This window comes from Nomascus leucogenys, chromosome X (assembly GCF_006542625.1).
Source record: "Nomascus leucogenys isolate Asia chromosome X, Asia_NLE_v1, whole genome shotgun sequence".
Lineage (NCBI taxonomy): Eukaryota > Metazoa > Chordata > Mammalia > Primates > Hylobatidae > Nomascus > Nomascus leucogenys.
Window position 1 is genome coordinate 81,268,552 of NC_044406.1, and position 72,089 is coordinate 81,340,640.

General features: G+C 37.5%; 1 pseudogene; it reads right to left on the reverse strand.

Annotated features, from left to right (window-relative positions):
• Positions 1 to 4,077: 4,077 nt before the first annotated feature.
• On the reverse strand, positions 4,078 to 25,795 carry LOC100581525 (annotated as a pseudogene).
• Between the last annotated feature and the right edge of the window lie 46,294 nt (positions 25,796 to 72,089).

Sequence of the window (72,089 nt, forward strand, 5' to 3'; positions counted from 1 at the left end):
GGTGTTGTTGGTGAAGATGCAGAGAAAAGGAAATGCTTATGCCTGGTTGGTGGGAATTTAAATTTGTAGAAACTTTCAAAAACAGTATGGAGATTTTTCAAAAACTAAAAATAGAAATACCATTCAGTCCAGCAATTCTACTGCTGGGTATCTACCTGAAAGAAAAAGGAAAATAAATAATCATATCAAAAAGCACCTGCACTTGGGTATTTGTCACAACACTATTTACAGTAGCAAAGATATGGAATCGAACTAAGTGTTTATTAATGGATCACTGGATAAAGAAAATGTGGGCTGTGTGTGTGTGTGTTTGTATACCTGAGTAGTACCATGGAGTACTACTCAGCTGTAAAAAAATAATAAAATTATGTATTTTTGAGTACCATGAATGGAAGTGAAATAACTCAGAAACAGAATGTCAAATATTGCATGTTCTTACTTATAAGCAGGATCTAAATAATGTGTACACAAGGACAATAGAGAGTGAAATAATAGACACTGGAAACTTGGAAAGATGGGAGGGTGGGAGAGTAGTAAGGAATGAGAAATTACCCAATGGGTACAATGTACACTATACAGTGATGGTTATACTAAAAGCCTAGACTTCACCACTAGACAATATATTCATGTAACAAAATTGTACTTGTGCCCTGTAAATATATAAAAAGAAAAATTAAAAAAACTTCAGAAAAACTTCTTGTATCCAAATATTAATAATGGATATTTCAAGGTGGTAGCATTTTAGAGCAATTTTGAGTTACTTCTTTGTAATTTCCCATGATTTTTTATTTATGATGTGTAATGTCATATCTATAAAAGTCTTTATTCCTTACAAATAACACCCATGAACCTAGCAGAAAAGAAAGAATCCTTGGCAATGCCTTCAAGAAGTAATGAAAAGTAAGGCTATGCCAGATTCTGGTAACATTTTTTTTTGCAATCTTCCAAATTGGTGTTAAGTGATTATGAAGCCTCTTATATCAATAAAAAAGGTGGTGGGGGGGAATACAAATGGACAACAAACAAGTAATTATATACTCAGATTCACTATTACAATGAAATATCAGTTCTCGCTTATTGCACTGGTATTAAGTTAGAGTAGAATGCAGACACATTCTTTGTTAAGCAAAGTAACCAAGTTTATTAAATAAAGAAAAGGTATACATACAGGAGAAGACTTATATTCCTTCACTGGCTTATGCTTATATTATTCCTTTCTTTAAAGTATCTGATAAATGTTTTCTAGTCTAATGATTAGTTCAGTTTATTCTATTCTCATAATCTTCACATATAAGGATGGTTTCTTTTATTAAATCTCTATGACTTTGGTTTTAATTTTTAATTTTAGTGAAGGCTGATTTAAACAAGGTGGGAATTAATGATATTTAAATAATTTGCATTCTTACCAACAGTGTACGAGAGTTCTCTTTTCTCCACATTCTCAGCAGCATTTGTTATTACTTGACTTTTTGATATAAGCTATTTTAACTGGGGTGAGATCATATCTCATTGTAGTTTTTATTTGCATTTCTCTGATAATTAATGACGTTGAGCACCTTTTATATGCTGTGAAGATCTCTAACATGCCCTGGAGACATTTTCTTCATTGTCTTGTTAATTAACATTTGGCTCCTCGTTACTTGTGCAAACTTCTGCAGCTTGCTTGAATTTCTCCTCAGAAAATGGGTTTTCTTTTCTGTTACATTGTCAGGCTGCAAATTTTCCAAACTTCTACACTCCGCTTCCCTTTTAAACATAAGTTCCAATTCCAAACCATCTTTCTCAAGTATAAAGTTCCACAGATCTCTAGGACAGGGGCAAAATGCCACCAGTTTTTTTTTTTTTTCCCCCTAAAGCTTAACAAGAGTCACCTCTGCTCCATTTCCTAGCAACTTTCTCATCTTCATCTGAGACCACCTCAACCTGGACTTATTGTCCATATCATTATCATCATTTTGGTCAATGCGATTCAACAAGTTTCTAGGAAGTTCCAAAATTTTTCATATTTTCCTGTCTTCTTCTGAGCCCTCCAAACTGTTCCAACCTCTGCCTGTTACCCAGTTCTAAAGTCACTTCCACATTTTTGGGTATCTTTACAACAGCTTTACACCCTACTCTACTGGTACCAATTTGCTGTATTAGTCTGTTCTAAATGCCGCTAATAAAGACATACCTGAGACTGAGTAATTTATAAAGAAAAAGATGTTTAATGGACTCACAGTTCCACATGGCTGGGGTGGCCTTACAATCATAGTGGAAGGTGAAGGAGGAGCAAAGGCATGTCTTGCATGGTGGCAGGCAAGAGAACGTGTGCAGGGGAATTGCCCTTTATAAAACCATCAGATCTCCTGACACTTATTCACTATCATGAAAACAGCACAGGAAAGATTCACTCCCATGATTCACTTACCTCCCACCGGCTCCCTACCAGGACATGTGGGGATTATAGAAACTACCATTCAAGATGAGATTTGGGTGGGGACACAGCCAAACCATATCAAGTATTATGTGGAATAACAGTCAGGAAATCAGGCATTCTTTTCATTTTCCAGATCTTAGAGGAAACATTTTCAGTTTCTCTCCATTCAGTATGATACTATCTGTGGGTCTTTCATAAATGGCTTTTATTATGTTGTGGTATGTTTCTTCTAAATTGATGTTTTGTCATTTTTTTAATCATTAAGGAATGTTGAATTTTACCAAATGACCAAATGCTTTTTCAGCATCAACTACAATAATCTTACAGGATTTTTTTAAGAAAAAAAAGTTTTATTTTTTTAAATAAGTCAATTATTTAAAGTATACTTGAGATAGCATCTTTCATTTAATCCCAAGTTAATTGTGTGTGATCACTATAATATTGCAATGACATTCTGGAAATCAGTTCCAAGTATATCACCATATGCTTATTAGTAGCTATCACATAAATCTACTGACTTTGAGGTAAATATTTTACTAATTTTTCACTGACCCTGAGATATTCATCTCACAGTATAGCTGTGATTTATCTGAACATTTACAAATGTTAACAAAATTCTTTTCTTTCCATTGCAGGCATCAATATGTTAAATTACATACTACAATTCAAGTAAAATAATGATGGTTACCAGTGTGTTTTCTGATACTGCCCATGATAGGTAGAGTGAAATTACAGCATAAAGAGTAACCAGAAACCTATATTGTAAACTTCAAATAGCCTTTAACATTATTAGAAGGGAAAAAACCTAATGGGTAACAATGGAGGTTGAGATAGTTGACTTCTAGACTATCACAGTTCTGTGCTGGCTGAATGATCTCAGAAGAAATCAGGTCTATTTTCTTGTTTTGGAAAACACAGGAATAGCATAAAACTTAATTTCTTGGAAAAAGTACTTAATCTCACTGGATTCAGTGTTCTTGGCTATTACTTGAAGGAATTGGTATAGGTGAGTTGCTGTCAATTCTGGATGCACTTTCCTGGGACATATAAGAGATATCAATGCTCAGCTATATTTACCCAAATCAATTAAACCAGTCTCTGGAGGATGTGGTCTAATCAGTGGTTCTAAAACTGTAGTGTGAATCAGAATCACCTGAAGAGCTTGTTAAAACACAGATTGGTAGGCCTCACTCAGAGCTTCTGATTCAGTAGGTTTGGGAGGGTGAGGCCCGCAAATTTGCATTATCAAGTTCTCAGGTAATGCTATGCTATTGGTCTGTGGACCACACTTTGAGAATGATTGGACTAGGCATATGTGTAAGTGTGTGTGTGTGTGTGTGTGTGTGTGTGTATCTTTCTCTCTCTCTCTCTCTCTCTCTCTCGTGTGTGTGTATCTCCTCAGGTGAATTCTAATCTCAAAACTCTTGGTATAGAAAATACCAATAAGGTTGCTTAAGTTCTAAGATACAGAGATTTTAACATAATAAGAGTTGTTAAACATCAAGATGATTTATATAGAAAGGAGATCTGTGGACAAATATCAACTTATTGGTGAATTTTCATTAAAAACTTGTTCTTATAAAGCCTTTTACAGTATTTTTTGAAAACTAACATTTTTTTTTACTGCATATATTGTTCTTCATTTTTCCATAGATAACTTAGTTGATTATCAGTGTCTCATCATTTGATAAGACCAATGGAAGATTTGAATAGTAGCCAGGTGCTTTCAAATTGCTTGAAGAGAATCTTATAAATTAGTAGTTCAGAGGCAATTCTGCAATTGTTTCAATACGTGGGATTGCAATAGTGCTCTAAATACTGATTCTTTTACATGATCATGTATAAACCAAGGAGTATTCTGTATTTTTCAGTATCATTAAAGAGCCCTATTTTTTAGATGAACTATTTAAAGACTTTTCCTTTGGTCCCTTATATTTTCCTTCCTTTCCTAGAGGCCCTCAATCCTCAGGCCTCTGACACCTCATGCCTTCATCCCCTCTCAGTTCCTCCAGGATGAGGACTGTCTCCCGTTACAGTGATGAGCCACTTCATCCCTTCTCAGTTTCTCCTGGATAAGGACTGTCTCCCATTATAGTGATGAGCCAGGAAAACATCTGAATGGCAGTGCCTGCTGTTCTTCATTATTCTCGAGTCTCTGGAAAGGCCTCTGACTTAGTAAATGAAAGAAGAAAACAAGCTTCGACACATTTGTAATCACAATGTCAAAAAGGTCTTCAAAATCATTCTCAATGACATATTCTCAGAGAAATCTACCATAATCACTGCGAGAACTGGTAATTAACATAATCGTTTGCCCAGTATTCTTTAGCTGTTGAAGCCATTTTTTTTCTTTTTTTTAACAGATTCAGGACAACTGTGCAAATATCTGCCTGGATCTCTTTTTATTTCTGGAAAATATATACCACAGTTTTCCTTAAAAGCTGACATTTTGTAATTGTGTTGAATACCAGCAAATACATCCTTCCAAAAATAAAAGGGTTTTTGACCATTGTTCGGTTTTGTTAAATAGTCCACCACTCTGGCACATTAAAGAGTTACTGGAAAGTCAAAGTAGTTATCATGAAACAGTACCTTCCTGAGTGGCAAGCCATTCCAGTGTCCAACGAGAACTGCTTCCACTCCTTCTTGCCATATGCCTCTGCCAGCACCTCTGGAGTCAGCATATTGGTGCCATGGCTTACACTGAGAAGAGTGCCATTATCTGCAATTTTAATGAAATTCTCATCTTCTAACTCCAATGCCAAACTCTTGAAACAGAAAGACCAATCCTCTGGGGTCACATTGAGCACTTCCTTATTATACCCTCTCTCCTAAACTAGAAACTGGGCAAAGCTATAAGCTGACAGAGTCACTGATGGCTGGGAAAAACAGCTGAACCATGGCTGCGCGGGGAGAAATGGGGAGTGTCTCAACCTGGCAGGGTGTGAGGAGAAGACAGGTGGGACATCGCCAATCAATCCTGTGATTTTTGTCCTTCATTCTGTTAAAAGGACGTATCACATTGCATCACATGGATAAATCCCACTTGGTCATGATGAATGATCTTTATAATGTATTTCTGAATTTGGTTTCCTAATATTTTCTTTAGGATTTTTGCTTCATTATTTGTCAGAGATATTAGCCTGTAGTTTTCTTTTATTCACGTGTCTTTGTCTGGTTTTGTTATAAGGGCAATACTAGCCTCATAGATGAGTTTGGAAATATTCTCTCCTCCATTTTTAAGAATAGTTCAAGTAAAATTGCTGTTCATTCTTTAAATGTTTGATAGAATTCAGCATTGAAGCCATTGGGTCCCAGATTTTTTTTTTAACTTTTTTATTTATTTTTTACTGGAAGACTTTTTAGCATGGCTTCAATCTCATTACTTGTTATTGGTCTGTTCAGGTTTTGGATTTCTTCCTGATTTAGCCTTGGTAGCGTGTATGGGTCTAAGAAGTTGTCCATTTTTCTAGATTTTCCAATTTATTGGCACATAGTTGCTTATAGTAGCCATTGCCATGATCCTTTGAATTTCTTCAGTACCAGTTGTAATGTCTTCTTCTTCATTTCTGATTTTACTTATTTGTATCCTCTCTCTGAGTCTGGGTAAAGGTTTGTCAATTTTGTTTAAATTTCAAACAAGCAACTTCTTGTTTTATTGATCTCTTGTACTGTTATTTTTAATTTCAATTTTATTTCTCCACTTATTATTTCTTTTGCACTACTAATTTTGGGTTTGGTTTGCTCTTGCTTTTCTAGTTCTTTAACATTCATCATTACATTTTTTATTTGATGTTTTCCTTCATGTTTGATGTAGGCACTTATAGCTATAAACTTCCCTCTTAGTACTGCTTTTGCTGTATATCATAGGTTTTGGTATGTTTTCTTTCCATTATCATCTGTATCAATAACTTTTAAAAGTTTTTTCTTATTTTTTTTTTTCTTGACCCCCTGGTCATTACAGGAGCATATTGTTCAATTTCCATTATTTGTATAGTTTCCAAAATTTCTCTTCTAATTGATTTTTGGTTCTATTCCAATGTGGTCAGAGAAGATGCTTGATATTATTTCAACATTTTGAATGTTTTCACACTTGTTTTATGACCTAACATATGGTCTATCCTTAAGAATAATCCATGTGCTGAGAAAAAGAATGTGTATTCTGCATTCATTGGATGAAATGTTCTGTAAATATCTATTGATTTATTTGATCTATAATGACGATTAAATCCCATGTTTTCCTGTTGATTTTCTGTCAGGATGATCTGTCTATTGGTGAAAGTGGGGTGTTGAAGTGTCCAGCTATTGAAGACCCCAGAGACTGGAGTCTATCTCTCTCTTTAGCTCTAATAATATGTGCTGTGTATATCTGTGTGCTCCAATATTAGGTACACATATATTTAAAATTGTTTTATATTCTTGCTGCATTCACACCTTTATCATTATATAGTGTCCTTCTTTATTTATTTTTATAGTTTTTATCTTGAAATCTGTTTTGTCTGATACAAGTTTAGCTACTGCAGCCCTTTTTTGGTTTCCAATGACATGGAATATCTATTTCCATATTTTAAATTTTCAATCTCTGTTTTTTTATAGGTGACATATGTTGCTTGTAGGCAATAAATCAATGAGTCTTGCTTTTTTTAATCTATTCAGCCATTCTGTATTCATGTGCATTCAATGATATTATTGATAAGTAAGAACTTACCCTGTCATTTTATTATTTGCTTTCTGCTTGTTTGGTGGTCTTCTCTTTCTTTTTTGCTTCTTTCCTGCCTTCATTTTAGTGAAGGTGATTTTCTCTGGTGATATGATTTAATTTCTTCCTTTTTATTTTTGATGTATTTATTGTACTTTCTTGGTTTGATGTTACCAGGAGCCTTGCTATTAATATCTTATAAGCCATTATTTTAAGGTGAAAATAACCTAACACTTTTTGCATGAATAAACAAAAAACAAACAAAAATAAAATTAATAAACACTCTATGTCTTAACTTCATCCTGTCACTTTATAACTTTTTGTTGTTACAATTTATACCTTATGGTGCTACTGTGTCTTGAAAAGTTGTTGAAGTTATTACTTTTTATTGGTTCATTATTTAATCTTTCTACTTAACAGTAGTTTACCCACCACACTGATGGTGTTATCTTTTGTGTTTTTCTGTGTACCTTCTATTACCAGTGATCTTTTTACCTTCAAAGATTTCTTATTGCTCATTAACATTATTTTCTTCCTGAATGATGTACTCCATTTAGTATTACTTGTAGGACATATCTTGTATTGATAAAAATGCCTCAGTTTTGTTTGTCTGGGAAAGTCTTTATTTCTCTTTAATGTTTGAAGAATAATTTCACCAGATATACTACTCTAGGGTGAAAGTTTTTCCTTCAGCATTTTCAATATGTCATGCTACTCTCTCATAGCCTGTAAGGTTTCTACTAAAAAGATCTGCTGCCAGACATATTGATGCACCATTGTGTGTTTATTTTTTTTTTCTCATGCTTCTTTTAGAATCCTTTCTCTATACTTGACCTTTGGGAGTTTTGTTATTGCATGCCTTGAGGAAGTCTTCTTTGGGTTAAATCTGCATGGTGTTCCATTACCTTCTTGTATTTGAATATTAGTAACTTTCTCTAGGTTTGGAAAGGTCTCTACTTTTATCATTTTGAATAGACTTTCTACTTCTAGCTCTTTCTGTGCCTCACCTTTAAGGCCAATAATTCATAGATTTGCCCTTTGGAAGATCTTTTCCAGATCCCCCTGGTGTGCCTCACTGTTTTTTGTTCTTTGTTTTTTTTTGTCTCCTCTGACTATTACCAAATTGCCTGTGTTCATGCTCACTAATTCTTCTCTTGACAATTTTGCTATTAAAAGTCTCTGATGGACCTCAGAAATAACACTACACATATACAACCATCTGGTCTTCAAGAAACCTGACAAGAACAAGCAATGGGGAAAAAATTCTTTATTTAATAAATGGTGCTGGGAAAACTGGCTAGCCATATGCAGAAAACTGAATCCGGACCCTTTCCTTACACATTATACAAAAATTAGCCCAAGATGGATTAAAGACTTAAATGTAAAACCCAAAACCACAAAAACCCTAGAAGAAAACCTGGGCAATACCATTCAGGACATTGACGGGGACAAAGACTTCATTACTAAAACACTAAAAGCAATGGCAACAAAAGCCAAAATTAACAAATATGATCTAATCAAACTAAAGAGTTTCTGCACAGCAAAAGAAACTACCATCAGGATAAATAGGAAACCTACAGAATGGGAGAAAAATTTTGCAAGCTACCCATATGACAAAGGTCTAATATCCAGAATCTACAAGAAACCTGAACAAGTTTACAAGAAAAGAAACAACCCCATTAAAAGGTGGGTGAAGGATATGAACAGACACTTCTCAAAAGAAGACATTTATGCAGCCAACAAACATATGAAAAAAAGCTCATCATCACTGGTCATTAGAGAAAAGCAAATCAAAACCACAATGAGATACCATGTCATGCCAGTTAGAATGACAATCATTAAAAAGTCAGGAAGGCCGGGTGCAGTGGCTCACAACTATAATCCCAACACTTTGGGAGGCCAAGGAGGGTGGATCACAAGGTCAAGAGATCGAGAACATCCTGGCCAACATGGTGAAACCCTGTCTCTACTAAAAATACAAACATTAGCTGGGCGTGGTGGCACGTGCCTGTAGTCCCAGCTACTCGGGAGGCTGAGGCAGGAGAATCACTTGAACCCGGAAGGCAGAGGTTGCAGTGAGCCGAGATCACGCCACTGCACTCCAGCCAGGCAACAGAGTGAGACTCCATCACCCCCCTCAAAAAAAAAAAAAAAAAAAAAAAGTCAGGAAACAACAGATGTTGGTGAGGCTGTAGAGAAATAGGAATGCTTTTACACTGTTGGTGGGAAAGTAAATTAGTTCAACCATTGTGGAAGACAGTGTGGTGATTCCTCGAAGATCTAGAACCAGAAATACCATTTGACCCAGCAATCCTATTACTGGATATATATCCAAAGGATTATAAATCATTCTACTATAAAGACACATGCACACGTATGTTTATTGCCCTACTATTTACAATAGCAAAGACTTACAATCAACCCAAATGCCCATCAATGATAGACTGGATAAAGAAAATGTGGCACATATACACATGGAATACTATGCAGTCATAAAAAGGAATGAGTTCAAGACTTTTGCAGGGACGTGGGTGAAGCTGGAAACCATCATTCTCAGCAAACTAACACAGGAACAGAAAACCAAACACCGCATGTTCTCACTCATAAGTAGGAGTTGAACAGTGAGAACACATGGACACAGGGAGGGGAGCATCACACACCGGGGCCTGTCGGGGGATGAGAGGCAAGGGGAGGGAGAGGATTAGGACAAATACCTAATGCATGCGGGGCTTAAAACCTAGATGACAGGTAGATAGGTGAAGCAAATTGCAATAGCACATGTATACCTATGTAACAACCCTGCACATTCTGCACATGTATCCCAGAAATTAAAGCAAACATTTTTTAAAAAGCCTCTGATGCAACCTGCAGTATGCCAACTGCATTTTTTAACTCCAGAATTTCTGCTTGACTCTTTTTAATAATTTCAATCTCTTTGTTAAATTTATCTGAAAAAATTCTCAATTCATTTTATGTGTTACCATGAATTTCTGAGTTTCCTCAAGACAGCTACTTTGAATTCTCTGTCTGAAATTTCACATATCTACGTTTCCTCAGAATTTATCCCTGGTGCCTTATTTAGTTTATTTATTGAGGTTATGTTTCCCTGGATTGTTTTGATACTTGTATATGTTTTTTTGTGTGCGTCTGGGCATTGAAGATTTATGTATTTATTGTAATCTTAATATTCTGGGCTTGTTTGTACCTGTCCTTCTTGTGAAGGCTTTCCAGATATTCAAAGAACCTTGAATATTGTATCTAGGCTATATCTGTTTTTTAGGGGGAGCCCAAACCTAGTAATGCTGTTGTTTTTACAGACCCATAGAGGTAGAAGTTCTGGAAGAATTCTCTGGATAACCAGTCAGAGACTCTTGTTCTTTTCCCTTACCTTCTCCAATACAAAGGGAGTCTTTCTTTCTCTCTCTTTTCTGAGCCACCTGGAACTGGAGATGAAGTGACACAGGCATCCCTACTGTCACCACCCACAGGACTGTGCTAGGTCAGACCTGAAGCCAGCAAAGCAATGAGTCTCGCCTAACCACTTCCTTGGTATCACCTAAGTTTACTCAAAGCACTGAGGCTTTAGAATCAACAGGTGCGAAAGCCACCCAGACCTATGTCCTTTCCTTCAGGGTAGTGAGTTTTCCTAGGCCGTGGGTGGGTCCAGAGGAGCCATCTGAGAGCAAGAGACTACAGTCAAAAACCTCAGATATTTACATGGCATTCTATTTTACTGGAGCTGAGCTGACACTCAAATCATAAGACACAGTCTTTCTCACTCTTTCCTCTTTTTTTTTTAAAGGCAGAGGAGCCTCATTTTATGGCCACTGCCACCTCAGGCCCATGGTTAGTACGGTCAGACTACTACCACCAATGATTCCTTAAAGCTCAAGGGCTCTTCAGTCAGCTTGTGGTGAAGTGAATGCTGTCTGGCCTACGAGTAACCCTTCAGAGGATTGGGCCCCATGGCCCAGGAAATGTCCAGAAATACTGTCTAAAGAGCCAAATCCTGGAATTGAAGAACCCAAGAGCCCACTTGATTCTCTACCCACCTGTGGCTGAGCTGGTACCTAAGGTGCAAGACAAAGTCCTCATTAGTTTTCCTTCTACTTTCCTGAAACTTACAGATTCTTACCCAATAGCCACCACAGCTAGGATGAGTCTCATCTGAAGCTAGCAATTCTGAGTTTCACCTATAGCCCTCAACATAGTACGTGGGTATTGCTGCTGGTTATTTAGGGCCCAAGTGTTCTTCAGTTAACAGGTGATGAATCTTGCCAGGACTGGGTTCTTTGCTTCAAGGCATCATGTTTCTTTCTGGCCCAGGGTGTGAATAGAAATGTATAGGAGCTAGGGCCTGAAAAGGGGTCCTCACAACTCTGAGCAGTGCCCTATTCTGCTGTGGCTGAGCTGGCATCCAAGATGCAAGACAAAGTCCTCCTCAGTCTTCCCTCTTGTCTACTCAGAAAGAAAGGGCCTCTTTTGGAGCCAGGAGCTATGCAGCCTGGGGTTAGGGGAAGAATTCTGCCAATACTCCTCTGGATGCCCCAGCTGGTGTCTCAGTATGTCACATGCCCTCCCAATCCACTGTCTCTGGGCCCAGTTCAGCCCTAGGTTTCGCCTAAGTGTTGCAGTTCTTGCGACTTTAACTGCCTTTTGAGTTTATTTGGGTCCCCAGAGCCCTGTAACATGTGTGGGTGATTCTTACAGGAAGTCAAAGTCTGACCACTGGGATCAGTGATTGCCCTCTGGCTGGGACGGGTTTAAATGCCTTCTCTGTGGGTAGGCATCAGCTGAATTTGGTTTGGCTTTCCTTTCTGCTCTAATAGGACAGCACTGAGCTCCTTGTCTAATAATTGCTGTGATCTCGCTCCTCCAGCACCCAGAGATGCTCTTCACAGCATGCTGCTGGTAATGGGGGATGGGGGATGAATGGTGCCAGGTGTTCAAGCCTTTTTTTAAACCCCTTTAGTGCCTTTTTTAGTAATATGATATTACAACCAGGTACTGTTGAGTGTTCACTGCATTTTTGTTCTTACAAAGGTGCTTTGATGTGTATGTAGATAGTTGTTAAATGGGTATGCTTGTCGGGGGGATGATTAGTGGAGCCTTGTATTCCTCCATTTTGCTCAACCCCCTCCTTTTTCTGTTGTTTTGAGTAAGCAACCCCACATTTTCCTTTGGCACTGAGCCATAAAAATTATGTAGCCAATCCTGAACACAGTTCCTCGGATATAGTAGCATTCAATAATATGTAGCTTTTATAAATATATATATATAAAGAGTAGATAAATAATAAAAGTTTTTTTAAGTTTTAAAAGAATAGCCAGTTTTATTTTATCCAAGCTATAATTTATTTAAAGATAGAATAATGCTGGTAATAATGGTATGTATGATGAAAATTATGGAAACATAAATATGTATAGATAGAAAAAGATTGATATGAAACAAAAACAGTGGTTGTGTAAAGTTATTTTTATTGTGCACAATTATTTTCTCTATTTTAAAAAATGGTATGCCATATTTCTCTGTTTTATGGGACTGAAAATGCTCACTAATTAAGTAAATACTGACCAAGCACAATAATTTTATATGTAGCTTCACCTGATAGAAAAGGGCTAACTTAGTACCTGCAATGACATCAAGAAATTATGATGTTAAGAAATCAAAGCAAATTAGTTTCTTATCACTTGTTTGGGCTACTTATAAATCATATATTTTTCATTTCGGGACAATTTAATAGAGATTTAAATATTTAGCAGTTCAAATGTTTCTCAATATGAAGAGATTTAAAGAAACAAGGTCTGTCCACTTTGATAGATGTTCTACGAAGTGGTAAAATGCACAAACCTAAACCTTAGACTTGCCAAAACTTGCCTCTTGAGGTAAAAGTGGAAAATTGAAATCTGTGATTTAATCTTGTATTCCATTTAGGCTGAGATAAAAATCAAATTCAATTAAAAGTGGAATGACATTGATAGTATAAAATTGTGCATTCATATTTCACTCATTTTAAACATAAAGTATGCACTTTTCTGCGTTTGTTTCCCAAAGTCAAACTGGAGGAAAGTTCTTTTTGCAACATTGCTCAGATTTTCTCTGATTTCAAGCTGTACCAAGTATATTAAGGCCCTTATACGCTTGCTGAATTTAAGAAGTGGTTGCATGTATAATGACAAAATGCCTGTGCTTTGAAGTCATCTCTGGGTTCTAATTTCCTCTCAACTCATTGTAGGAAAAATTAAATGGAGGCTGGGCGCGGTGGCTCACACCTGTAATCCCAGCACTTTGGGAGGCCAAGGCGGGTGGATCACGAGGTCAGGAATTCGAGACCAGCCTGACCAACATGGTGAAACCCCGTCTCTACGAAAAAATACAAAAATTAGCCAGGAGTGGTGGTGCATGCCTATAATCTCAGCTACTCAGGAGGCTGAAGCAGGAGAATCACTTGAACACAGGAGGTGGAGGTTGCAGTGAGCCAAGATCATGCCACTGCACTCCAGCCTGGGTGACAGAGTGAGACTTTGTCTAAAAATAAAAAATAAAAATAAAAATAAAAAAATTAAATGGAATAATGCAAATAGAACTGTTACTACAGTGCCTGGTCCACTGTTGGTATAATAATAGATGCAGATGTAGATAAATAAAAATAAATATTCTTATACAGAAATGTTCATGTTCTTCTACTTCTTGCATAAATTCACTGGAAATTTTCTTTTATAGGTTTACTGTTTATTTGGATCCAGTTAGCTATTAAGTAAAATAATTAACTCAGCAATCGTACCTTATATGGCAAATCGTACCATATATGTCATACAAAGAAACATAGTTTATTATGTATTCTGCTGTTACAAATTTTTATATTACACACATAAGAATTATATTTAAAAGAAATAGCCTACTTTGTAAGCTCACTAATACTAGTAGATGGTTTAATGAATTATATTTTTAATGCATTTAAACTTACTTTAGGTAATATTCCATTTTTTGAATAATATTAATGTATTTTAATGCCTGTATATGATGAGGCTAGCAATAAGGCAAAAATATGTCTGTTAACATAAGAAATGGACGTTGTACTTTTACTTCAAAATGCCAAATTAGTAAATTACCCTAAGCTTACAGTAAGAGGTTGTATTCATAGGCAATATTATCTTATTTCAGTCTCAAGTTCTTAGAATTCTCACCTGTAATGACTCCTTTCATGACTGGATTTTCCCTTTCCTGAATACTGATAATGATCATCTATTTTATACAAAGTGAATTCAAAGTTATAAACTGCTGTTAATTCAAAGCAAAGCCCTATTAATGGTAGATGCACTAAGCAGTATATATTGTACAAATAGGCATTGTCATCTGTCCAAAGACAGCATTCCCAATGTCAATTTTATTGATATTATTTCCTCCTAGGAGCTTAAATTCTAACCATTAAAAATCACTTCTGGATTTCACATACTAAAAATGGAAAATAAACGGAGTTATCTTTGAAAGATTAATGTTGAAAACTGTTCATATATAAGAGGAGAGGAAAAATTCTGAAGTTCCTTACATTAGCATGGTGTACTTAATGGGATTAGCAATATTTTCCTATTGGTAAATACAGAAAGTACCAGGTTCTGAGAGGCTGCAATGCAGAATCTCAGAATAGTTTTGAATGCTGAATTATGCTTTTATAAACTTGTTCTGAAAAAAAAAGGAGTTTTCTGATTAAAATATTTTTGTAAAATGAGTTAATAACTAGTCTTATATACACCTGTGACTTAAAATCTTACTGCCAGCATGATGGAGTGATTATAACCTATTACTCCCTGTTAGCAGTAAAGCTAAATTTGCAGCCCTGTGTTAATTGTTTTGTTTTAATAGGCAAAAACACTCTTTAAGGTTGACTCTGTGAAACTAAGGAGATAAAGTATAAGTAAATGGCATGCAAAGTAAATGAATACAGCATAAAGTCCAAGGTAGAGTATCATTTTTTTTTTTTTGGTGGAGGAAGAGAAATAATGGCCAGGACATAATTACCCTAGGGATTTTTCTCAGACTTCACATATTCTCCAACAGTTTAGGATGCGGTATAATGGTACAATCAGAAAATTCACCAACCACCAGAGAATTTTAGCTTAAGAGGAAATTTCCATGTGATTTTTATATAGCAGGGATATTAACCCTTTATGTGGCCTATATGTTGGAATTATTTTCCTGGCTTGTCATTTCTTTTAACACTATTATATATATATGTAAATATATATATATATATTTATACACATACTATATATATGGTATGTGTATAAATATATATATTTACATATATAATAGTATATATATGTAAATATATATATAAATATATATATATTTATACACATACCATATACACATATATACACACATATATTTATACACATACTATATACATGGTATGTGTATAAATATATGTGTGTATATATGTGTATAGAGGTATACTTATATTTTTGTGAAAGAAAATATAATTTTATATTCTCAAATGTTTTTTACTTTAAAGCTTCTGAATTTCACATCACACTTAGAAATGCCTTCTTGTGGGTAAAACTAAAACATTCCCATACATTTTTGTTTACAAGTTTTGCTTATACATTGAAAGCCTAAATATCCTGAAATGTATTCTTATTTCAGAGTTTTAACTAATTTATTTTCAAAGAGCTAATTATGTTTAAAATATATATTGAAAAATACATCCTTTCATTACTAATTTGAAATGTCAATTTTATTATTTGCTATGGGAATTAACCTTGTTTTGTGTTTCTCTTTTATTCCATTGATGTATATGTTTATTCCTCTTTTAGTACCCAAATACTGTAACTGTTGTACATTTACATTATGTTATATAACTGCTAGGGCAAGACCTATGTCCTCATTATTCTAATTATTTTTAAATGACAAATCTTACACAATTTTTCTTTCAAGTAAAATCTAGAATTTATCAAGTTCTGAAAAAAAATTCCACTAGTTGTCTGATTTGTACTGAAGTTCAATTTATGAATCAAATTGAAGAAACTTATATTTTGCAATATTGAGTTATTACATTCAAAAAGTAGTTTTGACATCTAAGGTCAGCTACTGCGAGTGGTCCTGAGTTCATTTTTGTCTGCTCTCCTTAAAATGGTCTAGTGCCATAGTGCTACTAGCTTGGCTTGGATGTTTGTCCCCTCTAAGTTTTATGTTAAAATGTAATCCCCAGTGTTGGAGGTGGGCCCTGGTGAGAGGTGTTTAGATCGTGGGAGTGGATCCCTCATGAATGGCTTAGCACCATTTTTTTTTTTTTTTTTGTAATGAGTGAGTTCTCATTACGAGTTCACACAAGATCTGGTTCTGTAAAAATGTGTGGTACATCTCCCTTCTCTCTCTTGTTCCTGCTCTCACCATGTGATTAATTTGCTCCCCCTTCATCTTCTGCCATGATTAAGAGCTTCCTGAGGCCTCTCCAGAAACTGAGCAGATGCTGGCACCATGCTTCCTGTAAAGCCTGCAGAACCTTGAACCATTTAAACCTCTACTCTTTGTAAATTACTCAGTCTCAGGTATTTCTTAATAGCAATACAAAAATGGCCTAATGCAGATAATTGGTAACAAGGAGTGAGGTGTTTCTATTAAGATACCTGAAAATGTGGAAGCAGTTTGGAAATGGGTAAAGAGCAGAGGTTGGAAGAGTTCAAAAAGCCCAGAAGACAGGAAGAGAAGGGCAACTTTGAAACTGCTTAGGGTCTTGTTAAGTGGTTGTGACAAAGATGTTGATAGAAATATGAACACTGAAGGTCAGGATGATGAGGTCTTAGATGAAGATAAGGAACTTTTGGGGAATTCAAGTAAAGTTTACCTAGGTTACATCCTAGCAAAGAGCTTGGCTGCATTTTGTTCACATCCTACAGCTTTGTGTAAGGTTTAATGTAAGGGTGATGACTTAGGGTATCTGGTAAAAGAAATTTCTAAACAGCAACACATGCAAGAGTGGCATGGCTGCTTCTAATAACCTTTCATCAGATATGAGAGCAAATAAATGACTTAACATTGGAACTTATATTTAAAAGGGAAGCAGAGCATAAAAATTGGAAAATTCACAATCTGGATATGTCATAGAGAAGGAAATTCAATTTTAAATGGAAGAATTTAAAAGGGCTATGAACCTTTCAAAATATTAACATGACTAAAAGGGAGCCAAGTGCTGATACCCAAGCTAAGGAGAAAAAGGCCTTGAGGCATTTCAGAGATCTACTAGGCCACCATTCTCATCATAGGCTCAGAGGCCAAAGAGGAACAAATGATTTCAGGGGCCAATCCCAGGGTGCTAATTCTCTGCTCAGCCTCAAGACACCACTCCCTGCACTTCAGCTACTCTAGTTCTATCTGTGGCTCAAAGAGCCCTAGGAACAGCTTGGGCTGTCACTGTAGAAAGTGCAAGACACTGTTAGCCTTGGTGGTTTCTATGTGGTGTTAAATCTGCAGGCAAAGAGAATACAAGCATGAAAGGGGCCTGGGAGCTTCCCCCTATATTTCAGAGAATGTATAAGAAAGCCTGGTTATCCAGGAAGAATCCTGCCACAGGGATGGAGCCTTCACAGAGAGACTCAACTAGGGAAGAGCAGAGGGGAAATGTCAGGTTGGAGCCCCTATGCAGGGTCAACACCAGGGCACTGCCTGGTGGAGCTGTGGGAATCGCGCTGTCACCCTCCAGACCTCAGAATGGCAGATATACCAGCAACTTGCAAAGTCAGTGTGGAAGAGCCACAGGGGTGGAGCTGCCCAAGGCCATTGGAGCCTACCTCTTGCATCAGTGTGCCCAGGATATAGGACATGGAGTCAATAATTATTTTTAAGCATTAATGTTTAGTGTCTGCTGTGCTGTGTTTCAGAATTGTGTGGGGCCCATAGTCCCTTTTTTGGTCAATTTCTTCTGGAATGCTAAAGTTTACCCAATGCCTGTACCACGATTGTACCTTGGGAGTAAACAACTTGTTTTGATTATACAAGTCCATAGGTGGAAGGAGATGAGTCCCATATGAGATTAGGACTTTAAACATGATGCTGGAATGATTTAAGATGGGAGGAGGGGGTGGAAATTGGCAGGAGATAATTTTATCCTGCAATGTGAGAAGAACATGAGATATAGGAGGCCAGAGGTGGAACAATATAGTATGAATATTTGTCCCTTCCAAATCTCACAGTGAAATGTAATCCCCAGTGTTGAAGAGGGGGCCTGGTGGGAGGTGTTTTGATCATGGGGGAAGATCCCTTAAGAGTGGCTTAGCATCATTCCCTTGGTGATGACTGAATTCTCACTTTGACGTTTCATGAGATCTGGTTGTTTCAAAGTACGTGGCATTTTTACACTCTCTCTTTTGTTCCTGCTCTTGCCATGTGACACTCTACTCCCCATTCACATTCAGCCATGATTGTAAGCTTATGGAGGCCTTCACCAGAAGCAGATGCTGGCATCACACTTGCTATATACCCTGCAGAACCATGAGCCAATTAAACCTCTTTTTTATTATAAATAACACAGTCTCAGGCATTTCTTTATAGCAAAACAAACTATGGCCTAATACACCTGGTGACATAAATTAGGAGCTTTCATTTTTTTTTTCTGTGCTCTGGAACAGGTAAAATAGCAGTAATTTTCTATTCCTTGAAAGTTTCTGTTCCTTGAAGTCAATTGGAAAATCATTGCTTCTGTTTTCTTTTGCCAGGTAAAATTTTATAATCTTACATTCTTCTACATTTTTGGCCAATTTGCGTTTTATTATTTTTACCTCTCATTGCATGGATTTTTTGATAAAATTTATTTTTTTAAATTTTAGTTAATTAAGATTTGTAAATTTCTTGATATAGAATTTTATATTGTAGTCTCTTGGTTTTTAAATTCTTCATATGCAGTTTCTCATTTCTAAATTTGCTTAAGTATTATTTTATTATTTTTCTGAGTTAGATCAGTGTATTAGTCCATTCTCATGTTGTTAACAAAGGCATACCTGAAACTGGGTAATTTATAAAGGAAAGAGCTTTAATAAACTCACAGCTCCACATGGCTGGGGAGGCCTCACAATCATGGCAGAAGGTGAAAGAGAGGAGCAAAGGCACATCTTAAATGGCAGCAGGCAAGAGAGTGTGCTCAGGGAAACTACCCTTTATAAAACCATCAGATATCCTGAGACTTACCATCATGAGAACATCCTGGAAAAAACCCATCCCCATGATTCAATTACCTCCTACCAGGTCCTTCCCATGACATATGAGGATTATGGAAGCTACAATTTAAGATGAGATTTGGGTGGGGATGCAGCCAAATCATATCATTCCATCCCTGGCCCATCCCAAATCTCATATCTCATATCTTCATATTTCAAAACCAATCATGCCTTCCCAAATGTCCCCCAAATTCTTAACTCATTTCAGTATTAACTCAAAAGCCCACAGTCCAAAGTCTCACCTGAGGCAAGTAAAGTCCCTTCTGCCTATGAGCCTGTAAATTCAAAAGCAAGAGAGTTACTTCCTAGGTACAATTGGGTATAGGCATGGTAAACACACTCATTCAAAATGGGAGAAATTGGCCAAAACAAAAGGAGCTAAAGGCTCCATGCAATTCCAAAATCCAGCAGGGAAGTCAAATCTCAAAGCTCCAAAATGATCTCACTTTACTCCATATCTCACATCCAGGTCATGCTGCTGCAAGAGGTGGGCTCCTGCAGCCTGGGGCAGCTCCACCCATGTGTTGTTGCAGGGCACAGGCCCCCTCCTAGATAATTTCATGGGCTGGCATTGAGTGTCAGCAGATTTTTCAGGCACACAGTGCAAGTGGTCAGTGGATCTACCATTCTTGGGTCTGGAAGTTGGTGGCCCTGTTCTCACAGCTCCACTAGGCACTGCCCCAGTGGCGACTCTTTGTGGGGGCTCCCACCCCACATTTCCCTTCTACATTGCCCTACCAGAGGTTCTCCATGAGACCTCCACCCCTGCAGCAAACTTTTGCCTGGACATCCAGACATTTCCATTCACTCTCTGAAATCTAGGCAGAGGTTCCCAAACCTCAGTTCTTGTCTTCTGGGCACCCACAGCCTCAACACCATGTGGAAGCTGCCAAGGCTTCGGGCTTCATGCTCTGAAGCCATGGCCTAAGTTGTACGTTGGCCTCTTTTAGCCATGGCTGGAGTGGTTGGGATTCAGGGCACCAAGTACCTAGTCTGCCCACAGCAGGGAGATCCTGGGCCCTCCCCAGGAAACCATTTTTTCCTCCTAGGCCTCTGGGCCTGTGATGGGAGAGGCTGCTCCAAAGTTCTCTGAAACGCCCTGGAGACATTCTCCCCATTGTCTTAGGGATTAACATTCAGTTCCCAGTTACTTACGCAAGTTTCTGCAGCAGGCTTGAATTTCTCCTCAGAAAATGGGTTTTTCTTTTCTATTGCATCATCAGGCTGCAAATTTTCCAAACTTTTATTTTCTGCTTCCTCTTGAATGCTTTACTGCTTAAAAATTTCTTCTGCCAGATACCCTAAATAATCTCTCTCAAGTTCAAAGTTTCACAGATCTCTAGTGCAGGTGCAAAATGCCACCAGGCTTTTTGCTGTAGCACAACAAGGGTCACCTTCACTCCAGTTCCCAACAAGTTCCTCATCTCCATCTGAGAACACCTCAGCCTGGACTTTATTGTCCATATCACTATCAGAATTTTGTTAAAAGCCATTCAACAGTCTCTAGGAAGTTCCATACTTTTCCACATTTTCCTGTCTTCCTTTGATCCCTCCAAACTGTTCCAATCTCTGCCTGTTACCCAGTTCCAAAGTCTCTTCCACATTTTTGGGTATCTTTACAGCAGTGCCCTGTAAAGTACCTGGTACCTGGTACCAATTTACTGTATGAGTTCATTCTCACAATGCTAATAAAGACATACCTGAGGCTGGATAATTTATAAAGGAAAACGTTTTAATGAGCTCACAGTTCCACATGGCTAGGGAGGCCTCACAATTGTGGCACATGGTGAAGGAGAAGCAAAGGCACATCTTAGATGGCAGCTGGCAAGAAAGCATGTGCAGGGGAACTGCCCTTTATAAAACTATCTGACCTTGTGAGCCTTGTTCACTGTCATGAGAACAGCATGGGAAAAACCCAACCCCTGATTCAATTACCTCCCTCTAGGCCCCTCCCATGACACATGGGGATTTTGGGAGCTGCAATTCAAGATGACATTTGGGTGGGGACATAGCAAAACCATATCAATCAGTCATGGGTGAATTTATTTTTACAGAAGCAACAATTGCTTTTGGTTTAAGTATCAATTTTATAAGATTGTAACTATTTTTTTATCTGAAATAACTTGTTCCTACTTTTGTTGGCTCATTTTGTTGTTATTTTCCTAAATTCTTGAAAAAGATATTTGGTTCATTAATGTTTAAAAAATTACAGAGTGATTAAAATTATTGGTTTTATACTCAACACAGTTTTAGATACTTAAGTAAAAATATTTTATTCCTTAAATTGCATTAATAATGACAAATATGTGTAGACTGACTTTATTGAATTTACCTTGAAGCACTATGATTATTAATAATAAAAACATTAATAAATAATTTTATTGAGTGCCAATTATGTTCAAGCATTACTTATTTTACTTAATCTTTTCAACAACCAGTGAGATGATTTAAATTTATCATTCCTCATTTATATGTAAATAATGAAATACTCAGAGAAATAAAGGTACTTGCTCAAAGTCATGCAACTAGTGAGTAGCAGAGCTAAGAACCCAAGACTTTGTGACTCCAAAGCTCACAATTTTAACTAGTACTCTTTGCTGCCAAGTCTATTCAAATGACATAATTATATCAAGATGGGAGAAGGAGAGAGGGACAAATATATATTGAGAAGTTATTAGGAAACAATATGTGCTATGCATTTTCCATTTGTTGTCTTTTAAATGCAACAATATGACATGCTTGATTGACCTCACATTAATATCAGTATAGTCTTTGAAATAGTTCCTGATATACTATTGACATTAATCTAATTTTATCAAAATATATAGGCCTTTGGAAATACTTTCAACTTGAAGAAAAATTTCTGTCTGTTACTTCATCTTACTTTTCTCTGATTATATTATAAATGGACAACAATGCTTCTTAGAACAATCTGAATAAAGTCAATTTAGATGAAGCTGAGGATATGGGAATTGTGAAATATTATTCAATCTTGAGTGCTTGATAAGTGAATGTGTGTGCACCAAGGAACAGAATATCATAAATGCCTTAGGAAAGCTAATTTTTAGGTAAGGCTTAAAGAATCCAGATGAAAATGCTATGAAAAAAACATACTGCAGAAAGGGAAAGTATTGAAGAAAGTGGAATTAGGCAGCTATTGGCATTCATCCCAGTAAATTCTAAGTAAATAAAAGGGTGGCAAGTACAAGGTGGTAAAATTAGAATTTAAATAAGAAGGATTATCAAGACTCAGCACACAGAATTAATAAACTGTATCGAAGTATGTGTCAAGGACAGAACCGGGAAAAGCATATCTATAAAATAAGTAAAGACAAAGCTTAACAATGTATCAAAAATACTACACAGTACAAGGTACATTGTACCTTTGGCTAACATCCAGAGCCTTTGGGCTGTATAAAGAACAATCATAAATAATTCTGAACCTATGTTATAAAATATGAGAGCCACTAGCTACATGGGGCTATTAAACACTTAAAATGTATTAATAGCTGGCATTAATTGATGCGTGTTGAAAGTGTAACATACACACAACATTTTGAAATCGCAGTGAAAAAAACAGGATGAAATATCTCCTTAATATTTTTATTTGATTAATGCTGAAATAATGTTTTAAATATATTGGGTTACAATGTACTGTTATAATATATTGTTTAAAAATAATCTTTTTCACTTTTTAATATGGCAAATAGAAAATTACTTATGTTACTTGTATTACATATCTGTTGAACAACACTGTCGTAGGCCAACACACACACACACACACACACACACACACACACACTCAAAAGAAAGCCCCACAAAAATAATATTATGGATTAACTCTGATCCAGTATCTAGGCTTTATTTTCAATGATATCTACTAAAGATTAACATTTTAGAGTTTAGTAAGGCTCTCAAATTACACAAATTATCTTTCTCAAATTGAAAATTATTAACAATCTACTTCATTATATATGTCTATATAATAAAAAACTATTTGGGAAAAAATAAAATGGAACAGATGGTTTTCACTGGTGTGATTCAATAAACAAACTATATTCATCAAGAAAAATATTAAAATTTTGCTTTAGAATTATTGCATTTGATTTAATTAATGATATTTTAAAGTATGATATGTAATGATTAAATATTTAATTTGAAATAATTTGTCAAAGTCTTCATAATAATTGAGCCCAAATGTAACATTGTCATCAGCTCTGTTCTTTCCCTACTTTATATTGGCCACAAAAAAAGAACATGCAACTGGAGAAACAATCAGGTTTCATTCAGTGGCCAAAGAATGGAGAAGTAGAGCTCACGCTCAAAAGGCATCTTCTCTCTAGGCAATGGCAGGGAGTTATAAAGGCAATGGGAGTTATAAAGAGTTAGATGCAGGGTGGGAGAAGTATGTAGACATGTATGGAGAGGAGTTCCAGGAACACAGGCATAGTTCATAAACATACTACTTCATACATTACATGTACACAAAATGTCAGGGGTCTTCCCTCATGGGAGAGTTTTCAGTATTATCATGATATGTTAATGACTTAAAGATAACTGGAAGTCAGCTGCTGTCATATGCACCAGTTTTGGCTGGGTCTGGACTCCCTCCGATATCTGACAGAGGGTCATGAGGCCATGCGTGACATTCAGGCCATCTGGTTTTCTTTGGCATCTGTGCCTACAGATAAAAATACTAAAGAGAAACTGTCGAAGACCAGGCTGTCCCGATGGCAATACAATCTATTTATTTGTTAAGGGCTCAGGCATCTGTTAAGCATGTTAATGAAAGCCAGGTTTCTTCTTAAAGTAGATCACATTATGACTAACTGAAACTTCTCTTGTTGGATTTTCAGATATATCATACAGGACCATGTATCCTAGTCTTCATAAAGTGGATATTTGTCTTCACAGCATCTATTCCATCCCTCCCTCATTTTGGGGCAGCCATGCAATTTGGATGGGATTGATGTTCATTATAGGGATGAGCACTGAGAGCTATAATCCAGTTAGCATAATCTCACTTCCTCTGCAATACCAATTAAATTATGTATAGTCAATAACCCTGACCCCAAACAATAAATGTGTAGTATTTTTCTGGGCATCATGATTGGTTCAGATTGATTCAGAATAAAATACAGGACTTTCCTATAAAGATGTAGCATGGTGATGTAAATTCTGTAACTGCTGTAGCCATTTTGCTACAATGATAAAGAACAGCCTGAAAACAATTGCAACACATGGAGAGTGGCAGCATTGAGAAAAATCACAGAAAAACTAAGCTAGAGGCCTAATAAAATTACGCCTGAAATCCTACCTCTAGGCTTTTTCAACTACATTTTGTCAATACATTTCATTCATTGTTTAAAACAATTTGAGTTTGAGTTTTCTGTTATTTGCAATCAAAAGCATTTAAACATTAGTATTTATCATTACTATGTGTTGGAAACATTTCAAATCCTCTCTTCTAGTTACTATGAAATATACATTATTGCTAACTATTGTCACCAGGGAACTTTAGAACTTCCAACTGTATGTTTGTACCCACTAACCACCCTGTCTTTATCCCTCCTTCCCACCCATTCACTCTTTCAAACCTCTGTGATAAATACCCCACATACCTTAATTTGATCATTACACATCTATACATGTAACAAATACTCACGTGTACCCCCAAATATGTAAAATATTACGTATCAATTTAAAAAGAAATTCTAAAAACTTGTAAAAAGCATTTAAACTGAAATATCTGTAGTTTTTCCTTATTTTTATATTTTATTGTAAATATTTATCTGACTGTTTGATCTAATTTCTTATTAGTCTTTCCCAATATCAGAACTTTCTGTATTTTCTCTCTGTCCTGTCTTCATTTTAATCACCTGTTCTTTGTAATTTGGAAGAATATTCATACAATAATATTTGTTTGAGATTTAGTTAGAAGACCCTCAGTCAATTACCATTTGACATAACTATATTTAATCTTTAGATTCCTCTCTCTCTCAAAATTTTGGTCAGTCATGGTGGTCTGTTTGTAATTAGGCAACATTTTGCTTGAGTGAATCTTCATAACTGAAGAGTAACATTATGATAGTTGAATTGGCTTTTTGAGATGGCAAAATACATAGTTCGATATTGTTGTTTGCTTATTATTACATTTGATTTCTATATGTCATTGGGATTACTGTGAAATTCATTTTTATGTCTAATAGAATGTTCAAAACATTAGACTTACTGAGTCTTTCTTTGAATCCAATTTTAAGCAGGTAGATCCATGCTAATATAGAGGTCTTTCTCTCTATATACTCATATCCTTTCTCTTGCATGCAGTCTTACATGTTCTATCTATAGCTCCAGTTCTATGCCTCCCTGAGCTATGCTTTTTTAGCCCATGCAAACTCACCTAATGCTGCTGCTACTCATAAATGACTCTTCTGTTGCCATCAGTCTCTGTTTGCTATTAGCCATATATGGATTCAAACATAGAAGTCAGTTTTTTATAGTATATTCAATATACATTGTGAAGCATTATTTATATAACCCACATAATACTGGACAAGAATGAATAACAGTAAATACAAGAAGTATTGTATCCTAGAGGAAGTTTTGTGGCACTTTGCATTAAATGATCTGGTAACCATTTCCACACACTGCAAATGATCTCTTTTTACTTCAGACATCGTTAAAATGTCACTTTACTACAGTTAGCAGGAATCCTGCACATTAAGAAAATACAGGTAAATACTTAAAGCAATTGGATCAGAGTCAGCACTGGAACATTATATAGCCATAACCAAGGTCTCCTAGATCTGCATTGTCTAATACAGTAGCCTGTATCCATATGTAGCTATTGAGCATTTGAAATATGGCTAGTCCAAATTGAGATTAGCTGAAAGTATAAAATACACACTGTATTTTATAAGACTTAATATGAATAATAAAGAATGTAAAATAGCTCATTAGTACATTTTATTAATTTCACGATAAAATGATAATATTTCAGTTATGTTGGGTTAAGTAAAATTATTAAAAATTGATTTCACTTGTTTCTTTTTGTTTAATAATGCTATTAGAAAATACAAAATTACATATGTTGTTTACATTATATTTTTATTGGACAGTGCTTTTCTATGGCATATTGAAATCGCCCAAGCATTTCAATAGATATTGACTGCTTACAACTTGAAGCCTGAAGTCTGTATATGCAACTTCTAAGTCACAGTAATAAGAATACTGAAGCAAGAAAAAATCCTAGCAAGAACCATGTGAGGCTGAGGAATCTTTTTATAAGTTCCCAGGTTGATAGGACAGAATCAGTTTTAAGAACAGTTGTCTTATAGTCATCCTCAACATACATTTTCATTTTCTTCATAGGTTTTCAAACAAAAGAACACCACTGAGGGATTGTTATAAAAGAAGCTTGTACCCCAGCAGGCTCTCCCTGACTTAGCGTTGAAAACAAAACTAGTTAAGCAATGCTCCTTTACAACTATGGCTTTTTTTTTTTTTTTTTTTTTTTTGAGACGAAGTTTCGCTCTTGATGCCCAGGCTGGAGCACAATACAATGGTGTGATCTCGGCTCAATGTAACCTCCGCCTCCCGTGTTCAAGCAATTCTCCTGCCTCAGCCTCCCATAACTATGGCTTTAAAATCACCTTGTCCATCAAGTGGGCTATAAGCAGAGAAAATTGAGGTAAGTGCCCTATATTGAAGTGTACCAACCTATATATACATAGTAATACATATTGCTTTACCATCACAGATGTAGTTTAGAGCAACAAAATATTTCCCTAGAGAGATATCCTCACTCTATAACAAACTTTGCCTTAAACACAATGAGAATGGACACAGTAGACAGAAATAACAATTAACAGAAATACAAAATAAACTTGGAGAGAGAGCAGAGCAAGATGGCCAAATAGAAGCCTCCAGTGATTGTTCCCCTACCACAGGAACACCAAATTGAACAACTATCCACACACAAAAAATGTTCTCTCATAAGAACCAAAAATCTGGTGAACAATCACAATACCTGCTTTAACTTCATATTAAAGACATATGTAGGAAAACAAAGGGTAGGAAAGACAGTCTTAAATAGCCTACACCACCCTTCCACCCCTCCTATGGCAGTGGCCATGTGGTCCAGAGAGAGAATCTGTGTGCTTGGGGAAGAAATAACGCAATTATTGTGGAACTTTGCATTGGAACTCAGTGCTGCCCTGTTACAGTGGAAAGCAACATTGGGCAGAATTCAGTTGATACCCATGGAGGGGGCATATAGACCAGCCCTAGACAGAGGGGAATCACCCATCCCAGTGGTTGGAACCTGAGTTCTGGCAATCCCTGCTGTCAAGGGCTAAAGTACTTCAGGGTCCTAAATAAGTTTGAAAAGTAGTCTAGGCCACAAGAAATGCAAATGTTGGGCAAGTCCTGGTGCTGTGCTGGGCTCGGAGTTGGTGGATTTGGAGTGCATGAGACCTAGTGAGATAGGAGCCAGGATGGCTAAGGGAATCTTGTGCGGCCCCCTGCAATCCCAACCCCAGGCAGTGCAGCTTACAGCTACGGGAGAGACTCCTCCCCTCTGCTTGAGGAGAAGAGAGAGAACAGTAAAGTGGACTTTGTCTTTTCACTTGGATAACAACTCAGACGCCATAGGATAAGGTGACAAGCAGAGTCCTGAGGTCCCCATCCCAGGCCCTAGCTCACAGAGGGTATTTCTAGAAACACTGTGGGCCAGAAGGGAACATGCTACCTTGAAGGGAAGACTCACCCTGGCGGGATTCATTACCTGCTGACTCAAGTATCCTTAGACCCTGAATAATCAGCAGTGGTAGCCAGGCAATACTCACTGTAGGTCATGGGTGATAGAGCTGTTCCAGCTTCAGGTGTTACCCAGAACAACCCTAACTGTGGTGGCTAAAGGGAGAGACTTCTTATGCTTGAGGAAAGGAGAGAAATGAGTAAAGGGGATTTTGTCTTGCAGCTTGGGTACCAGTTCAGTACCTAAGTGGAGTAGAGAATAGAGCAGGCCCATTGGGTCACCAAATCCAGACCCTGGCTCTTGGACAGCATTTATAGACCTGTCCCAGGCCAGAGAGTTACCCACTACCCTGAAGGGAGAGACACAGGCCAGACAGAATTCACAGCAAACTGACTGAAGAGCACTTGGGGGTGAGTAAATATCAGCAGTAACCAGGCAGAACTTGCCATAGGCTGAGATGGTGGTGGCTATGGGGAGAGAATCCTCTGCTTGAGAAAAGGAGAGGGAAAAATGGGAAAGACTGTCTAGTGGCTTCAATGCCAGTTCAGCTGCAGTAGAATAGACCAACAGGTAGATTTCTAAGGTTCCAGACTCCAGGCCCTGACTCCTGGACGACACCTCCAGACATGCCCAGAGCCGGGGGAAACCCACTGTGCTTAAAAGAGTGGCACAAGCATGGTTGGCTTTAACACCTGTAGGTGGTAGAACCCTAGGGCCTTAAGAGAAGATAGGGGGTAGCCAGGCAGTGGTCACTGCAGTACTTGGGTGAGACCAAGGGTTGTGCTGGCTTTGGGTCTGACCCAGTTCAGTTTCAGTGGTGATGCCCACAGAGTTGGTTGTATTACTCTTCTCCCAGCTATTGGCAGCTTAGCATAGAGAGAGAGAGACTTCATTTGTTTGAGTAAAATTAAGGGAAGAGAAGAGATTCTGTCTGGTAATCTAAGCAATTCTACCAGATCTTACCCAAGACCACCAAGGCAGTATCTCTATGAATCTGTAAGAGCCACAGTGTTGCTGGGCTTGAGGTGCCCCATAAAGTAGATATAGCTGCAGCAAACAAAGGCTTAGTTCACAACATCCAAGTCCCTTTGAATACTTGGAAAGCCTTCCCAAGAAGGACAGTTACAAAGGAGCCCAGACTATAAAGACTAAAATAAATACCTAACTCTTCAATGCCCAGACACAGACAAACATCTACAAGTATCAAGACAATTCAGGAAGACACAACCTCACCAAATGGCCTAAATGGGAAACCGAGAGCCAATACTGGAGAAACAAAGATATGTGACCTTTCAAACAGATAATTAAAAATAGCCATATTGCGGAAACTCAAAGATATTTAAGACAACATGGAGAAGGAATTCAGAATTCTGTTACATAAATTTAGTATAGAAATTGAAAGAATTAAAAAGAATCAAGTGGAAATTCTAGCTGAAAAATTCAATTGATAAACTGAAGAATGCATCAGAGTCTTTTAACAGCAGAATTGATCTAGCAGAAAAAAGAATTAGTGAGCTTGAAGTCAGCCTATTTGAAAATAAAGAGTCAGAGGAGACAAAATGAAAAAAATTAAAACGAAGAATGAGGCATGCCTAAAACATTTAGAAAGTAGCCCCAAAGGGCAAATATAAGAGTTATTGGCCTTAAAAAGGAGGTAGAGAGAGAGATCAGGGTAGAAAGTTTATTTAAAAGGATAACAGAGAACTTCATAAACCTCAAGAAACATATTAGTATTCAAGTACCAGAAGGTTTAGAACACCCAGCAGATTTAATTCAAGTAAGACGATCCCAAGACATTTAATAATCAAACTTCCAAGGGTTGAGGATAAAGGAAAGATTCTAACAACAACAAGAGAAAAGTAACAAATAACATACAAATGAGCTCCAATGCTTTTGGCAGCAGACTTCTCAGGAGAGTCCTAGTGCTAAACTGGGCTCAGAGCCAGTAGACTTGGGGGAGCACATGACCTACTTCAACACAAGTGGGTGTGGCTGAAAGAGTGTTTTTGCCACCCCTCACCCAATTCCAAGCAGCCCAACTTGTGGATTCAAGACACCCTTTCCTTCCACTTGACAAGAGAAAGAAGAGTAAACAGGCTTTGCTTTGAATCTTGGATACGACCTAAGCCATAGCAGTATAGTAAAGTCATGAGGCCCCCTTTTTAGGCACTAGTTCCCAGATGACATTTCTAGACACACCCTGGTCCAGAAGGAAACCCACTGCCTTGAAAGAAAGAACCTAGTCCTAGAAGGATCCATCACCTCCTCACTAAAGTGACCTTGAGCCCTGAAAACCCAGTAGCAACATCCAGGTATTATGTCATGGTCCTGAGTGAGACTCTGAGACTTGCTGGCTTCATATGAGACTCAGCACATTCCCAGCTGAGACAACTGTGGAAAGAGACTACTTCTGCTTCAGCAAAGCAGAGGCAAATGTAAAAGGAATTTTGTCGTTCACCTTAGGTACCAGCTCAGTCAAAAAGGTATAGAACACCAAGTGCCTTTCTTCTTAGAAGGCATTTATAGACTTGCCCTAGGCCAGAGTGGAGCCCACTGTCCTGAAAAGCCAGTCCCAGGCCAGGCAGCATTCACCACAAGCTGACTGAAGAGACCATGGGCTTTAAGGCAATATTGGCAGTAGACGAGTAGTACTCCCTGTGGGCCACTGGTGGTGGTGGCCATGGGGTGAGGCTTCTCTTCCTGTGGAAAGTCGAGGAAAGAGTGGGAAGTTTTGTGGTTTTGAGTTTTGTGGTTTAAGTACCTGCTCAGATTCAGTACAATAAAACACCAGGTAGATTTCTAAGGTTTTTAACTCCAGTCCCCGGACCCTGATCACACCACTGGATTCCCTCACGGCCTGGAGGACCTCATCATTCTGAATTAAAAGACAAATACCTGGCTTGCATCAACCTGTGCTGACTGTAGAGCCCAAGGGCCTTGGGTAAACATAGGGAGTAACCAGTTAGCAGTTACAGTGGGCCTTGGGAGAGACCCAGTACTGTGCTTGCTTCGGGTCTGGCACAGTGAAGTCCTGGGGGTGGTGGCTACAGGAGTGTTACTCTGTCCCCAGGTCTAGGTAGCTAAGAAGAGAAGGTGAGACTCCGCTTGTTTGGGAGAAAGAGAACAAAAGATTCTGCCTGATAATCCAAATAGTTATTTGCATCTTATCAAAGATTATCAAGGTAGTGCCTCTAAGACTTTACAAAAAACACTTTTTTACTCGGCTTGGGGTGTCCCCTAGTGCAGATATGGCTTAGATCACAAAACCCAAGTCCTTTTGAATACCTGAAAAGCCTTCCCAAGAAGAACATGTATTAATACAAACAGGCACAGACTGCAAAGACTACAATAAATACTTAACTCTTCAATGCCCAGACACAGATGAACATCATAGGCATCAAGAAAACATGACCAGGAAAATATGACCTGATCAACTGACCAAAACAAAGAGATAATATTGGAGAAACAGAGATATGTGATCTTTTGGACAGAAAATTCAAAATAGCTGTGTTGAGAAAAATCAAAGAAATTTAAGATAACACAGGAAAGGAACTCAAAATTCTATTAGATATATTTAACAAAGATACTAAAATAATTTTTTTAAAAATCAAGCAGAAAATCTGAAGTTGAGAAATGAATTTGAAATAATAAAGCATGTATCAGAGGATCTTAATAGCAGAAACAATCAAGCAGAATAAAGAATGAGTAAGCAGAAGAAAGAATGAGTGAGACAGGCTATTTGAAAATACGGTCAGAGGACACAAAATAAAAAAAGAATAAAAAACAATGAGACACACATACAGGATCTAGAAAACGGCTTCCAAAGAAAAAATCTGAGTTATTGGCCTTAAAGAGGGTGTGGAGAAAGAGATAGGAGTACAAAATTTATTCAAAGGGATACTAACAGAGAACTTCCCAAACTTAAAGATATCAACATCCTAGTACAAGAAGGTTATAGAACACAAAGCAGATCAAACACAAAGACGACTACCTAAAGGCATATAATAATCAAACTCCCAAAGATCAAGAATAAAGAAAGGATACTAAAAGCAACAAGAGAAGAGAGACAAATAACACACAATGGCACTCCACTATTTCTGGCAGCAGATTATTTAGTGGAAACTTTACAGGACATGAGAGAGTGGCATGGCATATTCACAATGCTGAGAGAGAAAACTTTTACCCTAGAACAGTCTATCCAGTGAAAATATATTTAAAACATGAAGGAGAAATAAAGAACGTCCCACACAAAGTAAAGCTGAAGGATTTCATCAACATCAGATCTGTCCCACAAGAAATGCTAAAGACAGTAGCTCAACCAGAAAGCAAAGGATGTTGTGAGCAGTACGAAATTATCCGAAGGTCCAAAATTCACTGGTAATGTTAAGAAAACAGAAAGACACAGAATATTACACAAGTGCATTCGTGGTATGTAAACTACTTTTATCTTAAATAGAAAGACTAAATGATGAACCAATAAAAATAACAACAACTTTTCAAGACATAGACAGTACGATAAGATATAAATAGTTACAACAAAAAGTTTAACAACAGGGAGACAAAGTTTTTATTTGTTTTGTTTTTGCTTGCTTTTTATGAAAACAGTGATAAGTTGTAATCAGCTTAAAATAATGAGTTACAAAGTATTAACAGCAAACATTATGGTAAACTCTAATCAATAAACACAAAATGGGTGCACAAAAAGTAAAAAGCAAGAAATAAAAGCATCCCACCAGAGAAAATCACTTTCACTAGAAGGAAGGCAGAAAATAAGTAAAGAGGGAAGATAAAACCATAAAACAACCAAAAAACAAATAAAAATAGCAGGAGTAAGTGATTAGTATAAATAAAAACATTGAATGCAAATGAACTAAAGTTTTCAATCAAAAGAGATAGAGTGGCTGAATGGATGAAAAAGCAAGACCCTTTGATCTGTTAGCTGTAAGAAATATATTTCATTTATAAAGACACACATAGTCTGAAAATAAAGAAATGAAAAATGATATTCCATGCCAATGGAAACCAAAAAAAAGTGGGAGCAGCTTTACTTGTATCACACAAAATACATTTAGACACAAAAACTACAAGAACAGATGAAGGAAGTCACTATGTAATGATAAAAAAGTGAATTCAGCTAGAGGATGTAACAATTTTAAATATATATGAACCAAACATTTGAGGACAAGGTGGGTGGATTGCTTGAGCCTAGGAGTCTGAGAGCTAGGGGAACATGGAGAAACCCCCCTTTACAAAAAAAAAGTATATATATATATTTAGCCATATAATATATATATTTATATTATATTATATAATTGATATTATATATATAAAAGTATATATATATATATATAGCTAAATGTTATATCACACATCTATAGTCCAAGCTACTTGGGAGGCTGAGGTGGGATGATTCCTTGAGCCCAGGAGTTGGAGGCTGAAGTGAGCTATGATTATGTGACTGCACTCCAGCCTGGGTGACAAAGCGAGACCCTGGCTCAAAAAAAAAAATAATTAGAATCTTAGTTTTCCTTAGAACAAAGCCAACTGACAAACACAGATGTCCTAAGACCCACCCTCAAAGTCCTCCAGTGCTTTTCTACTAGCTATCCTCAATGCCTAAAAACCTTTCCCACTCTTTTTTTATAGCACAGTCAAGTTCAGACTGAGTTCTGACCTCTCTTCATTATTGCAATATTCTTGAATAAAGTCTTCCTTACCTGTTTAATTTTATCCAGTGCAATTTCTGCTTTGACACTAATTAATATAATTGTTGAAAAGAATAAATGAGATAATACACATAAGGCATTCAGCACAGTGCTTGGTCAACATTAAGTGCTCTGTAAATACCAGTTAAATACTATAACTGATTTAACTACTCACATATTGGCTGACATTTTTATTATCTGTAAAAATGTTTTCATTTTACAGTACTGAATTAGTGCTCATTCACAATTGCACATGTATTTATGTAGGTTTTTTTCTAGAATGTAGTATATTTGTACTTCAAAATTTAGTATAGATTCAGGAAGTGGATTTCAAACTTCCTGAAGAAGGTCTCTTCAATGAGAAGAAGCCTCAACAACTGGTCTTAGAGAGTGGATTGAGTGAAGAAGTTATAAAGGAGTTCCAACTTAATTCCCAAACTTCTGCTTGAACAAGGTCAGCTCTACTTTTGTTTTGTTAGCAGTGGCAGAGATCTGAGTTACCCCAAGTTACTGGCAGTGAATCCATACACATCTGCAGCAACTTCAATTCTTGATTCCTCAGAAGAAAGAATTTGACTGAAGGGCATATATCATAAAAAGAGACCAAGGCAAGTTTCCTAGCAGAAGTGGAAGTTTATTTAAAAGGCTTTAGAACAGGAAAGAAAGGAAAGTTCACTTGGAAGAAATCCAAGAGGGTGCATCAAAGTTAAAGAGAGAGAGGGTCAAGTGCCCCATTTAACGATGATCCTAGGACTTTTAATTAGCTCGCCTCTTTCCCGTGATTCTTCCCTTAGGGTGGGCTGCCTGCATGCACAGAGCCCACCTTACCTTTGTGAAATGAGCATGTGCACTGTGTTTATGAAGTTGCATGCATGCCCATCTGAGGATTTCTTCCCTTTTCCAGTGGAGTGTATCTAGAATATCATACTTTGCCATTTTCGTCTCTTAATGTGCATACCCAGAAAGTTTCTTCTCCCTGGGGTCTGCCTTTAGTTAACACTTTAATGTTAATATCTGTGGACCATCAGGAAATGGTCTCTCCCTGGTGCTGGCTGCCAATTTATCACTTTTAGAGAGGCAATGCAATAATTGCTGAACCAACACCTGACATTTCTAGTGGGTGGGGGAAGAAGAGCCCTCTCCTGCCCGACTCATGCCTAACTACCTTTAACCTTTTACCCCTCAAGAGCCAAGACCCCTGAATCTTTAGGGGAGAATGAATGAAGGTCCATTTTCCATAACTGCTTCCCACAGACAAAGGAGCAGTAGTGGTCCTGTGGGTCTTGGTCTCTCTAGCTGTCAGGGCAAGAGGGTGACTCCATGCATTGGTGAAAGCAGTATCTAGCCAGTTGCAAGGGAGACAGGGGAAGGATTTTGCCTCCTTCCTGTAAAAGGATGCCTCTTGATTATTGAGGGAATAGTATCCCTCACTGAGGATTATCTGGAACTTGATAGCCTGAAGGTGAGACGAGACAACCAGGTTATTAGATTAGAAGACGTGGATCAAAATGAAATAAGGGAGTGAGGACAGCTCTAAAAATCCCAAGGCTGCTGACACACCCAGGTAACTGGTGGCTATAGTTATGCCTGCTAAGACTTTGGTGCATAGGATTTGGCTTTGGTTAGGTCCTTTGGTCTTATTTCCCCAAAAAAGCAACCCCCGGGTTATGGGGACCCCATTTATCTCCATCACCGGGAAAGATTTGGATGATAATTGCCCAGAATTAGAATATTGATCCAGATTTTTATATTACTCATCCTTCTTGTTTCTTCTGAGCTGCAGCCAGAGATCACTGGTTGGTTCATAGGAATAAGCGGGGTTAGTCTAAAATGCAGATAAAATTTTAAAAACAACTGATGAGACTAGAATTTAATGACAGGTGTACTAACTTTTGAAACATAATTGGTCTCCTCCAGTCTATTTTTGTTTAAAAAAAAAAAAAAGAAAAATAATGATAGGACTGATTTGCTTATAAAATAAACTTTAGTCTTATTATACTTGGCCTGGTTATTTCCACGAAGCGCAACAGGAATAATTATTTTTCACATGGGCTTTTCAAATTTGTTTTGATGGAACTTTGTTCCATAAGGAATCTCAGGTAAGACTTTTTAAAAGCTGAGCTCATCCATGGGTTTGTACCCTCAAATGCCTATGAGTTTAAATGCCTCTCCTTTTGAGGTGCCAAGATAACCTTGGGCACCTGGGCCTGTTAGAAAGTGACATTCTTTACTTACCACAGGTTAGCAACTCTGTACAGAGACTGTGTAGACAAGTTATGAGGTCAGGTTTTCAAAGGGGCTTTTACTGTCTCTATAAGCCTTAACTAAGGTTATGACATAACCACAAGCGTATGAGGTATTTTCAAAGAGGTGGTGAGCAATTTTTACAAGATTCAGGGTCTACAAATGTACCTCTGAGAAAGGAAAATTCAAGAAGGGAAATCAGAAGTTGTTCCTTGAGGGGCAGGGAATACAGTGATTTTTATGATTTCTACAACTGGTTTGCACAGAGTGGAAAGCCAGAAGTCAGACTGGTAGAAATCTTAATCTTTTATTTTGGAGGGAGGGGATGTCATTTGCTTATCCCCGTAGTCCTTATTCTACTCTTGGTTACAAAAGACGTAAGAGGCTAATCTGAGGACCTCCTGCACAGGGGTACTGGATTCTAAGACAGACTCTTGCGATTTCCTCCGAGTTTATTTTTAAGCCAAGCAGTTTAAGATTTAGGGAAATTAAACTTTTCCCAGTTTTCGGAAATGCATCTGAGGGCCATGTCCTGCAGTGTGAAGATGCAATTACCCATCTCCCACTGTGAAGAGAGAACATAGGAGATAAAAGAGGGAAAAGGAAAAAGAAGGTATCAGCTCTTTCTTCCTATTATTGTTGATGGGGTATTCCTCATCATCCTGAATTCCAAGCTCAACCAATCTTACTGTGTACCCTTGGTCTCATTTCACCACAATTACCTACTTGAGAACAGAGGAGATCCTGTTATCCTTGTTCCCATGGTAATCTGCTAGCCTGGGACAGCACTTCCTGGGTTCCAGACTTAACCAGCCTTTACCATGCACCCTCCTAGCCTTTTGTCTCTGTTCTATGGATCTCTTGCATATGTGACCTTGGGCAAGCCTTGTCTCCAAGACCTTATAGTAACCCTCACTTGAATTATTTTAGTAATAAAATGATCATCACTTTTCCTAGAAGCTTGTTTCTCTGTTAACTGCCACAGGGGCTGGACTTCCCTCCCTTAGAATATGACTTTGAAGGCCTTGTTGCATGTTGAAATGGGTGTGGAACGAATTAGAGAAATGGAGGCTATAGGAGAAAGTGGAAGGAAGCAAGAAGAATGCTCATGAAAAGCCTTCATATGCTCGCAAAAACAGCAGCCCTTGGATTCAAGAGAGAAACGTTTGTTTGTCCTCCGGGACAAAAAGTCAAACAAAGCAGTAACCCTCAAAGTCTTAGGGCTTGGGTTTCGAATTTCTCCTCTTCCCAAAGCCCTACTAGCTTAAAAAGCAAGGGGGTAGAGTCCTTAAGGGGCCAGAGCAAAGGCCTATGCAGGTGGACAACTGCTTTTCAAAAGCTATCAGAAAACTTAGCACTGCGGCATAATAGGAATGAAAAGCACATGGTGAGTTGTAAAAACTGGCAGGGCCAGAGTTCCAATTTGGTTCTGTCCTGGAAAAGAGGTGATTTTAGTTGAAAGAAAAAGCAGGAAAGAATTAAAGTTCCCTTGAGCTGGTAGAAACAAATATAAACCTCAGGGAATATCTACAAGGGAGCCCACACCTTTACTGCCGCACAAACTCATAGAACTGTGGTGAGCAAATAACAGGGAATGTGTGTTTAAGAAGTCTAGTGGCATGCAAAGTGAAAACAAAGAGGCAGACTTGCCCTCAAGGTGGTGGGTCTGGCAACCAGTGTGCAAAGCCATTTCAGAACACACATAGAGAAAGCAAGACACACAGAGAGAGAAAACATTCATGGGGGTCAGATGCCTCCAGCCAAATAAGATGAGGGATAGAAATGTCTTACCACTAGGAAGGTATCCAAGTCACCTGCACCAAATGTTAGCAATGGCAGAGATCCAAGTTACCCACCGTTACCACGGGAAATCCGTACCCGTCTGCAGCAATTTCAATTCTTGCCTCCTTAGAAGAAAGAATTCGACTGAGGAGAATAAAGCAGAAAAAGAGACTGACGCAAGGTTTAGAGCAGGAGTGAAAGTTTATTTAAAAGGCCTTAGAACAGAAAAGAAAGGAAAGTTCACTTGGAAGAGATCCAAGAGAGTGCATGAACGTTGAAGAGGGTCAAGTGCTCCATTTAATCATGATCCTAGGACTTTTATTGGTTTGCCTCTTTCCCATGATTCTTCCCTTGGGGTGAGCTGCCCTCATGCACAGAGCCCACCTTACCTTTGGGAAGTGAGCACGTGCAGTGTGTTTATGAAGTTGCATGTGTGCCTATCTGAGGTTTTCTTCCCTTTTCCGGTAGAGTGTACTCAGAAGATTATACTTTGCCATTCTCGTCTCTTAATGTGCATGCTCAGGAAGTTTCTTCTCCCTGGGGTCTGCCTTATTTGACATTTTAATGTTAACAGGTATGGACCATCAGGAAATGGTCTCTCCCCAGTGCCAGCTGCCAATTTATCACTTTTAGACAGGCAATGCAATAATTGCATTAGTGATAACCACTAAATAACATTTAGTGGTTGAGGGGAAGAGCCCGCTCCTGCCTGACTCATGCCTAACTACCTGTAACCGTTTTATATATTGGAGTTCAAAGTACATTTTTCTGGAAGACAAAAGTACTAATAGTTTTTGCTACTAAACATCAACCTGCACAAACATTTGTTATGGGATGAGAATCCAAGGAATTATGTTTTTAATAATTTTTCCAGGGATTCTGATGGATAGTAAATTGGATAATTGTTAGAAAACTTAGGAACATGGACTTGGAATCAGATGCATCTGGGATCCCTAAGTTCAAATCTACCCACTTAAAAGCTGCAGAGTACCTTTCAGCCCATCATGTGTATCATTGCCAATGACCTGCTTTTATACAATTTACGTTCAATTGCACATGGTAAATCAGATATCCATACCCCCTTAGTGTTACTAATCCCACTTCCCTACAGCTGTCTTTGCGGAGATGACTATTGGGAACCAGTTCATTTTCCCTTCTCCCTATCCCAAGTCTGCTGCTCTGATATGGCTGACAATCTTTCTGCTAATTGCTTTAGACATATTGATATTCCTCTAATTTAGTAGTTCCCAAACTTTGATGCACATTAGAATCTCCTGAGGATGTTTTAGAAGTATTGACTCCCAGGTTACACTCTATACCAATTAAATTAGAACGTCCGGTGGTGGACGTCCAGGTAGCAGGAGTTTTAAAATACCCCTAGGTAACTCCAATTTACACAACAATTGGAAACAACTGCCCTGATTAGGGGCCTGACGTGGGTTATTTTCCAAGTGTTTCAGTCAGCTACTAGTCCTTGAGCTAATTTTAATTCAAGTCAACAAGCAGCTGGAAAACTTAAGAACTTCAGTGCAAAAAAAAAAAAAAAAAGTTACAGCCCACCTTTCAACAGAATCTCAGCAGTCCCATCACAGTGTCCCTGACATGCCCCTGCCCTAGTACTGAGAACTCTCCATATTCCATTCCTTGCATCAAGAGCAATAATTCGTTAGTGGAGAAAGTGTCTCTGAAAAGACATCAAAGAGAAGATGATATTTGGAGTAGTCTGGAAGGATGAAAAAGATTTTCACAGGTGCAGATATAGAAGAAAAGAGCCTTATAAAAATTGGCAACAGCCAGAGAAAAGGTATGAGGCTATTGTAGTGAAGAGCGCAATGCTACATGTTTTTATATTTTATCATTTCTCAGAGTAAATCTGAAGGACTACCCCTGCGGGTAGAAAACAGACATCTGCATTTCTACCAAAGTCCGGAGATCATTCTGGAGTTTGACCTTTACCTAAGAGACAGTTGGATACCCTCCTCAATGGGAAAATATGTTTGGAGTTTACCTTACCTTGCACTCTTTTTCTCCCTCCTGCAGGCTTGCTAGCTGCTACGTAACCCCGACGTCAGTTTTTTCTGCCCCCTTGTGGATAGAGTTAGGAACTGTCCTTTACTTTCCCATTCAATTCACTGTGAATGGCCTTGGAAAGCACATTATCCTGGAGTCTTATGCCCAGCAAGCAAGATCAGTAACATTAGAGAGATTCTTGGAACATCTCTCTTTTGTCTTTCTGTATTCTTTTAAAAATAAATATTTTCTTTGCTATATCCAGGGAGTCTGATTCCACAGCCTCCTTGAATTACATTCCTGTGGTAGAGGATGGGGGATTTTGAATGGTAGGCCACACATAATGTTTTTTAGGAGTGGAGATGTTTGGCTGGAGAGTTAACTTGCTGGAAGCGGGATTTTGAGGAGATGAACATGAAAGAGGCACATAGGGTGGATTGGATGAGAGAAAAACAAGATAGAGATAGGACCCTCCAGGATAGAGACAGAATAACATGGGGAGGTGGAGGGCAGACAGATAAATAAAGAGGAGCAGTTGTGGGGAAGAGTAAAAGAAGAGAGGGAAAGATGGTGGAGGGATCTTAGGAAGATGAAAGATGATCAGAGAAGACTGTATAGGTGGATAGGTGAAAAAGAAATATGTTGCAACACCCATCGATTCCATATTTGTACATAGCTGGCTATTAGTAAGAATTCTTTCTGGTAATGAACCATGTTTTTATGTCTTTCCCATGTATTATGAAACTAAGGAATAAAACAACAAATGCTTATCCTGTGATACTAAACCATTTGTGTCTTACAGGATTGCCCTGAAGCTGGTAGAGAGAAACACAGTGCTTTAGTAAATAATGAATTAATTAGATTATCTAATGGTAAGATATGGAAAACATCCTACAGCTTTAAGGTTACTAAAATGCCATTTCTTCTTATCTGACACACCAAAGATGATACCACAAGGACAATTTTTTTCACAGGTTGTAGGTGGGATAAAAATGAATATTTTTTAGATCAGTAGATGAATCAGAAATAATCCTTTGTTAAAGCAAAATTTAATTAAGGAAATTTATTGTACATCTCTAAATAGTTGAATAGAATTCTCTCCTCCCCAAAAGATTTCATAGCCTTAATGTCCAATGCAAATCACATTTAACATTCTACATTTGGATTTTTCCCCTCGTGACTGAAAAAATCTATTGCAGATATTTGTCCAAAGTGTGGGACACGACCATCTGCATTTCTCTTTATTTTACTCCCAAGAAAATTTGTCCTTAGAAGTAAAATGTCTATCAGCAAACATAATTTTAGGTGTCTTTTTCAGGATGTTGAAAATGAGACATCCTCAATTCTGCCTTTTCAACTATCATTAATGAAGCTTTGATGTCATTTGATACTCAAATCAAATAACGTCATTAATGAGGCTTTGGTATCCTTTGGCACTAAAGTCAAATGGTGTCGTTAATGAAGGTTTAGTGTCATTATCCACTTTTCATGGATAATTGAGTTAATTGTATAATGATTAATTTTTTGATAGCAGAAGTCATGATAAATCTCATATTACCTAGAAAGCATAGATAGCATTGGTGGATTAATGGCAGTTTTAAAAAATGTGGACTGCAAGATAAAATCATTGGTACTTAAGCTTCAAGGGAATAATGATTGCTAAGAAACCTCAAGGTTAATTCTATAGATAAATGGCTATCATATAGTATCGTATAGTATTTACTATATGGCAAACATTGTTCTAACAGCTTTATACATTTTTACTTATTTAATCATTGTAATAACAACAAGACATTGGTATTCATATTATTCTCCCTTTCACAGATAAGAACACTGAGGCAAAGGGAAGTTAAGCAATTTGCCCTATGTCAAGCAGCTACTAATTGGCAGAGGTGGAATTTGAACCCAGACAATCAGATTCTAGAATCCGTGCTATTAACCACTATATTGTATCACGTCTTATATAAAAGTACCTGGAAAAGAAAGCTGTTGGAATAGTGGTGGAATACTAATTAGGATTTTGTTTTTGTCCCTTCACAAATATTACAGTGGCTTTTTTTCCTACAGAGAATGTGTTTTCTTGCAATGTGGTATAACTGCATTTCCTGCTAGAGCTGACTCTGATATTATCTATACATAATTCTGAGCCTTCTGAACATTATTATGTGACCTAGTGCTGAGTATGTAGGATGGTATCATTTAAATTCTAGGTTCCTTAACCTATGTTCTTCTCTTGCCCTTTCTAAGCTGTTGGGAGTCATACAACTCCATAGCACTCAAAGTGAAAATTCTGTTTTACACATTCATTAGAATGCACTCAATTGTTTAAGTACTAAAGTTTAAATATTATGAGTCAGAGTCACCCTTTTATATATTTGTTGCAATATTAAGTGTGTGGCAGACATGAATGCTCACATACTGTTGTAGTTAATTTCTAAAAGAACTAAAAAGCCATAATACAATTTTTTTTTGCCTTAGCTAAGATAACAAGGAATAATCTGTTAGTGTTGGTATGAAATGCACACTAGATAATGTTTTCCTTGTTGATGATTCTTAATACTCATTATTATAGTTCAACCTGAGTATAGATCTCATTTGCTGAATTAAGAAGGATCATTTTAAATAAAACTTTAAAACTGGAACACTTAGTCAACATGACTTTGTTTCTGAATAGTATGTTTTGAAGAAATATACAAAAGAAAATCAGACGATAACAATATCAAGGATTGATGTTTAAAATATTTTCAGTGTATCTTTTGGACTCATTCCAGACATGGTTCAATTTTCTACATTAACTTGTGCTAAACAAATCTTAAACAAAACTTTAAAGTAGTCATTTTGTCTCAAGGGCACACAAATGCTTTCTGGCTATGCTTTGCATCCCACTCAGGCTTCATCTACCTTCCTTCCAAAATGTTCTTCTTCCCATCACATCAAATTTCTTAAGCAGCAGGTTCACCTGACCTCAGCTTAGCCGTTAGGAGGAAAAAACTGGTCAATTAAATGTATTCATTAAGGTGTGGTCAATGACTGAAATGCTTTAATATGTTAGCTTTCCCATAAGTATTCGCATTTTAAAAGAATTTCATTTTAACTTAAAGCAATCTCTAATACTAGAATTGCTACAAAAATCTATTTGTCAAGGACAATTTTTCTGGTGTACTACAAATTAAGTCTCCAGGAAAGTAGCTCAAAGGTTGTTTCTCTTGTAAAGCAAAACTGGATATTAACAGAGACCACTTTTTTCAAGATTTTTCAAGAAACGTGTATAGATGCTAAAACCCTTGAGTTGTTACATATTTGAGAATGTTTTCTTTACCTTTGAAATAAACATCATTCTAGATGGATACAGAATTATCGGGCTACAGCATTTTATATTGATTTGTTCTACTGTTTTCTTGAACCCATTCCCAATGAGATTTTTGAGACCAGCCATGGGGTTTCATTTTGTAAGTCATCTATTTCCTTTGTTGAACTAATTGTTTCTTTCTTTGTCCTTGAAGTTCAAAGATTTTATAAGAATATATCTTGTTCTTAATGAAACACACGGACACAGGGCGGGGAACATCACACACCGGGGGCCTGTCGGGGGGTCCAGGGCTAGGGAAGGGATAGCATTAGGATAAATACCTAATGTAGATGACGGGTTAATGGGTGCAGCAAACCATCATGGCACGTATATACCTATGTAACAAACCTGCACGTTCTGCACACATATCCCAGAAGTATAATTTAAAAATATATATATATCTTGTTCTTAAGCATTTCCTAACACTTTTTCCAAGTACCCTTTTGATCTACAATGTCTAAGTTTCCTTTATTTCAGAAAAGTTTGCTTTTATTATGTCTTTCAATTTGGGGGTAATTTCTGCTCCATATTTCAAAAATACCAGTTATTACATGTTAGATCTCCATCATCTGTCTTCCATATAAATCATCTTCTTTTGTATCTAGATTCAAGTTCCAGTTATGCCACTGACTAGCTATGTGGCCTTAGACCAGTTTCATACCCCCTCTGAGCCACTTGTAAAATGTAGCTAATAATAGTATCTGCCTTATTGTTTCGTTGTGAGGCTTGAATGACATAATTGTGTAAACCACTTAGCACCATGGTCTATAGCTGATATTTATATTAGCAATTATTATCCAAGACTTCAAACACAAAATTGAGATAATTGGATAGTTACTCTATTAGATTGATTATTAGGGGAGGTTAGAGACCTCTCATTGTGAAAAATATCTCAACACAAAATATTTTCTTTAACTTTCCAATAAATAGAAAGAGCCATCAACAAGGAAGTCTCATTTTCTAAGCAGTTTGGTTAGTCTTTATTTAAATAAACTTTATTTTAATATATTGCGTTTCTTAACATAATTTCCTCACCCTGTTTTACTTCCCCTTGCTTTGTGAACTCTTTAGGGGCCCTGAGATTAAACACTTAGAAGGAGATGTAAATGCCCTAACATATTGAGACACTAAGCATTGTTAGTCACAACTAGTCACATAAGGTTCGAGTGAGATGGCAGCCCTTGAAGCTTGAGGAAAGTGTTAGTGAACCCCAGAGCATAATGCATAATTTAGATGGTATTTTAAACCCAGATCCAAATTAATCTGGATAGCTAGAGTACCGTGTAAAGTCCTCAGTCTTTTTTTCCTTCCTTCAAACAGTTTCTTGAGTAATTGCCTTCTTGGTTGTACAACTGCAAATCTGGTGTAGGTGACAAACATCCTATTGAGCTTAAGTTCTGGGAGTCACAGTTGACAATAGCCTGCCAAGAACTTCATTGGGAGGGAATGCTCAGTGTTGTTGTAGCAAGGGAGTCCATGAGCAGGACCATCTACAGATTAAATGCCAGAGAAGAATTAAAGCAACAATGCATAGGGGACTGCTCCAATGGCTATAATCAGGGACTTTTCTTTATTGATGACATGGGCTCTTGACTCTACTAACTACTCTTATTCTTTTTTTTTTTTTTCTTCTGTAGCCTCTACTTTTATCTATGTATTTACCTCTGAAATTATTTGGGAGCGATGGTGGAAGTTGTGCTGAGAAAAGATTTCATTTTTTCTCTGCTGATTAAATTTCTTAGATCTGTCTCAGATTGACCACTATAAAATCTAAAAATTATAATCTCCATAAGGACAGGGACCATATCTACTATATTTACATTTAATACTCAGCACAGTGCCTGGCATCTGGTATACACTCAATAAATATTCTCTGAATGAATGAATGAGTGAATAAAAAAACAAAGACTTCCTTTGCTATGTGCTTATCAGCCTTATGTGTCATTTGTATACAATCCCTATTGTTATCTATCTTGAATAAATTTGTTCTCTCCCTGATACAGTATCTTTTATTTAAAAAAAAAGGTAGATAAACTAGAAATTTCTTTTAGTGGGCATCGCTTAAATGTTTCTTATTATATTGTAATCACTAAGCTGTGATAAACATTTGGAGTTTGTCTAAACATAATTGATAAATGTTTATAATGTCTTGGCCTCAGTTTCCCTAAAATAAAAGCCAGAGGCAATAGCTTATTTTAAACAATGATCCAGGGAGCAGGAATGAGGGATGGAGTTTGTGAAACAGGGAAGGAGGGAAAGCCAATTACAATCCTTACGAAAAGTGGCCACTCCTAGAGGTGATTGGTGGCTCGCTGTTGCTTAACTTTGTGAGGAGGCTTAGGAAATGCTTCTCAGAATGGTCTATTCATGGGAAGATATAAGAAAGCATTTATCCATAGAATTTCATTTCTCATCGGTCAAGGCGTAATCTGTGAAGCATTAAATTCCCCTGCACTTTCAGTTTGCATTTGTCCGAGTAGTGAGCAAGTTCGCATCATGGCCTGTGCTGTGGTTTCAGAGAAGCACAAGGCAGGAAGCAAGAGGCATTCAGCACAGGCTTATGGTCAGATGCTGTCAGGTATCACCTACACTAAGTTTGTCAAAGTCCATGGGGAACTGGTTACCACAAAAATGGCTGAAATAAGAGGTAAAGCTGAGAGATTTGAAGTAGTACATCAGAGATTTTCCATGAAAATAGTAAAATGACTAATCACTTCTAAATATGTCTTGAATAATATGTTTTAGATACCATCATTGAACTCTAAAATAATACTTTGGCTACAATTCGATCTCTGAATTCCATAGCTGTCTCTAAATCACACACAATTTACTCTGGTGTTTTGACATTAGCAAAGTCTCAAGATTGATTTGCAAGATGATAGTCAATTAAATTGTATTTTAAGGGAGAAAAATTGTGAAAACAAACTAGATGTAAAGCAAGACAGAATTTAAAGAAGATTAGGGGCCGGGCGTGGTGTCTTACGCCTGTAATTCCAGCATTTTGGGAGGCCGAGGTAGGCAGATCACCTGAGGTCAGGAGTTCGAGACCAGCCTTGCCAATATGGTGAAACCCCGTCTCTACTAAAAGTACAAAAATTAGCCAGGTGTAGTGGTGGGCACCTGTAATCCCAGCTACTCGGGAGGCTGAGACAAGAGAATCATTTGAACTGGGAGGCAGAGGTTGCAGTGAGCCAAGGTTGTGCCATTGCACTCCAGCCTTGGTGACAAGAGCTAGACTCCATCTGAAAAAAAAAAAAAAAGAAAAAAAAAAAGAAAAAGAAAAAAGGATGAGGACACACTGCTCTCCTAACAAAAGTGACACAACTTTTTGAGGATTGGCCTATTTGTAGGTATTTAATTGAAATCAGATTTTATCTGGAAATATTTATATTTAGCATAATAATTAAATTGTATCTCAAACAACATTTAGATACTCCAGTGTACTTGCAAAATAAGGTTAGTCTTACTAACATTTAAAGGCAAATCCACAAGGAAGATGACTTCATTCTTCTATCTCTAGATAAGGTTGCCCATAGAAACCTTATGCCTGTCATGCCAAACTTTGATAGAAATAATGAATATAATCACATCATAATGACTAATAGAGAAACTTAGCCCGAGCATTGCTACCGGAGGTCATGATCAGAATGGCTGTGCTCTCTAATACATTTATCCATTAGAGTCAGATCTAGATGAGTTATAATCTCATCACTTTTCTCATGTAACCCCAGTCTGTTGACATAAACTTTATTTTTAAATGTTGATCCTAAACCAATTCCAGGAGCACAAAATACATTAATTTTCATTTTACTTCTCAGCATGTCCTTAAAGGTACATCCAAGCTATAAAAGTATATAATTCGGCTGAATATCAAAATGTCATATTTATACTTCAAGGAAAACACAAGTGTTCATGTAGACAGTGACTACTTTTACATCAGAACTTACTAGTGAGTTGTCAATTAGCTGAAGACCAACTTACATCATAAACTACATACTGACACATCCAGGCCCCAGGAATGTGGCAAAATACATGTACCCTGTGAGTGCCATTGAGCTTGCAGGTTGAGTAGGAAAAGTTGGATTCCCAGACAAATATGTATTTCTCTCTCCTGGCAGCTCTCAGATCAAGTTCACGACATAAAATGATTTTCTAGAAAACAGCAGAAAGATGGCTGACTAGATGCAGCTAGTACACACCTCCTCCATGGAGAGGAACCAAAATTACAAGTAGATGTTAACGCTTTGAATAGATCGTCTAAGACAGAACACTGGGATTCAACAGTAACGTAAAGAGAAACCCTGAAAGCAAGTAAGGAGAGGAAAGTGAGGCAGCCTGCTGGGCCAGGATAGGCTGGGAGCCAGGAGAAGCTCCCAGATGTGGCAAAAGGGTAAGAGAGAAACCTCCAGGACTTCAAATTCCTGCCATGATCTTTTACAATCTTCATCATGGGAGAACTCCTTAACCTTCATGGACCTTGAGGCTAACATAGGGAGCTGTCGAGAAACTGCCCTGAGGCATCGCTTCAAACAGGGAACTCACACAGAGTCTCACAGTCATCTAAGCCCTGAGCAATTGCAGGTTGGCACCATTCTGAAAGCCAAGCCTCTAAAGGACTGTGTGCTGCCTTGCCATGCTGCCACTGCCACCACCAGGCCAAGGAGGGAGAGTGGAAGTGGACACTTTCACCTGCTTTGAGGACAAATCCCACCACTGTTGCAGTTGGTTGCTGTGGGGAAAAGGCAGAAACTGCACTCTCCACAGCTACTTGCCTGTGCTGCTCCAGCTGAGAGTTACCCCGTCTCCCTAGTGCCAAGCCCATGGTCCGCACTATTCTGAAAGCCTAGCCTCCAAATGTCTGTGTCCTGCCTGAGGCTGGGGCTGATGCTGTCTCAGCCAGGTCAAGGAGGGAGAGGGGAGCCTGGGTACTTTCATGTGCTTCCCACTGACAAATCCCACTGCTCCTGCAGGTGCTGCTGTGGGACGAAGATGTGAGCAAAGTACACTCCTCCTAGCTACCTGCCGCTGTTGTTCTAACTGAAAGGGGCTCCACATTCCCTGGTAGCAGGCCCAAAAGGCGACTGATACTGCCCACATGTGAGCATTTCACCAGCAGGCTGGGGCCACTCTGCCCATGCCTATTATAGCCAGAGCTGAAACATACTACCAGGAAAACTGAGGTCAGGTCCTCCAGTACCCAAACATGCCATTCAGGGGCCTGGAAACTGCCCAGTCTAGTTTATACCACTGGTATCTAAACACTCCTCCTGGAATCTGATGTTGGGCCAACCAAACCTGCTGATACCACCACAGCTATCACACACCCACATGTGCCACAAGCAGGCCAGGGGACTGGCCTAATCAACCTGTCACAGCCACTGCCAACACCAGCACAGACCGCTTGGGTTCCAGTGGATTGCTCCACCACTGCTACTGCCATCACCCACATCACACCAGCTTCCCAGGGGCCTGGGAACCTTCACACATACCTGGCCCACTGCTGTCATTACCAGCATCCAAGCAAACCACCCGGTGTCCCAAGAATTGGCCACCATGGAATACAGCAAAGCAATGCTAAGAGGAAAGTTTATTGCAATATACGCAAATATAAAATAAGTTAAAAATTATGAATTAATCTCACAATACACCTCAAGGAACTAGAAAAGCAAGAACAAACCAAACCCCAAATTAACAGCAGAAAAGAAATAATAATTATTAGAGCAGAAGTAAATGAATAGTGACTAAAAAAATACAAAGGATTAATAAAATAAAAAGTTGGTTCTTTGAAAAGATAAACCAAGTTAGTAAACTCTAGCTAGACTAACCAAATAAAGAAGGGGGAAGACCCAAATGAGCAAAATCGGAATGCAAAAGTAGATATTACAACTAATACCACAGAAATTTAAAAAGATTATCAAAGACTATTGTGAACAACTATACACTAACAAACTGGAAAACCTAAAGGAAATTGATAAGTTCCCAGAAATGAACAACCTGCCAAGGTTGAATCAGGAAGAAGTAGAAAATCTAAACAGACCAATAATGAGTAGCAAGATTGAATCAGCAACAAAGAGTCTCCCAATAAAGGAAAGCCAGGGACCAAATAGATTCACAGCCAAATTCTACCAAACCTACAAAGAAGAACTAATACTAATCTTCCCGAGAACTATTCCAAAAAAAAAAAAATCGAGGAGGAAGAAATTATCTGTAACTCATTCTATCCGGCCAGCATTTCCCTGACACCAAAACCAGACAAGGGCACAACGAAAAAAATGAAAACTACAGGCCAATACCCCAAATGAACACAGACACAAAAATCCTCAACAAAATACCGGCAAACTGAATCCAACAGCACATTAGGAAGATAATATGCCATCATCAAGTGAAACTTACATCAGGGATGCAAAAGTGGTTCAACATATGCAAATAAATACATACAATATATCACATTAAGAGAATGAAGGACAAAAACCATAAGATCATCTCAATAGACGCAGAAAAAACATTAGATAAAATTCAATATTTCTTCATAAAAACCCCCAACAAATAAGGCATAGAAGGAACATACCTCAAAATAATAAAGGCCATTGGTGTAGTTTGGATATCTGTGTCCTTAAAATCTCATGTTGAAATTTGTTCCCTAGTGTTGGAGGAGGAATTTGATGGCAAGTGTTTAGGTCATGAGGTTTTATCCCTCATGAATGACTCAGTGCCATCCCCAAGGTAATGAAAGGGTTCTTGATCTATTAGTTTACACCACCACAACTGGTTCGTTAAATGAGTGTGGCACCCCTTCCCTCTTTATCTGTTTCTTACCCTCTTGCCATGTGATGTCTGCTCCTCTTTCTCTTCCACCATGATTGGAAGCTACTTAAGGTCATCACCAGAAGCAGATGCTGTTGTCATGCTTCATATACAACCTGCAGAACAATAAGCCAAATAAACCTTTTTTTCTTTATAAATTTTCCATCCTTGGGTATTATCTATAGCTATGCAAAATGGACTAAGACAGTCCTATGTGACAAACCCCCCACTAACATCACACTGAATGGGAGAAAGTTGAAATCTTTTCCTTTAAAAACTGGATCAAGATAAGGATGCCAACTTTTACCACTCTTATTCAACATAGTTCTAGAAGTCCTAGACACAGAAATTAGACAAGAGAAATAAATAAAAGTCATCCAAATTGAAAAGGAGTAAGTCAAATTGTCCCTCTTTGGTGATGATATGATCTTATATCTAGAAAAAAACTAAAGACTTAATACTAAAGAACTCAGATGTAATAAAGAATTCAGTAAAGTTGCAGGAAGCAAAATCAAAATACAAAATCAGTAGCATTTCTATACACCAAATGATCTAGCAGAGAAAGAAATCAAGAATTCAATACCATTTACAGTAGCTATAAAAATAAAATACCTAGGAAAAATTTAGCAAAGGAAGTGAAAGATCTCTACAAAGAAAAATACAAAAAACTGATGAAAGTAATTGAAGATGACACACACAAATGGACAAACAGCTCATGTTCATGGATTGGAAGAATTAATATCATTAAAGTGGCCATGTTGCTCAAATCTCTCTACAGATTCAATGTACTCCCTATCAAAATACCAAGGCATTCTTTCACATAATTAAAAACAAACAAGTCTAAAATTTATATAGAACCAAAAAGGGCACAAATAGACAAGGCAATCCTGAGCAAAAAGACAAAAGTGGAGGCACCATTTTATCCGACTTCAAAATATATTACAAAGCTATAGTAACCAAAACAGCATAGCATTGATGTGAAAAATAGACATATAGGCTAATGTAACAGAATAGAGAACCCAGAAATAAAACCACGTGTTTAGAGTCAACTGATCTTCAACAAAGGGGACAATAATTCACATCAGATAAAGAAACCCTCTTCAATAAATAGTGTGGTGAAAATTGGATAGACGCATGTGAAAGAATGAAACTGGACCTCTACCTTTCACAATATACAAAAATTAACTCAAAATGAATTAAAGACTTAACTGTAAGACCTGAAACTATAAAAATACTAGAAGAAATCCTAGGGAAAACTCTTCCGGACATCGGTCTAGGGAAACAGTTTATGACTAAGACCTCAAAAGCACAGGCAAAAAAAAAAAAAAAAAAAAAAATATATATATATATATATATCCAAATGAGACTTAACTATAAAGCTTCTGTATAGCAAAATAAATAAATCAACAGGGTGAAGAGGTAGGTGTTGAATGGAAAGAAACACTTGCAAACTATGGCTCTGACAAATGACTAATATCCAGAATCGACAAGAAACTCAAAGAACCCAACAAGAAAAAAGTAAGTAACTCTGTTAAAAAGTGGGCAAAGAACATGAAGAAATACTTCCCCAAAGAAGACATACAAGTGGCCAACAAACATATTTTTAAAAAAAAATGGTAAACATCACTAATCATCAGATAAATTAAAATTAAAACTACAATGAGAGAGAATCTTACTCAAGTCAGAATGGCTATTGTTAAAAAGAAAAAAAGGAAATGATATTGTCAAGGATGCAGGAAAAAAGGGCACTCTTTTACACTGTTCATGGAAATGTAAACTAGTAAAACCATTATAGAGAGAAGTATGGAGATTTCCCCAAATACTAAAAATAGAATTACCATTTGATCTAGCAATCTCACTACTCGCTATCTACCCAAAAATATAGAAATTAATATATTAAAGGCATACCTGCAGTTACACGTTTATTGCAGCACTAATTCACAATAGCAAAGATATGGAATTGACCTAAGTATCTATCAAAGGGTGGATGAAAAAAAGAATGTGGTATATATACATAGTGGAATATGGTTTAGTCATTAAAAAGAATGAAATTATGTCATTTTCAGCAGTATGGATGGAACTGGAGGTAATTATCTTAAGTGAAATAACACAAGCACAAAAAGACAAAAATCACATGTTCTCACATATATGTGGGAGCTAATGTATTTTATCACATGGAGGTAGAGAGTGGAAAGACAGACAGATAAACACTGGGAAGGGTGAGTTGGGGAATAGGGTAGATGAAAAGAAGTTGGTTAATAGGTACAATTGAATAAAACATTGAATAAATTTAGTGTTTGATAGCAAAGTAGGGTGATTATATTGAACAAAAATGTACTGTACTCAGGTGCTGGTCATACCAAATACCCTGCCCTAATCACTATGTGTTATATACATGTAGCAAAATTTTTCATGTACTCCCATAAATTTGTGCAAATTAAAAAAAATAAAATGATTTTGTGTGTTTGCATTTGTAATAGATTCTGTACATGGAAGTTGATTTCCTTCATGGCACTGTGATTTCCCTCGGTTTAATTGGAGAAATCCAGGCAGAGACTTCCCTTCCTCTCATCATTCTACTTAAGAAATGAAATTAATAAGATGCCAGTGTTTTTGGCAAAAAAATGGAAAAGAAGGAACAATTATGTGGTGCATTTTGCCTATATAAAAGCAAATTCAGAAAGGTGGAGGAAATAATACATAATGTAGAGCAAAAAATGTGTAGGCTCTCTGTCAATTCAAACAGGCTAAGTTGTTATAAGAACAAATTCCAAAATCTCAGTGGCTTAAATAAAATAGCAAAGGCTTATTTCTTACTACTGTTACTTATCCACTATAGATTAACCTCAGATATGTTGGGAAACCAAAAGTTGAGGAACTCTGTCTGCTCCACATAATCATCACTCAGGCTTATGAAAGCTCCATCAAATCAAAATGCTTTCAGCTCAATACAAAATTCCAGAATCCATTGCAACATCAGAAGACAGGGCTGGGAAGTTGAGCATGAGCATTTCCATGCTTTGTCCTGAAAGAGGTATGTCACTTTTGATCTTTTTACATTAGACAAAACTAGCTATATGGTCTCTTCTAACCTCAAGGAGGTGTGAAAGTGTAATTCTTCATGTACCTGGAAGAAAAAGAGCACTGAATATATTGGTGGGTGCTAATATTGGCTCCCACAGTTTTCATCATGACTACCACTTCTGGCTGTACATCCTTGGGAAAATTACTAAACCCTTTTGAGTCTCAGATTCCTCATTGTAAAATGGGTATAATAATTTTATCTTGTAGTAATATATAAGTTTGAAATGAGATAAATCTTTAAAGAATTGGACAGAGAGTCCCACACATAGTAATTATTCAGTTAATGATGGTCAATTTAGTTCAGAGGGAAAAAGTCGGCTCTTACCATTTAGTCATGAATTACCCAGGTTTATTATCTATACAGACAAGAATCAATATCTTTAAGCCAAATATTCCCATCACTGTATATTTGGCCTGAAAATATTGGTTTTTATAATGGTTTCTCTCTAGACCTTCTAGACCTCAGAAAAGAGAATTTATGATCAATCAAAATACTACTACTATTGGCATAACTGTTGTTATATGTTAAACATAGCAAAAAACTTGTTGTAGAACAACTCTGTTCAGATTAGTAAAAAAACAGCCTATTTTTAACATATGGCATATTTGTAGTTACTATGCATATACGTTTTTGCTGCTTTGGGGATATATAGGTTTGATTAATTATATCTTTAGTAGCTTTTATGGGGTGGTTAATATTCCATGTTTTAGGTTTACCTTGTATTTGTCAGAACCTGTGCATGGTATCTTGCCTACCACTTCCTTTATTATTGCCTCAGACCATGTAAGATGGTGATCTGTATATGACAGGGATCGAATGAATGTACGTTGACTAACTACTGGTGGCGTGGCTTCTGTAGTTCTGATTAATAAAACTGACACACTTATTAAGCATTAAGACTCAAATCATTTTGGATGGATACATTTCTAAAATGTGCATATATCTCTACCTTTTAAACAGGATAATGAAAATACCCTTTGATGATCTTTTGCATTTCCTCAAATTTAAACAACTCAAATTTATCTACCATATTCTTATGATCCACGACAACTATTCAGCCTTTGTTTTTTTGTTTTTTTTTTTGAGCCCCAGATATATATAAACGGGGCATCTTTATCAGACTGTCTCTATCTTCTGTTTCCTCCAATTCAACATGGACAAGGCTGAATTCATTATCTTCCCTCCCAAACCAAGTCCAGTTGTTCTTCCTCCAGTTTTCTCTACCTATGTTCCAATCTAGAAGACTTACATTCCTAACATCTTCTGTCCTATTGCATACACTCAATCAGTAATCTCATCCTATTGATACTACTTTCTGAATGTGGTTTACTTCTCTCCTTCTACTGGTTTAGTTAATCTACTCTCTCGCTGTAATAGCCATAATACTGCCTCCTAACCAGACTGCCATTATTCTTTCCCTTTTCAAATCATCTTTTCTGCTGCCACTAGAAGCATTCTGATTTTTTTCTTCTGATAGTATTTTTTAATGATACTTTTACAAAGCATTTAGGACATAAACGTGTGTGCCTTCTCAAATTGCATCAACGCCTTTCTTTCCAAACGTGTTCACCCAACTCCTAGCCTGCACGGCCACCCCTTTCGTAGAGTGCACTGAGTTAGCCACAATTCAAGTCAAAGCTCCAGTCGTGTGTACCTATCACATCCCTCACTCCAAGTGTAATTGCAGTAATCCATTCTTCCATTAATGAACATGAAGGAAATATGACACCATACTGCATGATCTGGCTTCCTGGGTGGCCTCTGAGTGGCTGGATGATGCAATCTGCAAATATGGGGTGTTATATCTGCATAAGGTGAACTTGACAAATAAAAGAGTAAGAAAGAATAACCTTCCTCCCCCTCCCCTTCCGAGGACTACTCAGAGAAGCAAGCTGCCTTTTTAAGCTTTCCAGAGGAATCCAGCAACAGCAGTGCCAAAAAAAAACACACCTGCTGAGAGCAACCTGCTGTGCCTCCTCACAACAAGTGGTGAAGCAGAAGCCAGCTCAGAAATTCATTGCCTCACACTGCTTCTTACATTGCTTTGCCTTTGTCCCCTTTTATTCTTCACCCTCAAATCCCTGGACTTGCCCTCCAAAATAAAGTGTCAACACATTAATCTGGCCTCAAGCTCTGCTTACACAGAACCATGGCTAACATATATGGTAAAAATAAACTCAAGCAGTACAAAGATTAAACAGTAAAAAGTAACTTTTCACCCAAAAACCAAAAGTTGTTCCCTGGATCCTCATCTTCCTTCCCCAGAGTTATCCACTATTACCAGTTTGTGTGTGCCCCTCTACAGATAGCATATAATCATATACATAAATACTATATAATGGTATCTATATACATATATATGAATATACCATGTTACACAAGTAAAAAGAGAATACGCCCATCACACCTTGCATTTTTGCAGAGTGAAGTTTGTAAAATATTAATCTGATTATGTCAATCTCAAAAGGTTAACGTGGCTTCTTATTATCCCCAAATAAAATTCAAATTCCCAGATTTGAAGGTCCTCCATGCTCTGGCTTCAATCAATGACTATCCGCATTCTCTTCTAGTTTCCTGTCCTCATGTGCCCTTCGCTTAGCCACGCCTAGTGCCTCGCTATTCCCCATACAAGCAGTGCTCTCAATTATCCATATATTTACGCACGCATTCCATGTGCATAAAATATTCTTTCAATATATATGCATTTATTGATTGAATGAATCATCACGGTCAACTAATGACTGCACTTTGATGTTCTTTCTAAAATTTAGTTTCCTTCCTCTCTCTTCTATGCAGTTAACTATCAATTTTCATAGCTATAGATGTGTCTGTTTTGGACAGCATCCACTGATACCACTAAAATAGCTATATACTCGAAGGTGAGGTAGGTATAATGTTTTCAGAGGAAAGCAAGTAGCCAAACTAAGTAACCAGGATAACTTTAATTTTCTATTTAGTTCTGCTCATCTAAGAATATAAACCCAGACACTAAAACAGCTAGTTTCCTCACCACTCTCTATTTTCAAGTGATTTATTTAATTCTGGCTTTCACTTACGCTCTGGGTTGCTGTTTCTGCTAGAAGTCTGATAGGAAGATAAATAGAGTGTTACTGTTCCTTACATTTTTCAAAAGTCTAATATACAGCACACATACACAGCAGAGAGGAAGGAAGCGTGCATTCAAACAAAGTACCTTTTCTCCAGTCTGCATGCTGAAATACTGTTACATATTCAAAATCTTAAGACTAATTAACATCCTGGACATTCTGTACAAAGAACTACAGTTAAATGTACAGAGCTGATTACTAGGACTTTGAAGAAAGGATTATCTGATGTTTATACAAACTTATTAAAAGAAAATGAAGTTTTCAGTAAGAATTGTTGAGTTGTTTTAACTTTGTTCAAATGAAGAAGAAAACAAGGCTTTGAGCTTCTTGAAAAAGTTATATATACATGAAGTATTGATCTATCTTTTTTGATCCAGGTCTGCCAGAATACCACATTGTATAATGCATCTCCATTTGTTCATAATGCATTAAAGGGCATTTTATATTTTTTCTCATACCTGAGGGCACTTTGAAATGAAGTCTTCTCCAAATAATACAACCTTCTTAGAAAACATGTTATTTGTTTAATTTCAGGTTGTAGTTTAGATTTAGGGGGTACATGTGCAGGTTTGTTACAAGGGTATATTTTGCGATCCTGAGGTTTGTGCTTCTATTGATTCCATCACTCAGAGAGTGAAGGTAATAGCCAGTAAGAGGTTTTTTAGCCCTTCCTTGCCCCCAACTCCTTTTGGGGCCCCTAGTGTCTCATGTTCTTATCTTTATGTCCGTGTGCAACTAATGTTTAGCTCCCACTTATAAGTGAGAACATGCAATATTTGGTTTTTGGTTTCTATGTTAATTTGCTTAGGATAATGGACTCCAGCTACATCCATGCTGCTGCAGGGATAAGATTTCATTCTTGTTTATGGCTGTGTAGTATTCTGTGATATGTACCACATTTTATTTATCCAATCCACTGTTGATGGGCACTTGGGTTGATTCCATGTCTTTGCTATTGTGAATAGTGCTGCAATGAACATAAGAGTGCATGTGTCTTTCTGGTAGAATGATTTATTTTCCTTTGGGTATACACCCACTTGTGGGATTGCCCAGTTGAATGGTAGTTCTATTTTTAGTTCTTTGGGAAATCACCAAACTGCTTTCCACAGTGGCTGCACTAACTTACATTCTTACAGTATATAAGCATCCCCTTTTCTCTGCAGCCTCACCAACATTAGTTATATTTTGACTTTTAAATGATAACTGTTCTGACAGGACTGAGATCATATCTCATTGTAGTTTTGTTTTGCATCTCTCTGATGATTAGTGATATTAAGCATTTCTTCATATGTTTATTGGATGTTTGTATCTCTTCTTTTGAGAAGTGCCTGTTTATGTTGTTTGCCAGATTTTTATATGGGGTTGTTTTTCTTATTGATTTATTTGAGTTCCTTATAGATTCTGGATATGAGTTCTTTGCTGGATGCATACCTTGTAAATATTTTTTACCATTCTGTACACTCTTTGTTACTCTATTGATAGTGTCTTTTGCTGTGCAGAAGCTCTTTATTTCTATTTGGTCCCATTTATCAATTTTTTGTTGCAATTGCTTTTGAGGACTTAGTCATAAATGATTTGCCAAAGTCTATGTCCTGAAGGGTATTTCCTAAGTTTTCTTTTAGGAATTTTATAGTTTGAGAACTTACATTTAAGTTGTTAATCCATCTTGAGTTAACTTTTTTATATGGAGATAGGAAGGGTTCCAGTTTCATTATTTTGCACATGGTTAGCCAGTTTTCCCAGCATCATTTATTGAACGTGGGTTCCTTTAACCATTGCTTATGTTTGTCAACTTTATAAAAGATCATTTGGTTGTAGGTGCATTGCTGTATTTATGAGTTTTCTATTCCATTTCCTTGGTCTATATGTCTATTTTTGTACCAAGATCATGCTGTTTTGGTTACTGTAACTTTGTACTATAGTTTCAAGTTAGGTAATGTGATGTCTCCAGCTTTATTTTTACTTAGGATTGCTTTAGATATCAGGGGTCTTGTTTCATTTCACATAAATTTTAAAATAGTTTTTTTCTAATCCTGTGAAAAATGGCATTGGTAATTTGATAGGAATAGTATTTAATCTGTAGAATGCTTCAGGCCATATGGTCATTTAAATTATAGTGATTCTTCCAATCCATGAGCATGGAATGTTTTTCCACTTGTTTGTGCCACGTATTATTTCATTTGGCAGTGTTTTGTAGTTCTCCTTGTAGAGCTAGTTCACCTTCTTGGTTAGATGAATTCCTAAGATTTTTGTGTCTATTGTAAATGAAATTGCATTCTTGAGTTGGCTCTCAGGTTGAACATTATTGGTGTGTAGAAATGCTACTGATTTTTGCATGCTGACTTTTGTATCCTGAAACTTTAATGAAGTTATTTATCAGGTCTAGGATCCTTTCATCAGAGTCCTTAAGGTTTTATATGTGTAGAATCATATCCTCAGTGAAGAGAAATAACATGACTTTCTCTTTTCCTATTTGGATGCCTTTTATTTATTTCTCTTGCTTGATTCCTTTGGGTAGGACTTCCAGTAATATGTTGAATAGGAGTGGTGAGTGTGGGCATACTTGTCTTATTCTGGTTCTCAAGGGGAATGGTTCCAGCTCTTGACTATTCAGTATGATATTGGCTATGGATTTATCATAGATGGCACTTCCTATTTTGAAATATGTTCCTTCAATGCCTAATTTGTTGAGGGTTTTTATCATGAAAGAATGTTGCTATTTATCAAAAGTTTTTCTGCACCAATCAAGATGATCGTATGGTTTTAAAAATTTTAATTCTATTCATGTGATGAATCACATTTATTTATTTGCATATGTTGAACCAACCTTGGATCCTAGGAATAAAGTCTACTTGATTGTGGTGAATTAATTTTTTGTTGTGCTGCTGGATTCAGTTTGCTAGTATTCAGTTGAGGATTTTTGCCTCTACATGCATCAGGGATATTGGCCTGTAGCTTTCTTTTTCCCTGTGTCTTTGCCAGATATTTGTACCAGGTTGATACTGGTTTAATAGAATGAATTAAGGCAAAATTCCTTCTCTTCAATTTTTTTCAATAGTTTCAGTAAGATTGCTACTAGCTCTACTTTGTACATCTGGTAAAATTTGACTGTGAGTCATTTTGATCTGGGGCTTTTTTTTTTTTTTTGTAAGATTTTATTACTTACTCAATTTCAGAGCCCATTATTGGTCTCTGCAGTGTCACAATTTCTTCCTGAATCAATCATGGGAAATTGTGCGTTTCTAAAAATTTATTGATTTCCTCTAATTTTTCTAGTTTGTGAGCATAGAGGTGTTCATTATAGTCTTTGAAGATCTTTTGTATTTCTGTGGGATCAGTTGTAACATCATCTTTGTCATTTCTGATTGTGCTTGTTTGGATCTTCTCCCTTGTTTTTTCATTGTTTTTCTAGTTAGCAGTCAATTGGTCTTATTTATCCTCTAAAAGAACCAATTTTTGTTTTGTGGATCCTTTGTATGGGTTTTCAAGTCTCAATTTCATTTAGATTTGATCTGATTTTAGTTATTTCTTTTTTTCTGCTACCTTGGGGCTAGTTTATTCTTGTTTCTCTAGTTTCTTTAAGTACGGTATTAGATTGTTCATTTGAGATTTTTCAGTCTTCTTGATATAGGTGTTTAGTGCTATAAGCTTTCCTCTTAACACTGCTTTTGCCACATTCCAGAAATTTTGGTATGTTGTGTTTCTGTTTTCACTTGTTTCAAATAATGTTTTGGTTTATGCCTTAATTTTGTTGTTTATTCTAAAGCCATGAAGAAGCAAGTTGTTTAGTGTGGTTTGAGGAGTTCCTCATGGTATTTATTTATATTTTTATTCCATTGTGATCCAAAGGTATGTTTGGTATAATTTCATTTTTTAAAAATGTATTAAGACTTGACTTATTGGTGAGCATGTGGTTGATCTTAAGTATGTTCCTTGTGCAGATGAGAAGAATATATATTCTATGGCTGTTATGTGGCATATTCTATAGATGTCTATTAGGTCCAATTGGTCATGTCAAATTTAAGTCCAGAATATCTTTACTAGTTTACTGTCTCACTGATCTAACACCTTCAGTGGGGTGTTGAAGGCCCCCATATTATTGTGTGGGTGTGCATGTCTTTTCCTATATCAATAAGTATTTGTTTTATAAATTTTGGGTGCTCCAGTATTGGGTGTGTGTGTATATATATGTGTGTATATATATATATGTGTATATATATATGTATATATATATATGTGTATATATATGTGTATATATATATGTGTATATATATGTGTGTGTATATATATATGTGTGTATATATATGTGTATATATGTGTATATATATATATGTGTATATATGTGTATATATATATGTGTATATATATATGTGTATATATATATGTGTATATATATATGTGTATATATATATATGTATATATATATATGTGTGTATATATATATATGTGTGTATATATATATATATTTAGGATATTTAAATCTTCTTGTTTAATTGAACCTTTTGTCATTATGCAATTACATTCTTTGTCTTTTATTTACTGTTGCTGGCTTAAAATCTAGAAAAAAAAAAGGTTCTTGTTTGCTTTTCTCTACCACTGCTTTCTATGCTGGGAATCTACTGAAGACATACAAAGACTTCTTTGCATCTCTATAGTTACAATGGATCGTGTATATGTAATGCGGCTTCTGTGGAAACTAGGTATTAACAGATTGTCATGCTTATACCTCTCCTTAAAGAAGTATAAAACAATTACAGTTATTGACCCAAACTAAAATGTCAATACTCTTTGAATTGAGCCTATAAGAAGTTGTAATTTTAAGTTATCTGCATTATATATTGATATGGTTTGGATCTGTGTCCCCCCACTCAAATCTCATGTTTGATTGTAATCCCTAATGTTAGAGGTGGGGCCTGGTGGGAGATGATTGAATCATGGTGATGGATTTCTCATGAATGATCTAGTACCTTCCCCTTGGTCCTGCCCTTGCAATAGTGAATGAGTTCTCACAAAATTTTATCTTTTAAAAGCTCGTGGCATCTCCCTCCTCTCTCTCTTGCTCCTGCTTTCACCATGTAACATGACTGCTCCCCATTTGCCTTCTGCTATGAACAGGAGCCTTCTTGAGACCTCCCCAGAAGCAGATGCCACTATGCTTCCTGTAAAATCTGCAGAAACTGTGAGCAAGTTCAACTTCTTTTCTTATAAATTACCCATTCTCAGGCGTTTCTTTAAAGCAATACAAGGACAAACTAATACAGATATAAATGAAACAATAAGTATGAGACATGCTCAGAGTTTAAGAAAATAACTTTTTAGTTGAACACTGATGAAGCAAATTTAAATAAGGGAAAGATAGTAGGTCAATTCTGCTCATGTGATATCACAATAACTAATCTTGATAATTTGTGAAGAGGCTAAGTATATTTGGGCATGTTTACCAGCAGGCTGGTTTATTACATACTTATGGATCTGACATAGATGTATTTAGTACATTTAGTTTTAGATTATTATAAGTTTCTGCCAAATGCCTCATGCACAAAGTACCTCATCTCCAAGGGCTATGTGTGAAATGGTATTGCCTCATTGTTTTCATAAACCTTGGCCTTTTTTTTTTTTGTTTAGGGCAGATGAGTAAGAAAAACAGACCAGTGAAAAATTAAGAGGTGACATGTTTAGAGTAAGAATTAACTGTAACTACAGGGTCTCCCAAATGGATATTACAGCCTTGAGATAAACACATGTATATTTGTGGTCATAAGAAAAATTGGTATAAAAGCTGCCCACACTTTTCCTGGAAAAGTGGATATGGTAACTGGGCCTTAAAATTTTTTTTTTAAATGGTAATTTTTGGTTACTACTAAAGGAACAGACAGGATAATTAACCACTGGCACTAACATTTTTCCCTATGCCAAAATTTAGGGGTTACCGCGAAGGAAATACAGAAACTTAGGGGAAATCTATTAGAAATAAAATAAGCAATTATACTAAATGCTATTAAAGGACTGACAAAGTTAGGCTCATTAAAGATGCTGTTGTCAGATACCAACTAGTTCCATACGTTTCAATAGGTTTTGCACTACAAATGTCCTTAATAGCTAGAAAAATTCCTATGAAGACATTCTCTTCGAATTTCTCATGTTAAAAGGATTTTATCTGTTTTCTCTAATTAAACTTAATGATAATAATTAATATTGATGGAGTGCTTATTGTACACCAGGAATTATGTGAAACCTTTTGCATGTAGCATCTCATTAAATCCTTATAACCACTCTACGATATGAGTACAGTGAATGATGCACACTTCACAGATGTAAAAACAGAGGCTCAGAAAGGGTACATAATCTGCCTGAGGTCAAAAGTCTAGTAAGTGGCACAGCTGGAATTCGAATATATATATTTGTGTGACCCCAAAGACTGTGAACTAACCACTAACCACTTTCATCAGTTTGAGACCAGTTATAGATTGAATGCTGTATCTTCATGCATATACTATTGGGTTAGGCAGGAAACAAATACGATCAGATGTGACTGTTGGTTTCTTTACAGCAAAACTGATTTATCCCACATTTATTGAGCTTCTATTTATCACAATCAAGCATTAGGCATTATATGCCAAAGCATGAGACACAGAAAGATACCTATGATATGGTGTGAGTCTCAGTTATTTGCAGTTTAGCTGGGGGAAAGCGGATAAAGAGTGGTATGAGCTATGGAGTATAAGCACAGGGTGCTACAGGGGCAGAGAGGAGGAGCATCAAACTGAGTTTGGTGGGTTCAGAGAAGGTATCTCCAAAGTCAAAGTGAGACTTCAGATGGAAAGAGTTAGATTTAAAAAAGGAGGTGGGTATAGTAGAAAAACTGGCCTTGTAGGCAGAGGGAGCATGATGCATAGCAACCTGGAGAGTGGAGAGAGTACAGAACATTTGCAGAATTACAAGTAGTTCTGTAAAAGTACTATGAAAAACCTGTTTAGCTGAGCGTATTGTTTAAACTCACCTGTTCCATGCCAAGGAGTGGGTCGCTAGCCTCAGTGACCCACTGAAAAGTGTCCTAAAGATAACTGAATTATGCTTTTGGAGTACGTTTCATTCCTACATTTCTTCAGTGGTGAGAAAAATATTTAACATCTAAAGCCTGTCTACTCTCAACTGTCCCTTGGATTCAAGGAAAGTAGAGACTGAAAATTATTTAGTATCTTGAATAAAATGTTGGTACCTTAGCTGTTTGGTAGGATATGTAGAAACAATTTGAAACCCTATACCCAAAGCATTTCTAATAAACCAGCCATAACAATCTCTGAGTTAGTACACAGCAAACAAAATGCATTAAGGTTGTGTAGGCACTACTATTAGAAAGCCAGACTCAGAACAAATTGTCATACTACATATGTGAATATCTGATCCAATTTGGATAATGAGAAAAGTATGCCCACATGGCATATGTTTGAATTGGCAGACAGTTTGTAGCATGCTAGGCAGATGATTGCAAAAATGTGGACAAAGCATCTACATTAAACAACATCATATCCCTTCCACTGTGCTTTTCTATAGTAGTGTAGGCAAACTCTAGGCAGAAATTACTTTTAGTATTACGGCTTTCTACTACATAACCATGCAAACCAATTCTTGAGAATGGAATCCTGCAAGATTTTTCTGCCCAATTTAACATATACTTACTGATCAACTATTACATGCTAGATACTCTGTTCTTTCTAGCAAAGGACCTAAAAATAGATTGCAATATAGTAAAGGGGAAGAAATTAGTATATAATTAACTTAAAATACTGAGGCAGCCACACATGGTGGCTCATGACTGTAATCCCAGCATCTTGGGAGGCCCAGATGGGAGGATTACATGAGGCCAGTGTTGCAGCCGAAATAATGAGGGTTGTGATCAACTCAGTATACCACTGGAGGCTATATGAGTAAACAGCAAACTGTTCTCATGAAAGCAGGATGTTGGCAAACTGACAAACTGCGTCTGCTGCCCAGAAAGAATGCTGAGGGCAGTCACGACCCAGGCACAAGTGTTTCTTGTGATTAGGCAAATCTGAAGCCCGTTAACAATAATGTGAACCTGTGATCAATCAAGCAGCTGACCAATCGTTACCTCCTCCTCCCTGCTCTTTCTACCCAATAAATACCAAGGGCTGTGGAAGCTCAGGGTAGCTGCTGCCTTTGCTCACTAGAAGCTGGAGCCCTCTTGTTCTTCCCCTGGCCCCTTCTTTAAAACAGTTTAAGTTTTCATTTCTGCGTTCATCCTCCTTCGTTCAGTCTCGTAATGACAGTCTCAAGTAGTAACAGTAGTAACTGTTGTTATGACGGTCTCAAGTAACAGTAGTAACTGTCGTGGTGACTGTCTCAAGTAGTAATTGTGTGCCGGGCGCGGTGGCTCACGCTTGTAATCCCAGCACTTTGGGAGGCCGAGGCGGGCGGATCATGAGGTCAGGAGACTGAGACCACCGTGAAACCCCGTCTCTACTAAAAATACAAAAAATTAGCCGGGCGTGGTGGCGGGCGCCTGTAGTCCCAGCTACTCGGAGAGGCTGAGGCAGGAGAATGGCGTGAACCCGGGAGGCAGAGCTTGCAGTGAGCCGAGATTGTGCCACTGCACTCCAGCCTGGGCGACAGAGCGAGACTCCGTCTCAAAAAAAAAAAAAAAAAAGTAGTAATTGTGGCAGTCTGCCACAGGCCAGGAGTTCAAGACCAGCCTGAGCAACATAGCAAGATCTCATCTCTACAAAAAAATACAAAAATTAGTTGGGTGTGGTGGCACATGCCTGACATCCAAGCTATTTGGGAGGCTCAGGCAGGAGGAATGCTTGGGCCCAGGAGTTGAGGATTCAGTGAGCCATGAACATACCACTGCACTCCAGCATGGGCAACAGAGCAAGACCCTGTTTCAAAAAAAAAAAAAAAAAAAAAAAAAAAATCCTGAGGCAGTGTTTAATAATATATGGAGAAATTTCCAAAGGCTTAATGAAGGAGGTATTTTAGCTGTTCTTTAACAGGAACATGAAATATCAATAATTGAAATTAGCAAGAAAAATATTCTGGGCTGTGAAAAGAATAAAATGTATTGCTTGCTGAGAGCTCATTATTTGTCAGGAACTTTTAAAAACATTTCATATGTTTAGCTCATTTCATTTTTATAGCAACCTGTGTAACAGGTATTACCATTACCTACCTTATATTTGTGGAAAATGATTTACGGAAAAATCAGAAAGATGAAATAACCTGCCCAAGGCCACACAACTTGCAAGTATTAAAGATTCAAACTAAAACAATCTAACCACAAAGCCCATAACCTTAACTGCTCTCTCTTATTATACAAGTAAATTATATTTTTTGGCAGAAACAGAAAAATATAACAATGTGTTTGCAGCATGTTAAGTATTCTAGAGCTGATGGGGCACAGTATGTGATACAATTAATTGTAAATAATGGAATAAGCAACTAAGAGAATAGTTAATAATCAAAAACTTTAAAACTCATTCTAAGAAATGTTTAGTTCATTACAAATTCATGATTGGAATCAGATAAAGGAGAAATAATGACTTTTGTGGAGGTGAGTGACATAATGCAACCTACATTGGGAATAAAAGGGTAATAACACTATGAAGAATACATTTGGAGATAAAGGCATCCAGGCAAGAGAGACAAGAAGGGAAGGCAATGAAAATACTTGATGTCTCTTCTATTAGAGGTGCTGCCTTAGATAAGTGGAGAGATAGACAATGAATGATACACTCGAATTTTGGTGTTAGAATGGACTGCACTAATAGGAATGAAACACTTCAAAGCCCACAGCCCAATTAAACTCCCTAACCATAATATCATTTATAGTGTAACTGTTTCTGAATTTTCCCAACAAAAAGACATACATTACCACATTACTTTGGCATAAATTAAATATATCTGAATGGTCAAAGCTATTCATTTATCTCTGAAAGTCTAACTTCCTATAAAAGAATGACTTAAATATGGAAAACATCTGGCTCAATTAGTTGCTAATTTCTTAAGAGGACTGAATGTCAAATTCGAAGTGCAAGTTACTGCCATGGAAAATACTGTGTACTTGAAAGAAGGAATTCATTTTGTTCTTAGATTCCAAGAGGGAGTATAATGTAGTGGTTAAATGTGCAGTTCTTGGACAACACTACTTGAATTCAAATTTCAGTTCCATCACTAATTGGGTTGACTTTGGTCAAGTTACTTAACAACCTTGTGCCTCAGTGTTACCATTTGTAAAATAAAAATGATAATATCACCTATTTCAGTTAGTGAAAACTAGGTGTATGAGTTTATTCTCCCTTTGCTATAAAGAACTGAGACTCAGTAATTTATGAAGAAAGGAGGTTTAATTGACTCAAAGTGTTGCAGGACTTTTTCTTAGCTCAGCTAAAGGCAGGGCCCTTGTTACACAACCACAAAAATTTAGGCTCGCAAATAATTCGAATGGTGTGTAAAGCAGGGTTTTATTGCGTGAAAAGGAACAAAAGGTGGAAATAAGGACTCGGAAAGGCCAGGGTTCATGCTAGAGTGCTTCTTGCACACAGCTTGAACCCCAGGTTCCACACAGGAAGAGGAGGGGCCAGGCTCCTCCCTGCTGCAAATGGCGTGAACTTCCTTAGGTTCCACCCCAGTGGCAGGCTGCTTGTAGTTTCTCCAGGGACCCCCTCCTACCTGGCTGTCTCATTCCTCTCTCTAAAGAAGTATATCTAACTGTCCTAAGAATAAAGATAAGGATGAAGACCAATCTGAACTGCTTTCTGCTGACAGAGGGGGCTGTTTTGGGGAAATGGCAGTCAGAACTCCCTCAGAGGCCTATCTAAAGGTTTCCAGCAGAAAAAGGCATCGTCCAAAGCTCCGGTTGCATGACTGTTCGGAGTTTGATGGCCTGAAGGCAAGAACAGACAAACCGGGCTATTAGAAAACATGTATCAAAATGCAACAAGGGAAGAGGTAAGGACTGCTAAAAAATTCTGAGTCCTTTTACTAGTTTGCACAGGGAGAGGGAGGCCAGAAAGCCTACTGGTAAAACTTTACCCTTTTGCTGGCATATTGGGCTTCTTGGTTTCCTTCCCCTGAGCCCAATCCTGAGCCAACAAGTTTAAGGTTTGAGAAATTAACCTTTCCCAGTTTGGAGGATGCATCTGAGGGGAGTGTCCCATAGTACAGAGACACAATTACCTAACTGTGAAGAGAGGACTGAGGAGGAGAAAGGAAAAAAGAAGATGCCTTTTAAAGCAGTCCCAGGGGTTCAGGATGCATTCAAAAGGGGTACAGACTGAAGATGAATGGCCACTCATCTAGAAAGAGGGGAGAAGGCACCCCTGGTTCCCTTCTCTTCCTACCAGATTCCCAGGGTACATGAGGGAGAGAATGAATAGCATCCTTTTTCTCTCTTCTCTCTTGCATCCTTGAGTCCCAGCGACTTTGGCAGGTGCAGCCATGAGTCCAAAAGCAGCTTGCACCCATGAGGCAGGGGGGTCTAGAGAATGGGACTCATGTGCTCTTATCCATGTATGCCCTATCTCCCCTCTGTCAGTAGCCTTGAATTCCCTAGACCTCATTTATGCCATGGATACTAATGCAGCCTTTATCCACGAAACAGGAAGCTTGGGGTTGCTTAATCAGCAGGAATCAGCCACGCTCACCTGCACTGCGCCTTTTAATTTTCATTATCAGTTGCCTCTGCATCCCTCAGATCCAGTTATTCTTTTTAGGGCTTTGATCCAAAGCTTGGAATTGAGTTTGGGACAAAAATATGTATTGAGGTGGAGGGGGTTGCATGGACTCCTTATCATAAGCCCAGTGCTAAAGTGAAGCTGTGGAATTGAATCCTCCTCCAGCAAGGGAGAGAAAAGGATGTATTGTGACACACCCAGATAACTGGTAGCTATAATTATGCTTGCTAGAATTTGAGTGCACCATGCCTGGCTTTGCTTATCTCCCTTGGTCTTACTTTCCCAAAATGAAACCTCTGAGTGATGGGCATCCTATTTATGCTCATCACCTGGCAAGATTTGCAGGATAATTTCTCAGAACTAGAATATTGATCCAGATTTTTACATTACCCATCCCTCTTATTATTTCTGAGCTGCAGCTAGAGATTGCTGGTTGGTTCACAGGAACAAGCAGGATTAGTCCGAAAGTATAGGTGAAAACTCAAAAATAACTAGTGAGTTTAGAATTTAATTACAAATACATGATAAGTTTTGAAACATGATTTCTCTCTCTCCAGTGCTCATGTTTGTTAAGAAACAAATCATCATAGGACTGAGTGGTTTGCAAAGTAGACTTTAGTCTTATACTTGGTCTGACTATTTGCATAAAGTACAGCAAGAATAATTATTTCTACATAGGCCTTTTGGATTGGCTTTGGTGGAACTCTGTTCTCCAAGGAATCTCAGAAAAGACCTTTTAAAGCAGAGCCCAGCCATGAGTTTATCCTCAAATACCTGTGAGTTGGGTGATCCTCTCCTCTTACGTTTCCAAGATAACCTTGGAGCTCCTGGACCTATTAAAAAGTGACATTCTTTACTGACCATAGGACAGAAACCCTGCACAGAGACTGCAAAGACGAGAATATGAGGCCAATCTCCCCACTGAGCTTTTATCAGCTCTGCAAGTTGAGACTGATTCTTTAAAATGAAGCATAATTTTCCAGTCAAAGCCTTGGTAAAATGACCAGTTTTTCCGATTGCATTCTGTTGCCAAAAAGAAAGCAGAAAAAAATTGGATTCTTATTGTACTGATGCAAACAACTATATTGCCATAAGTTAAAAATTCTCACAGATAGGTTCTAAATTCTAGAGGAATCAGGCAGAGTGAAACAAACATGCTCCAAATTTTGTTCACAGGAGTATACCTTACTCAATTATTAAAGGCCATAAATAGTTCAAAATAAGTTTCTTTGACTCTGAAAAACAAAACATGGATCAGCAGTATTCCCAGCAAAAGTCAAGGAGGTTGCTGCGGCTTTCTGAGTTCAGTCCATTTAGTTAACTCTGGTTTTTCTTGATATTTGTGAACATTATAGCTCTTCATGAGTCCTGAACATTTTACTTTATTCCAATGGTACAATCTCTAAAGTTATCAGAATCTTGTATTTGGGAGCACCTGTTACAGTTCTATAGCTTATTATAAACCATCTTTTGAAAAGGATTAAAACAAGACAGCAATTGTCTATGAATAACAAACTGTCCAGAGTAGTTACAATTAGAAACACAATTGACAGAGAAGTTTGGTTATCTCCGTGGTTTACAATAACTTAACATAACAACCTTAATTATGATTGACAGCATATACTTAGACATTTTAGAAATCCCATACAATTTTGGAATTATATATTAGTATTATTTACTAACATATAACGTAAAGAAGATTGAATGTTATTTTGGCAATCCCATGTACCTAAACATGTCAAATAATCCTGTTTATCTCTCTTTTCTGGATATTCCAGGGGCCCTCTGGAATATCAGAAAAGCCAGGTGTTAGGAAAGACAACTTTGAAGTTTGCTTTTTGGAAGCCTTTTTAATATGTTTAAAGCATTTGTTTGAACCTTCAGCTTTTTCCTAATTTAAAACAATCCTTTAGCCCCAGGCAAAAATTTACATTCCCTTGCCTTCTTATAACCTTTTACGAAGCAAACAGACAAACAAAAAACACACATTTTACTGTTCTTACACACCTTGTATGTAAATCTATTTCCAGTAGTTTCGATTACATGTTATAATGGCAACTCCTGGCAATTTTTAACTTTAATGTAAAACCTAGTAAGTCATTTTTTTGTGTGTGCTAGGTACAGCCAATGTTTGATTCCCAGCATAATTAAGGGTGTGGTTAGTTCCATATGTCCCAAGGCCTTACTAATTGTGAAGCCGGCAAATTAATTAGGTCAAATTAATTAGAGCTGTTTTTACAGACATCACGCACAGTACACACACAGACAGGCAGAAGAAAACCCAGTCACTGGGTGGGCCAATTAACAAACAGGGCTAGGAAAACACACAGATATGAAACCAGAAAGAAACTTATTCCCTAAGGCAGGATTGCTAAACACAGCCTTGCCACCAGAGTTACAAGCCATGCCTGCAGAATGTAAAACAAGATGGAGGCTTGATTTCACAACCAAAACTTTGCAGAGAATATAAATAAATAGTGATAGTTGTTGGGCCTGGCCTAGTAAAAACATCTTCTAAAAGGAAAAAAAAAAATTAAAGGTTAATTGCTGATGGGGTAGAGAAGGAGAAGAAAAGAAACAGTTTTAAAATGCCTAGGGAAAAACCTCTTCTTCTTAGGCAAGTGGTTCCTCCACCAGGGAGACAAGTTTAATTGCTGTGAGTAAAAGCTGGCCTCCCTGGCCTGGAGAGAAGGAGATTCTGGGTGCCTGGCAGAAAATGCCAGCCAGCAACCTATGGCTCTTTGGGCCACGTATCCCAGTCCCAGCCCTGGCGAAGAGGGCAGGGGGAAGGGGAACCAATGCTCATCAGTCTCTCCGAAAAAGGAAAGAAAAGGCCACTGAAAGGCTGGGTCGGTTCCCGACCCCCGGGAGCAACAGGGGGTAGACTGGGTGTGGTTTCCCATAAGCTCAGAAGTCTGAGGATGAAAAAGGACAGTGAGAGGTTTTGAGTCCCCATTTCATTCACCACCTCTGGAGACCCCACTTTGCACGCCAAAAATGTTGCAGGACTTTTCCTTAGTTCAGCTAAAGGCAGGGTCCTTGTTATACAGCCATGAAAATTTAGGCTCACAAACAATTTGAGCCCGGCGCGGTGGCTCACATCTGTAATCCCAGCACTTTGGGAAGCAGGGGCGGGTGGATCACGAGGTCGGAGATCGAGACCATCCTGGCTAACACGGTGAAACCCCGTTTCTACTAAAAATACAAAAAATTAGCTGGACATGGTGGCGGGCTCCTGTATTCCCAGCTACTCTGGAGGCTGAGGCAGGAGAATGGCATGAACCTGGGAGGCAGAGGTTGCAGTGAGCCAAGATCATGCCACTGCACTCCAGCCCGGAACACAGAGCGAGACTCCATCTCAAAAAAAAAAAAAAAAAAAGAAAGAAAAAGAAAAAAAAATTGAATGGTGAGTGAAGCAGGGTTTTTTGGGGTGAAAAGGGGAAAAAAAAGGGTCGGGGGGAAACAGGGACTCTGCAAGGCTAGAGTTCATGGTAGAGCACTTCCTGCCCGCAGCTTGAATCCCACGTTCCACACAAGAAGAGGAGGGACCCTGCTCCTCCCTGCTGCAAATGGCGCAAACTTCCCTGAGGTTCAACCCCAGAGTCCAGGCTGCTTGTTGTTTCTCCAGGGACCCCCGTCCTAACTGGCTGTCTCAAAATTTCACAGGCTGTACAGGAAGCATGACTGGAGAGGGCTCAGGAAACTTACAAGCATGGCGGAAGGCGGAAGGCGGAAGGGAAGCAGGCATGGCTTACATGACCAGAGATGGAGAAAGAAGGTGAAGAGGGAGGTGCCACACAATTTTAAACAACCAGATCTCATAAGAACTCATTATCACGAGGACAGCAAGGGAAAAATCCTCCCCCATGATCCAATCACCTCCCACCACGCCCCTCCTTCAAATTTGGGGAATACAATTAGACATAAGATTTGGGCAGGGATGCAAATCCAAACCATATCACTCGGTGAGTTAATATATGCAAATCCAAAGCTCTCAGAATATTGCCTGGAGCATGCAGAATTCAATAAATGGCAGCTTTAACTCTAAGACTGTATAGAGATTTTACATCAAGAACTATGATTATCATATTATTTTCCTATTAAGTCAGTGGGTTGTCTTTGCGTTAATAAGAAGAGCCAACATAAAAACTTTACCCATAATGACTGCTTACCTTTAATAAAAAAATTCAATTTGCTTTGTGTCAGAACTAGGAGCAGTGTT